This window comes from Gossypium hirsutum, chromosome A09, assembly GCF_007990345.1.
Source record: "Gossypium hirsutum isolate 1008001.06 chromosome A09, Gossypium_hirsutum_v2.1, whole genome shotgun sequence".
In the NCBI taxonomy this organism is placed as follows: Eukaryota; Viridiplantae; Streptophyta; class Magnoliopsida; order Malvales; family Malvaceae; genus Gossypium; species Gossypium hirsutum.
This window is the reverse complement of record NC_053432.1, coordinates 60,036,926-60,097,873: the sequence shown is the minus strand read 5'-3', so window position 1 is coordinate 60,097,873 and position 60,948 is coordinate 60,036,926. Positions and strand designations below refer to the sequence as shown.

At 34.0% G+C, this 60,948-nt stretch overlaps 2 protein-coding genes across 4 annotated transcripts; both read left to right on the top strand.

Moving 5' to 3' along the window:
* Nucleotides 1–229: 229 nt before the first annotated feature.
* LOC107888994 (vacuolar protein sorting-associated protein 28 homolog 1) lies at nt 230–1,852 on the top strand. 3 transcript variants are annotated; one of them, XM_016813274.2, is made up of 2 exons: nt 230–419; nt 907–1,852. In XM_016813274.2, the coding sequence occupies exon 2, from the start codon at nt 1,050–1,052 to the stop codon at nt 1,677–1,679; it is 630 nt and encodes a 209-aa protein (XP_016668763.1). In that variant the 5' UTR covers nt 230–419; nt 907–1,049; the 3' UTR covers nt 1,680–1,852. The 3 variants fall into 3 exon arrangements, with proteins under 3 accessions (XP_016668763.1, XP_016668764.1, XP_016668762.1); XM_016813275.2 differs by having other exon boundaries at nt 240–782; XM_016813273.2 differs by having other exon boundaries at nt 321–609.
* An 11,841-nt stretch (nt 1,853–13,693) lies between these two features.
* On the top strand, nt 13,694–15,054 carry LOC107944056 (F-box protein SKIP27). Its single transcript, XM_016877865.2, has 3 exons — nt 13,694–14,387; nt 14,475–14,549; nt 14,633–15,054. The coding sequence occupies exons 1-3, from the start codon at nt 14,100–14,102 to the stop codon at nt 14,843–14,845; spliced, it is 576 nt and encodes a 191-aa protein (XP_016733354.1). The 5' UTR covers nt 13,694–14,099; the 3' UTR covers nt 14,846–15,054.
* The last annotated feature ends 45,894 nt before the right edge of the window (nt 15,055–60,948 follow it).

The window sequence follows — 60,948 nt, the reverse complement described above, 5'->3', positions numbered from 1 at the left end:
TGATAATCATTCACACCCTTGACGGCTTCCCTCCACACCTGATGGTCTTTGAAAACACTTATCTTAATGGCATCCTCTCTCACATAATATTCTCAAACAACACTGGAATTAAAGAACTATCTAAATTCTTGAAGCCTACGTTCAAATTTGAGTCAACATCAATCAAATCAAATAAAAAAATGGCACAAAGTAAAAGACTTTACACAATAATAGCAGGGAAGAGGGAAGTGTTTTACTTTTCAGGTCATTTCCCAACTGCTACACGTAGATGCCGTAAGCACCTAATAATAATATAATTCCACCCTCTATACCTACACGCAATCCCTTCCTTCTCTCTCTCTCTCTCTCTGCTGCAAAACAGCGCCACACCTCTGCACGACATTCGAAGCCGCGTTTCATTTCCTTTGTATTGTTGTATCGTAAGTCATCCCACCTTCCCTCAGGACCCCCAACCCCATTATTATTATTATTATTTATTTGTTTCTTTTTATCAATTTAATGAAAAGAAAGCAACCCTTTTTTTTTTCTTTTCTTTTTTCCTATAATTATTTGATCTGTGAAAACACAGAATTTTGTTAGGGCTATTATCTCGTTTTGGGATGAATTAAGGTAAGGAAAGTTTCTGGGGTTGTTTCACTTTTTGGTTCTTGATCATCTTTTTTCTATGCCCTTTTAGTGTTTTTATTGTTGTTTGCTTAGGGAAATCATATAGAAGTAAAAGTCTGATCTTTTTTTAGTTTTTGATGATGAAGATGTCATGAAGTTCATGTTTTCATTTCTGGGTATTTTTCTTTTTCTTAATGATTTTGATTTTGGTTGGATTTATGTGTTATGTATAGAAAAAAATAGAATCTTTATTAATGAAGAATGGATAGCAATCTAATTTCAGCGTTTTTTTTTTTGCAGTGAATAAAGTTTAGTTCTCTTTGCGCGTGTCCCGTTCTCTTCTCCAATCCTCCAAAACTTGAACTTAAAACCCCATTTTAGTTGATCCCAAAGTTGACCCCTTTTTTTGTTTCAGTATAGTAATATACCAAGCCTTTGCTTAAATGGAGGTTAAGCTATGGAACGACAAGCGCGAGAGAGAAATGTATGAGAATTTTGCAGAGCTGTATGCCATTATCAAGGCAACAGAGAAGCTTGAAAAAGCTTATGTGAGGGATATTATTTCATCATCTGAATATGAGACTGAATGCCAAAAGCTTATTGCCCATTTCAAGACCTTGGCTTCAACACTCAAAGATACGGTCCCTAGTATTGAACGTTTTGCAGATACATATAAAATGGACTGTCCGGCCGCTATAAATCGTTTGGTGACCTCTGGGGTGCCAGCCACGGTGGAGCACCGGGCCGCGGCAGCTGCCTCAGCGACTACCTCGGCTGCCATTGTGGCTGAATGTGTGCAGAATTTTATTACTGCCATGGATTCATTGAAACTCAACATGGTGGCTGTTGATCAAGTATATCCATTGTTGTCTGACCTCTCAGCATCACTCAATAAGCTTGGTATTTTGCCACCTGATTTCGAGGGGAAGATCAAAATGAGGGAATGGATTTCAAGGTTGGCTAAGATGGGGGCAGCGGATGAGTTAACAGAACAGCAAGCTAGGCAGCTCCATTTTGACTTGGAATCTTCATACAATTCATTTATGGCAGCTTTGCCTAATGCTGGTACTTGAAAGTAAAATCCAATATTTCCATATTTTTGTTTAGTGCTTCAATCTGGTGAGAACGGATGTTTTAAGTTGGTAAAACAGTGTATTCATTTTGAGAGTTCTTGGATTGTTTAAAGCTCAAGATGCTATTTGTGTGCTGCTGATTGTCGTTCTATGAGAAAGAATATATGCTTTAATTTGGTTTTGTAATATTAATATATTCATTCCCCTTGATTGTTGTTTTGTATATAAATTGTTTATCCAATATATAGCAGACAGTTTTGAAATCCAGGGTAATTCCATTCAAAGGCTGGCATTCATTTTCATTTACGAATGTCAAACTGTGCCATTTTCAATGTGGTCGAGTTAGTGGTCCTTGAGCCTTAACCAGTGCTTCTATGTCCAAGCCAGTGGCCACTGAGGTTCTGGTTCAACCTGCAGATGATCCAGTACCATAACATAGAATGCTTCAACTAGCTGCATTGGATCTTTCTTAACCTTCATGATTTTGGCTCTTTGAGGAACATGCGTGGCATTGTTGTACATTCTGGGACATAGTTGTTTCACGGTGTTTGCATTGTGGACAGTTTTGCTTTCTTCATTCTCAACATTTTCAAAGAATTTATTGAGATGAACAGTCTTATTTCCATCTTGCATGTTGATCAGGTATGGCTGTTCCTTTGTGTTTTTCTTTTAACTTGTGATCAATTCAGTCATGAATTGCTACTTTACCAAATACATATGAAGTTGATGAAGCTGCATATGAACTACTTTGATATAAAGTGTCACTTTTTTTACCTATTTGGAGTTGCTGGGAGACTTATGGCTTTGTCTCTCTCTTCACAAGCTGCTATTGACAGACTAGGAGGAAGCTAGGGATTATAACAAAAAAAAGCCAGGTTAATGTATTATTTGAGGTTTGAACTTGACAATGGTGGGCTTGAATTATTCACATATTCGGTCTTGAATTTATTTTATCCAAGTATGACTTTTTTATCCGATGGGACTTGAATTTTATTTTTATTGGATATTGCCAATGAAACCCTTTCAGTTAATTTCAGAACAGTCAATGAAACCCTTTGGATACCAAGATAGCTTGATTGACCCTGGTCATCCTTTCTGTATCCATCAACATCCATCACAACACTCTGTTTCCATCTCCAAGCTGCCAGTTTGTAATCCAACTGAGATTTAGACCTTGAAAATGCTTAAAATGGTCCATGTAAGATGGTACATTGCCAGTAGCTGATGTTTTTAATGGAGAAAACTGTTGGATGGTCCCCTCTCAGCATGTTGATAACTAGCTCCAAGGTTGTTGACACTGGTGCTTTCTTTTTCTATAACCGTCTTCTCCGAAGCAAAGATGTCGAGGAGGTGGTTGACCAATTATCGCATATTATCTATCACCATTAATTTTTAAAACGTAATGTACTATATATGCCAATCTTTTCATGTACTGCTAGGATCTGGTCCAAGTGACAGTTCTCACTGGGGCTGGATATTCGAGTAGATTTGGCATTTGAAAGGTGAAAGCTGAGGATTTTTGTTATGTTATGATCATCATCTGACAAGGGATTGAATTGCAATCTGCATTACTGCAGAGAAGGTGATAATCAAACCAGTACTTTACCAGGCAAATCTATGCCACTTGAAAAGTTGAAACAATCTTCACATTGAGCCCACTGAATCTTTTCCCTGACACCAAAAAGAAACAGACATTGGTGTTTGGACTTTTGTTCTTCATTACGACTTTCATATCATTTCATAAAATGCCTGAATAAAAACCACATTTGTGCCAAACTATATAGTGTAAGATTATTTCAATATCATGGATTACTAAAGAGAGATAAGGCCCATCAAACTGTTTGGGTTCCAAGAAAAAACACCAATGGCCTATTGAATAAGTTACATGGATTAAAACCGTCAAAGCTACCTGTTTGCTGGCATAGCTTATAAATTCTCCTACTTTATTCTTTATACTTTAATTTAAGCAATTTTTATATGGTAGAGGTATTATTTAATTCGTTATTTTTACATATTACTTGTTAAAAATTCAGTTAATGAATTAACAAGTAACATCTATATTAAGATTAAATTTTTAAAATTTGAAAAGTACAAAGACTTAGAATGATACAATCGAAGAATACAGACTAAATTTACAATGCTACTATTTAGGTTAAGACTAAAACTTCAAAATTTGAAAAGTACAAAAAATAAAATTGACTAATTCATAAAATATATAACTAAAATTAATCAATTTAAAGTACAAAATTTTAAACCACACTTTTAACAAAGGATAAGGATAAGTTTTTTTTTTTTTTGCCTTTGAGCTTGTATAAAATTCTAGCAGAGAACTCTAGATGAGTTGGGCAAAGAGACTTTATGGGTCACGTCTTAAATGTTGTTAACTTTTTTTCCAAATTTTGATCGAGTTGGGTCTACATAGCTTCAAAGTTGGTAAACGTATTATAGAAGTTTTTATATTAAGAGTTAGATTGTATTTTATTCGTTTTATAAAAATAATGTGTAAATTAGTCCATGTACATTAGATCAAAGAGAAATTTAGTTTTTTCTGTAAAAAAATTCATTTATTTTTACTGTTAAAGACTGATATGCTTAACGGAACAATCACGCAGTGACACATGGTGTGTCACATGTACGTCATGTTGATGTACAGAGACTAGTTTTTAACTGTAGAATTGGATGAAATTTTTAACAGTAGAATCGATTTGTTCTAATGTACAAGAGCTAATTTGCCTATTTTTTAAGTAGAAGAGCAAAATTCAATTTGACTCCTATTATAGAGGCCTTCATGGTATTTTTTTACCCTTGAAAGTTCGATTTACAATTGAGAATTAAATATTTTCTTTAATAAAATAAAATTAATCTGGACGGATTTTAATTCATAATTTTTTTTATTTTAAGGTTCGATTTGTATAAATTAAACATGTAAAATAGTCTAATAAATTTTGTTAGTATTGTGAGAACCGGATTAAATCAATTAGTTTAATTGAAAATTAATAATTTAATCAGTTTAATGAATGAAATATAATACAAAATAAACATGTTATGAATAGGTAAAAAATCGAAAATCATGATTAAAAAAAATCAGCAATTCAATTGATTATCAATAATTTTATAATTTTTATGAATTTTTTATTTAATTATTATTAAATTAAATCGAATTGATAATTTGAATCCACTTTTTACCACATTGAAATTTACACGCTACCATCCCCAATGTAAATGAGTAGACATGTTTAACTAAGTCAAAAAAAAGTTAAAAGGAATTAACATAAATAATATAATTTGAAATAAAAATTGTGACTCACAAAAAATAATATTAAATTCAATGGTGCAAAATGTAAATTACCAAAGGTGACCTGTTAACATTATTCGACCATCGCAATTCGTAACGCACACGTTTACCATAATTCATAATATGAGAAAATCTAAACATTCCTACCATTTTTCCTTTCATATATTCTTTTATGCATTGCATTTATAAATTCTTAGATTATTTTTTAAATTTTATATATTTTCTATTGAAATTCAATACATTTAAAGTCTTGTTTAAGTATCGGTTTAAAAGTTTTAGCGAAATGTTTAATTAAGAATGTCGAAACTATTTTTTTAAAAAACGGGAATCGACTTGGATTTTGGAAACGAAAATTGAAAAATGGGAGTCGCCACAAATCTTTTTTGGTGAGGTGTGATTGGGTCACCTTAAATTAATTATTTTAATAAAAGTTAAGATTTACTAAAACGATAATTTTTGGTCTACGAAAACCAGGAAATGAGTTCGGGAGTCGATTACACACGAGGAAGGATTAACACCCTCGATACGCCCAAAAATTGGTACCTAGTTGATTAATTAGTGTCTTAGTGTCGAAGATTAAAAACTTGAAAGACTTTGAAATACAATCCCTCTTTGTGAAAAAAAGCTCAAATGTTAAAGACTTTCTCGTCTCGGATTAACAAAACACCAAGTCCAGTAAGTTTGGACACGACATCTCGAACTTTGAGAACGAGCTTGCCTTTGTATGTCGAAACCATTTTTTAAAAAGATGTTCGGTCGTTTAGGGTGGACGAGAAAAGTCGAAACCCAGTAAGTTAGGGCACGTTTTCTCGAATTTCTCAAATACCGAATATTGCCTTCACTTGGGAGAAATGTTATTTCGAGGTAACAAAATGTCATACCCGGTAAGTTAGGGCACCACATCTCGTATCTCCGAGAGTAAGCATTTTTTTAAAACTCGTATTGTGATTTAAAAGAATATTCCGTTATTTAGGTTAAATGAGAAAAATTGAAACCCAGTAAGTTAGGGCACGATTGTCTCAAATTACCAAATACGGAATATTACTTTTATGAAAGAATTATTTTAATGTATTGAGTAAAAAATATAACGTGATTTATAGTAAAACATAAAAGCGAATTATGGTATTAATACATATAATAACATAAAAGGTGCGACAGTATCAAAAACAATAATATGAGCAATTATAAAAGATGAAATAATAGCAAGGCTAGTAATATGTAAATATAAACAAATACATGAGGAAAATGAAATGATCGAATACATAAGTAAATAAATAAATAAAAATAAATAAAACATAGCAAAATAAAAATGACAATGATAACGAAAATGATAATAATAATAATATAAATAATAATAGTATAAAATGATAATAATACATATGATATTAAACATGATAATAATAGTAATAATGTAAATATGAAATAGTAGGGAACATATATATGTAAAATATATAATACTAGATTAAAAAATATATACGATATTTATTGAAAACAGTAATAATATATAAAAAATAACTAATAATAACTATACATAAATATATACATATATGTATTAAAATATATACGTAATAATAGAAATAAAAAATATATACGTAGTATTAAAAATATATACATAATATATACATACTAGAAATAATAATAGTATCGAGCATTAAAAGTATATATCTAATATAGACGAAAATATAGGCATAATATAGTATTGAAAGTATTTACATGGGATAATATAAAAAATGTATGAATAATATGATATTAAAGATATATACATAATATACATAAAAAATATAATATTAAAAATATATATACATGATATATATATGAAATATGTACATAATATAGTTATAAAAAAAATACATAATAAAATATATGAATAATATGATATTAACAATATATACATAATATATAAAAATATAATATTAAAAAAAATATATACATGATATAATATTAATATACATGTGCATAATATGGAGTATAATATATATATATTAAAAAGATGTATATATGACATACGAATATATTAGCAAAAACAATAATATCAAAAACTATTAATAATACTATATAATATATATAGGTATTAAGTAAAAATAATAATAATGAAATGCTAATAAATAAAAAAACATAAAAATAATAACAGTAATAAAATATAATAGTATGAATAATATTAAAATTAAAATAAAATAATGAGAAAAAGTAAAAAAGGGACGAAAATCGAAACAAAAACGAACTTTGGGGCGAATTTCAAAAGAAATAAAAAGAAAACGACCAAATTGCAACATGTGCGCAACCTAGAAGTACTGAAAATGCAATATTCCCCCATCCTAAAATGTAGCACGTGGCCGAGGACCAAATTGAAAAGCAGGACAAATTCTAGGGCCGAATTAAAAGTAAAAATAACTTGATTGTAGATACATGAAAGAGCGGAAGGGCTAAATGCGCAAATAGCCCTTTCCTTAAAAAACACGCGGATCTCTTCCCAGGTGGGTCGGGTCACGGGTTCCCTCCCCCAAACGACGTCGTTTTGCATCTGGGGAGGGTACCTCAAAACGCTGCTGTTTCGGTCAGCCTATAAAGGCCACAAATTTTTTTTTAACAGCTCATTTCATTGCTGTTTCAAAAAAAGAGAGGGAGAATTCTCCCTTTCTCTCTGGGAAACCCCAGATCCCGGCCAGGAGGGCCACCACACACCATCGCCGTCGCCATCGTGCCGGCCACCCTAAAGGTAAAATTTTTCTATTTTTTTAATATATTTATATCTAATATATATACATATATATTGTTTTCATTAGAGTAGAGATGATATATGCAAATAAATTCGAAAAAAGAAAAAAGATAAAAAGATAAATAGACCTTTGATTCGGTCTTTTGTATCCCTTGCTGCGATTTCGAGTATATATTGAAGCCTTTTTGATGTTATTTCCCTCTTATATTTTGAAAAAAAAGAAAGAAAATCCCGAACCCCTTACACCCAATTCTCTTGTGGCTTATATAGCCCATTTTTTACAAGGATTTCAACCTTTTCTGCACTGTCCTTTCTTCTTTAATATTGCAGGCAAACGACGGTGGAGGCAGGTGCCACTTGCACTGACGATGTGACTGAGGCGGTGGGATTAGGTGATTTTGGGTTTCAGCTTTTCTAAAACCCTAAACTGATTAGTTGGGTCTGTTTGGGGTTATTCGGGCTAGGGCTTTTTTAGGGATTGGGCTAATGTAATGGGGTTAGGTTGGGTCTTTTAGTTGGTCCATTGGGCTTAGTTAAATTTGGGCCTGTACAAAGGAGAACTCATATTTTAAAAATGTTTTTCGATTGAGTTTTAATTCGATTGACATGAGTATTGTTACTAATGCAGGAGAGCGTGAATTTGAATTCACTGAAACGCATTATCTTCCTATTTATGAGTAGTTCTAGGCATTATGTTATAAGGAACAAATATGATCAAATCCTATAATGAGATTATTCAAAAAAATGTCTAAATAGTTTAGGGAGAATTTTTTTCAATATATACTTTAAAATTTTGTTATATAAAAGAAAGAAATTAATTTTTAATTTTGATGTCTTAAGCTTTTAATATAATAACATTTATGATAAATTTTTTAATTAACCAAGCTATTTAAGCATCAAAGCATGTTTTAAATGTGTCAACTTATTCAAAAGTTTTTGACTCAATATCAAAATGTTCTAAGGTATTGATAACCACTTGGTAAGTATCTATATCTAAATTGCAAGGACACTTTTTCAGCCCAAAATTAATTCTTGTAATGGCTCTAATTCACTTCTAATGGCTCCAAACATCTATAAACTTATTCTTCTGTATAATACAAGTCAAAGACATTATAAGACACAAGAATTGAACATCAAAACATCTAAAGTAAGAGAAAAGCCTTTAATTATTCATTCTTTCATTTTTTTCCTTATAAATATTCTTTAGGATTATATTGTCAAATTATTTATAAGTGATAAAGAATTAGGCCATGAAGACATCTCAATCCAAAAATGTCAGGATCCCATTCAAAAGGTTGTTGCAAGTCTATTGATTTCCCAAACTTGAAAATTGGCAGCTTTGTTGAATGGAATTTAATAATTTTCACCCCATTGGTGGATCATGTATCATTCCCCTTTTCCTCGAATATTGTATTTGTTCGAACCCTAATTTAATTTGCTTAGCCTTTGACATTGTTGTTGGACTTTAAGGTAGTGTGAGTCCATCACATTCATGAGTCTAAAATTGGTCCTTGAGACTTCATCAATAAGTCTCATTTTATTTTATTTTTTTATGAGCCAAAAAGGTTGTAAACACCTATCTTGTAAATGTTCATTTGTTTACTTTATCAAATCACCAGTTTGTAAGTGGAAGGTTACTAGTTGAGCGACAAAAACTAGAGGATTTTAATTTAACCATAAAAACTAGAGGGAGAAAAAATTATCTAAACCTTTGAAAAGATAAAGTTGTAAAGTTCATATCTTGTCCAAAAAAGGGATCAATTTTAAGCAGTAAATTGAGAAATCCTTAGTTAAAGAATACCAAAGGAGTAGAGTTAGGCAATTGGAGTAAGCATCCAATCTTTTCTCCCTTTTCCTTCCATTTAAAAAAATATTGTAAAAAAAAATTTAAAATCACAATTCTTCCTTCTTAGTATTTTCGGGCGTAACATTATTTTTATATAAATTTGTATTTTATAAAATAATTAATTTTCAAAGTTACTTATCCTAGTTGATATCTTGAGTAGAGATGGGTTGCTTGCTCCTTAGAATTAATTTTGAACCTCTAAATGCTTTTGAAATTCACTTTTAATGATATCATGTAAAACACTTATGCTATGTTTCGTACGAGTATTATTTTTGTCACATATTTTAATTATGGATTAGCTATGAACTAATCTCATTTGGTAATTTTTAGCTATTCACATATAATTTGTTTGTGACAAAAAGATTTTTTTTTTTACTTATTTTGAAGAGATCTTATTTTTTTCAAATATATTATTAAGATTCTTAGCATGTGACTTTACTTATGAAATTTACGTATATAAATTTTGAGAGTTGTAATAAGTATTTGTATGAAACCAATATTGTAGATTTTTTCTCCAAAGTGAAATATATAAATAAATAAAAATTTGTATTATTAATATCAGATCACTTACACCAACTATGTTACATAATTGAATTATAATATTAGAGGAAAAGAAAAATGACAAAATATAGATCTATATATGAGCTAAAAACATTAATAATGGCTAACATGCAAATGTGACAAACAAAATCCCAAAAATCGACCACCGCAATTCGCAACGCACACGTTTACCATAATTCATAATATGAGAAAATCTAAACATTCCTACCATTTTTCCTTTCATATATTGATTTATGCATCACATTTATGAATTCTTAGATTTATTTGTTAAATTTTATATATTTTCTATTGAAATTCAATAAATTTAAAGTCTCGTTTAAGTATCGATTTAAAAGTTTTTAAAGAAATGTTTGATTAAGGGGAATTCATATTTTAAAAATGTTTGTTGATTGAGTATTAGTTCGATTGGAATGGATATTGTTGCCAATACAGGAAAACATAGGTTCAAGTGCGTTGAAGTGCATTATCTTCCTATTTATGAGTTGGGGAGGGGTTATGGATAGTTGTAGGCATAGTTCCACAAAGAATAGATATAATAAAATCCTATAATGAGATTATTTAAAAAAATGTCTAAATAACTTAGGGAGAATTTTTTTTTCAATATATATTTTTAAAATTTTTGTTATATAAATGAAAGAAATTAATTTTTAATTTTGATGTGTCAAGCTTTTAATATAATAATATTTATGATAATTTTTTATTAACCAAGTCATTTAAGCATAAAACATTTTCAAAATATTTCAAAAGCATGTTTTAAATGTGTTAACTTATCCAAAAAATTTTGAGTCAATATCAAAATGTCCTAAGGTATTTAAAATGTTTTCGAGGCATTTTGATAGATAAAGTATCAATACTAGAGGTCTAGATGTCGATATATTTCAAGCCAGTAGCCACATATCAATCAATCTAGCAGGGCAATGTATCGATAACTATGCAAGTATTGAGACTTGTAGTTATAATGGATATAAACATCTACTTTTAGCTAAGGTATTGATATTCCCTTGATAAGTATCTATATCTAAATTGCAAGGACACTTTTTCAGCCCAAAATTAATTATTGTAGTGGTTCTAATTCACTTCCAATGGCTCCAAACATCCATAAACTTATTCTTTGGTATAAATACAAGTTAAAAGACATTACAAGAGACAACAATTGAACATCCAAGCATCTAAAGTAAAAGAAAAGCCTTTAATTATTCATTCTTTCATTTTCTCTTATAAATATTCTCTAGGAGTATATTGTCGAATTATTTATAAGTCTCATTTTATTTTATTTTTTTATGAGCCAAAAAGCTTATAAACACTCATCTTGTAAAGGTTCGTTTGTTTACTTCATCAAATCATCAATTTGTAATTAGAGGGTTACTAGTTAAGCGACAAAAACTAGGGGAAAAATTTTATCTAAACTTTTGAAAAGATAGACTTGTAAAGTTTATATCTTGTCCATAAAAGGTATCATTGAGAAATCCTTAATTAAAATAGCAAGTAGTGGAGTTAGGCAATTGGAATAAGGATCCAATCTTTTCTCCCTTTTCCTTCCATTTTAAAAAATATATAAAAATAAATTAAAATAATAATTCACCCCTTTTGATATTTTCGTGCATAACATTATATAAATTTATATTTTACAAAATAATCAATTTTCAAAATTAGTTACCCTAGTTGATATCTTGAGTAGAGATGGGTAGCCTCCTCCTTAGATTTAATGCTTGAAGCTTTATGTGCTTTTGAAATTCAATTTTAATGATATCATATAAAACACTATGTTATGTTTCATAGGAGTATTATTTTTGCCACATGTTTTAGTTATGGATTAGCTATGAACTAATCATATTTGGTAATTTTTAGCTATTCACATACGACTTGTTTGTGACAAAAAGAAAGAATTTTTTTTACTTATTTTAAAGAGATCTTATTTTTTTTAAACGTATCATTAATAGTCTTGGTATGTGATGATTACTTATGTGATTTACGTATATAAATTTTGAGAATTGTAATAAATATTCGTATGAAACTAATATCATAAATTTTTTTTCAAAATGAAATATATAAATAAATAAAAGTTTGTATTATTAATAGATCAGATCACTTACACCAATTATGTTACATGATTGAATTATAATATTAGAGGAAAAGAAAAATGACAAAATATAGATCTATCTCATGTAAGTTTGAGCTAAAAACACTAATAATGGCTAACATGCAAATGTGACAAACAAAATCCCAAAAATCGATTTGGGGTGGAACATAAAATCACATGAAAAATAATATTAAAATGAAGATGCAAAATGCAAAATAATTAAGTTGAGCTGTCCATATTATCCAATCATTCATAATGGAACAAAAATCAAAACATTCCTCCCCTTTTCCCCTTTTTTCCTTTTTTTCTCTAATGAAGCATTCAATGAATGGGAACTTTCCACTTTCTACCTCATTGTTTTTTTTTATTGGAAAACAATTTCTTTTAGGAGAAAGATAAAAACAGAGTATTGACCATCCAAAACGGTTGACCCCATCCTGTAAAACCTGAAAACATATCAATAACTACGCATTGACCTGTCAAAAACATTATGCTTTTAATTCATTTTTAAATTTAGGGTCAAATTCAAAGGAGGTAAGCCTGGGTCTTAACCCTTCAATCAAACCTTTTTAGTGGCATACAATATTCATTTTATTTTAATCTTCTAACCATTTATATCTTTTATCTTTACCTTTACAAAAAAAAAAAGACTTTCTCGTAATTTTAATAGTTCAATTTTGTTATTTTACTTTTCAAATCTTAAAGTTTCAAACAATAATTGTTAAGTTCTATTATTTTCAAATTTTAATGCGACAAATATATTATTATATGTGTATTTCTATATGGTTTGTTATTTTCATATATTAATTATTAAAACTCTAATTAATAGATTAATGATTATCATTTGTATCAATACTAATTTTTCAAAATTTAAAAAGTATGGAGACCAAGGGCAAAATTAGAATTTTTTTGAGGGGTTTACGATAGTAAAATAACAATTTTACTATTTTAATAATCTATATCTTTATAATTTTTAAAAGATTAAATTAAAATTTTTATCCTTTTTAGATGTTAAATTATAATTTTATCAATTCTAATTTAAAACTTCATAGATCATAAAAGGGCTAAAAAAAAAGTTTTAGTAATTTTAGAAAGGGGCGAAGCACTTATCAACCCTTAGCCCTGCCCCTAATAGAGATTAAGAATAGTTGAATTAAAGAATATTGACCTAACCTACTACAATAGTGGACTAGTATTTTGATTAATTTTGTAAGTCTAAAATTTGTAACTATTTTCTTTCCGATTTGGACAGAATCTCTAATATTTTTAATTCAGCCGTCAAACTAAAACTTAGCCAATAAATATGCAATTATATGGTTTGAATCCCCATTAACTAATCCACCATGTTCTATAAAGTAGCACACCGACAAAGTCCAATATGGACCGACATATGTCCACGTCATCACCAGCACCATCCAACCTTCTTCCTACCTCACCTAATTTCTCTTCATATCGCCCTCAACGGCTAATTTCCAATTTAATCCCATGTAAAATTTATCCCTTCTTTTCTCAATTAAAAGGAAAAGAACAAAAGGCGAAAAACGCGTTCGTTTTTTTATTTCTTTTTTAGTGCAGAAGTTTCCATTTTTAAAGCCACTCTGTTTCTTTTTCTCACCGCTGCTACAAACTACACTTTCTCTTCCATCTAAATTTATTTCATTTCCATATTTAAAACAAAGAAAACCTGAAATTTAGTTTCAGTTTTAGTCTGGGTTTTTCTCCTTCTTTAAAAAACATTCCATTTTCTAAGTGAAAAATCTGAAATTTTGTAGGCACTTTTGGCTCTAATTGTTTCCATTTTTAATCAAAGAAAACCCGAAATTTAGTTTCAGTTTTGGTCTGGGTTTTCCTCCTTCTTTAAAAAAGATTCCTTTTTCAAAGTGAAAAATCTCAAACTTTGTGGGGGAGTTTTGGGTCAAATTATGGAAATGGCTTTGGGTAAAATATGCCGTAGCTCTTCATTGAAGTTCAGCCATGGCGTTGTGAACGATGGGGAAGAATCAGGGTTAAGAAGGTTTGTGAGATGCAATAGTGGATTAGGGAGGAAAAGGATTGAAATATCAAACGAGATTGAGGAATTTTCGCCTATTGATTCACCAACAAAAGTTCCGTTATTGAAAAGGCATTGCAGTGAGAGAATAAAGAAGATGATGATGATTGATGATTGTGATGAAAAATCTGTTCTTGAATCACTTCCTCAAGATGTTCTTGTAAGTACTACCCATAATCCCAAATTCGGGTGTTTCATTAATATGGGGTTTGTTTATTTATTTATTTATTTATTTTGATTGTTGCAGGTTAAGATAATTTGTGGTGTGGATCATGAAGATTTGAAGCAACTCTTTAAGGTTTCTAAATCAATTAGAGAAATTGTGAGTATTAACTTTTTTGAAGTTATAAATTGTTCATTAATGGTTGATTATTGAATCTGATTATGATTGTTTTTTTTTTCCAGACTGTAATTGCAAAGAAGATGCATTTTGCTTATAGTACACCAAGGAAGGTCAAGGCTTTTAGAACCTCCATTGATTTGGAGGAACGGAGTGAGTTAGAAGACGGTACTGAAGAAGCTCCAAATGCACCGAGGCAATGGCGGTCCTACAGGTCAATAAACAGGAAGAAGCTGGCTAGTATTTCAGTGGCATTGTTTGCTTCACACGAAAAATGATTCATTTATGTATAAAATACCTTAATTCTTGTTGTTGTTGTAGATTTAAAGGGGTATATTAGTGAGATTACAAGCCATTTCTTCAAAATGTTTAGATTGAAGATTGGGTTCTTTTTGCTTGTTTTAAGGGAGATTATGCATTCATTCCGAGGGTTTTCTTAACCCTTTCTGATGTAATAAAATCAGAATTGTTCATTTTTTATTCGAAATTATTCTCAATTTAACTGAATTATCTTGGTAAAGCATGTTATGTTCTTAAGAGAAAATTTGCACGAAATTATTGAGATAGAAAACTATGTTATTTACTCCACGTTAACCTAACATGAAAAATATAAAAAAAGGATAATTTTTTGTTTTTAAGTTTGGTGTGTATTGACATTGTTGAAGAATATATTTGGGATCCATAGTTTTATATAATGATTACATGCATGACTTAAATGACAAAACATACATGCATGGCTAGAAGGAAGAATCCAATGTGTGTATATATAAAAGCATCCAATGTCTACAGTTGAAAGACCATTAAACCGATCAAGAACCTAAGTCCAAACTCTCAAGGTCATGTGCAAATATACAAAAGAATTTTTGGATTAATTTCACTAGACGTTCCTACGTTTTAAATTCCTAGTACTTTTTTTAAGAAGATAACAGTATACTCTGATTACATCAAACAACATTTAAATCTTTAAAGGGTTGTTACAATCAATTAACAACAATTCTTAAATAGATAACAGCGATTCATCAAACACATATAAACTCATAAATTTAGAATTTGTACACTTAACCCTATGATCTATAACTTTATTATGCGCCTTTGGAACATGACGAACACGTATCTTTCAATTCTTGTCTAAATAGATAATGTAATAAACGTAGTTCAACCATCGAACTATTAATAACTTCACTTACCAACAAAGATTTCACTAAAAGAGCATTATCACATTCCAATTTAACCTGTCTTAATCCTTTTTCTCATGCTAAGCGGAATCCCTCTAAAACAACTCTAGCTTCAATTTTAAAAAACGTTTCCTTACCCACCGCCATAGTAAAACTATATAATCCAAATTCGTCGTACTTTAATTAATCCTCAACAACACATTAGTATTATATTATCTTTTTCATTAGTTTAATCCTCAAATTTAATGTAAAAATTTTAAAAACATGTCTACCTTATCTCGAGGTCAACTTCCTAAATATATTAAAATCTCTTATATGAAATATGCATTCATTTTCATTTTAAATCATGATTCATGACCCTAATTTTTCTAGAAAGTGGAACTTGAGAAGCATGAAAAACGATAGATATATGTTGTTTTTAGTAAACCTCCTTTTCGATTTTAGGCAGATACCACGTTATTTAATTGAAATTGTCGTCTTTCATGTTATCTTCATGTTCTTGTCATACAATCATATTTGCATTCGAAACTACGAAATCTAAACAGCGCAAGTAAATAGAAAAATGTTGTAATCGCCAGCCTCTTCATAATTTTTGAAAGGAATTTAATCTTTCATGTTTATATATATATTTTTTGTTAATTTGATTATTACTCTTTTTTTAAAGTTAAAGTTGGGGTCAAATTATTATAGAGGTCCTTGTAGTAAGAGTTATATTGCATTTTACTCCATTTACTAAAAAAATGAGCAAACTAGTCCCTGTATGTAAGATCAAAGAGCAAAAGGGTCTTTCTGTTAAAAATTTCATTAATTTCTATTGTTAAAATTCTATCTTTGTACGCCAATATGAAGTGTATGTAGTACACCATGTATAACAAGTGACAAATCCAAAAATACGACGGGTAGGGAAGAAGTCAAAATTTTTTTTGGGGATTGGAATTAAATTATATATTTTTATGATAGCAAAAATGTAATTTTTCATTTTAATAACCTATATCTTTATAATTTTTAGAGGATTAAATTAATTTTTATCATTTTTGGAGGGACCAAAGTGCAATTTTACCATTACTAATTTAAAATTTCATAAATTATAAAATGCCTAAAAGGAAAATTTTCTATTTTAGGGGGGATGAGGCCTCTACCAGCTCCCCTAGATCCGCCATTATGTATAACTATCTGGTTATTCCACCAGACACACCAATTTTTAATAGTAGAAATGGATTAAATTTTTAACAGAAATAATTAATTTACTCTTTGATCTAATGTACATGGCCTAATTTTCTCATTTTTTGAATAAAGGTTGGAAAAATCTAATTTAGTAAAACGGTTTTCAGTCATAACAGAAAATTAAAATTTTGAAAATCGAGTCGATTGTGATATTTATACTAATAAACTTTTCCCGAAAAGTATTTGTGCTTTTAGACTACGGATCCTAGATGTTTTTTACTTTCAACTGAACGACCTTCTTTGTTATTCTCGTACAACGAATTGCTTCAAGTGTGGGCTTGAACAATCATAAACCAAACATAGAATCAGAAACGATTTATTACCAAAAAAAATAAAATTTATTCTTAGAAAATAAATTTTCACTATTTTCTAATAAAATAAAAATCAAATTTATATAAAATTTGTGTGTCAATAACTCTACAAAGAGAATTCTGGTTGAATTAGTAAAACACAAATAATATTTATTTACTCTAAGTAGAATGGGGTGGGTGGCACACCTTAGTAAATAATACTAAGGATGCTGCCTCTCTCTCTCTTAATGAGGGGATTTGGATCTCTCTCACCTTGGGTTAAATTATATGTGTTTCTTGAACTTTTAATCCAATACTTTATAATTTAATTCAACCTAATACATGTTTTCTATTTTCCAAAATAAATATTAATTAATTAATTTAATTAGATAATTTAAATTTTCAATTAAATAATTTTCTCAACCCAATTCTAATTCCGTTAAATTTATGGTAACTTTACTGTAAAAGAATCTATGAGGAAATATATTTAATTTTCATATTCAATGGATTCACATTGACTACTTAATTTAATTCCATTTTCAAACTTCAATTAATTAATTAATTAATAATTCAAAAAATTTAAATTAATTCTTAAATAATTTCTATACTTAGTGAGAAAACCTATTCATTTGTGAATGTGACTCATTTCTTTAGCTTTATCATTTCCATCCATTTCTGTTCATTTGGTTTTACATACAATTCATTTATGGTTTCAACGAGCTAACGGATGGATCGATTGTACATATGTAAATAGGACGCAAATAATTTATAATTAAGTTACAACTTTTCGCTTTTTAATTGTAAACTTATTTAGTCACGAATTGTTCCACTATAGTATCGTGATTGAGCTCTCCCCAATTACATATCATTAGGAAAGCTACTTAATCAATGCTTGTCCAATGATCTTGTCATCAGTATGTTACCCTCATAAAATATCATTAATCTTATTTGGAAAAAGTTGTTCTCCCGATATGATCCTATTTTATCTCATAGTAACCATTACATCTTCCTTCATGAAAAGTCAACTACTATAAAATAGTAATTAGGTCATTTATCACAAAGACAAATGACTCGTGACTATGTTTACTTTTTATCTATCAAGTAATGTCAATGAGAGGATATCATTTACTCATTAGTTGGTTATGAATTCCACTATTGTGAATGTTGCTACATACTATAGAAGTCGTATACCTAGTGCACCAGCTTTCAGTTCCTTATTTATTTGAACTCATGCTTTTATTTACATCAAAGTATACAAGTCACGCAAGCATAGTCCATCATCCACTCAAGATTAATGTATGCTACACTGTGAATGTCACAAGTGAATAAATCCATAAACGGATTTAGAATCTATTCTACTTAGGTCCTGTCCGATGTACTGTTAGTCCAGTCAGTCACATCTATGTCTCTATCTTCTGGGAGTCACTTTGATGCCTAAGATAAAACATCTCCTAAATTGGACTTGATAAACGACATATTAGTCTTTCAATTGGTTTGCTCATTTTAGATTAGATTAAGGACATGTTTAGACTCATCTACTAATACAAGTTGTCTTTTCGTATTACAAGCTGACCACGTAATATCGTTTAATATTAGTTAAACATTAAATAACCACTGAGCTAATATTTTTTTCCATTTTGCATTGCATGCAAAAACATTGAGGACAATATACAAAGGACATTAATGTAACACCCTTAACTCAAATCCGTCGCCAAAACAAGGTTACGAAGCATTACCAGAATTTACAGATCAAAGAACAGATATTCTACATCATACAATATTCATATCAGAAATCAAACATAAAGTCCCTTATATAAACCCTTGAGGTCTAAAACATGCATGTGACAGCCCAAAGTTGACCCTAGTCGGGAAGTGGCTTCGGGACCGCTAAACCGAGTCACCGAAATGTTTGAATGTGATACTTATTGTCTAGAATATGTAATTATGAATGTGTGAAAATTTCAAGCTTCAATTTGGTTGATTTCATGTGAATTTAGTCAATAGGACTTATGTGAGAAAATTCTAAAATGTGATAGTTCAATGTGTGAGGACCTATTAGTGCATGTGGACAAAGGGGGGGACTTGCATGTCAAATTCCCCCCCTAATGAGTAGTGGCCGGCCATGACAAAGAATGATGGGCAAAACATGTCATGAAACATGTTTTGTTAGTGGAAGAATAAAATAAGAAGTATGGGTAATAAAGAAATGGAAACAAAAGAAAAAAAAATGTGTGTGTAGTGTTTGTTCCCCCCATTGCCGTGAGCTCAAGAGAAGAAAGGAGAAAAGTTTGTATTCATCCTTTCTCACCTCCATTCTAGCCTAAATTAGAAAGAAAAAAACAAAGAAAAAAATTTCTCATCCTTTGGTTCATCCTTGGCCAAAAATTTTAAGGAGGAAAGAAGAAGAAAGGTGAAGAGATTCGGCCATGCATGTAGCTAGGCTAAGGTATGTTTGATGATGTTTCATGAGATGCATGCATGATTTAGTGGTTAGCTTGAGTTCTACCTAGCCCATGGTCTAAATCTTGCTATGTGATGGAAATGGCACTCGACCATGGATGCATCATTCTTGGTTGATGTTTGATGTTGTGGTGATGAGGTATGAGGATGAGTTAAGATTCGGCCTAGGTGGAGGTTGTGTTAATGCCATTGCATGCAAAATATGAAGCTTGTTAATGATGCATGTGATGATGGCTTGATGATTCTTGAACCTCCTTTTTAGCATTTTTGTGTGAGCACATATGTGCATTGGTTGCTAAAGGGAGAAGAATCGGCTAGCAAGATGTGTGCTAAGGCCGAATGTAACTTTGCATGTTGATGAGCAATGCATGTGTTAAATCGATGAAAAGGGGGAGGATGCTTTACTAGTGGGTATATGTGTGTATTAAATGTTGAAATCGACCCCAAAAATGGACATGCATATTCGGCCAAGGGGAAAGAAATTAGCTAATATGTTGTGTTGATGCATGATTTTTGCATGTATGAGACTTTAATGTCTAATGTATGAATATGGGCTAAGTGCCTTGTGTTCATCTTTTGATGCCTAAATGATGAAATCAATTTATTTGTTTGATTAAGCTCAAGAGCAAAGGGGAAATAAATCCGATAAAGGGAAGGAAAAAGTGGTCGAATAGTTAGCGGGATCGTTCGACAACACCCGAGGTAAGTTCTTGAGTAAGAGAGCTTAAATTTCGACGTGATTAAATCATGCTCTATGTGTGGCTATTGAGCCGAATGTGCAAGGACAATATGTGCCTTGTGTTTGAGTTTCGTAAACGAAAATGAAATATGAATGTGCATGATTAATTGAATGCTGTCCGGGCTAAGTCCCGAAGGCTTTGTGCTAAGTGAATATATCCGGATTAAGTTCCGAAGGCATTCGTGCGAGTTGTTAAATCCGGGTTAAGTCCCGAAGGCATTCGTGCGAGTTGTTAAATCCGGGTTAAGTCCCGAAGGCATTTGTGCGAGTTGTTAAATCCGGGTTATGTCCCGAAGGCATTGTGTGAGTTACTAAATCCGGGCTATGTCCCGAAGGCATTTGAACGAGGAGCTATATCCGGTTAAATCCCGAAGGTACGTGATTTGGTAATGAATGAGCTTGCTGTAAAATTCCAGCGAATACTCGAAAAACATCCCAATATGGGGATATGTTACGTATGTGTTGAATATTAATCGAGCCCTTACAAATAAATGTTCGCTCAGTTGATAAACGAGCTACCGGCCTTCGGCCAAGTTAGTTTATTTTGTATGTACATAAGGGTTGTTAATGTTGTGAAGCAAGTTCGATATCGGTAAATTGCGTATTATGAAATATTCCGTTTAGCTAAATGTGTGCTATTATTTGTGCATGCTGGAATTCCTTGCTCAAACTTACTAAGCATAAATTGCTTACTCGTTACATTGCTCCTCTGTTTTATAGATTTTTGGTTCTCCAGCTATCGGACTCGGGATCTTGAAGTCGAAGTCGCCCACACTATCAAAGGCTCTTTTGGGTACTATTTTGGTTGAATCTTGATATGGCATGTATAGGACTACCCATTGTTGTTTTTCGAGTACTTTATGAAATGTATAAGTGTTCAGCCATGCGAAAATGGCTTGTAGAAGTGAAGTATGGCATTAGACCATTCGTGTTTATGAATGTATAGATGGTTTCATGATGTAACTATAGTTGGAATGGAAGTGTTGAGCAAATGATCAGCCACTGGAATGGCTAAGTATGATCATATGTGGGCTTATGTATGACAAGGCCCTAGTTGGTCCATGAAACCCCAAATTAGGTAAGGTTTACTTTGAAAACAGAAGCTGATAGCAGCAGTGGTGTGGATTGGAAAAATCACAAGAATTCGTAGGAGTGGAATTAAATAGTGAATAAATTATGTAATCGAACCTTGATGAATCTACTTTCATAGGGAAGTAACGAAACAATAATAGGAACAGTACAGTAAGAGATATTCGGGTTCTTGTGGAACAGGGCCAGAACAGTTTCTGGATTCCCTGTTCCGACTTTGGAAATTCACTATAAATTGACCAGAGATAATTAGGGGTCATACCATATATGTATGGATTCCTCTCTGAGTCTAGTTTCTATAGAAACAAACGGCATCAGTATTGAAGCTCTGTGCGGAGAGATATCCCAGTCGTAAGGGGTAAAGGTCAGTGTAGTCGACCCCTGTAACTTGGGAGACTTTGACTAATAAACTGTACTAATTGGCCTGTCAAAAAATTCTAGAAAAAAATACATAGGTGGGGACATGAGTCTAGTTTCAGGGAAAAATCACAAAACTGATTTTCGAGTTGTGAAACTCAAGATATGATTTTTGAAGCGACTAGTACTCAGACTGGGCAGTGTCTGGAAAAATTATTTTTTTTCAAAGTTTGTTAACATCTCGTGTCCGACTCCGGTGTCGGTCTCGGGTTCGGGGTGTTACATTTTATTGGTATCAGAGCTACGGTTTAGTCGATTCTAGGACTACCGTAATGTGTTGGGTCTAGCTATACATGCCATTTTATGTGATTACTTGATAATGCGGTGATTTCTGACAATTGTAAATGTGTTTATAGTAATGGATCCCGATCGTGACCGAGAGGTAGCTGATGATCTTGAGAGTGTAGGGCCTGCTCCCGCGCAAGGGGCAGTGCCGGTAGACTCTCAACCTAATGCTAGTAATCCGAATGATGAAGCTAGACAAGCATTCTATAGCGTGATGAATGATTGGTTTAACCAATACATTCGAACTAATATGGCTGTTCCACAACCTCCATTCCCGACAAATACTACCCCCGCACCTACAATACCACCGGTAACGGACCAAATAAGGTCAAATAAGCCCCCAGTTGACAGAATCCGAAAACATGGGGCTACTGAATTTAAGGCTATGGATAGCGATGATGCCGAGCAAGCTGAATTTTGGCTGGACAACACTATCCGGGTACTCGATGAGCTATCTTGTACACCCGATGAATGCCTAAAGTGTGCTATCTCCTTGCTACGTGATTCTGCCTACTATTAGTGGAGTACTCTGACTTCTGTTGTGCCCTTAGAGCAAGTAACTTGGGAGTTTTTCCAAACTGAGTTTCGGAAAAAGTATATCAGTCAGAGATTTGTTGATCAAAAACGGAAGGAATTTCTTGAGCTTAAGCAAGGCTCCATGTCGGTTACTGATTACGAGCAAAAATTTGTTAGACATAGCAAATACGCTCGGGAATGTGTTTCGTCCGAAGCTATTATGTGTAAACGCTTCGAGGATGGGCTGAATGAAGATATAAAAATGTTCGTTGGCGTTCTTGAAATACGAGAGTTCATGGTACTTGTTGAACGAGCTTGTAAAGCCGAAGAGCTTAGAAAAGAAAAGCAAAGAGTTGATGAGGGAACTGGAGAGTTTCGTAAAAGATCCTCGGGAAGGTCTCTTCAACAGACATCGAAGAGATTTCGAGATGATACGGGCCAGTTTAGAGGCACTTCGGGCCTTTTTAGACGAGATCGTGATCGACCCCCTGTGGGTACACGAGGCACTTCGGTCGCCAGTGTTGGGAATGAATGTCGAGATAGAACGAAGTGTCGATATTGCGGTAAATGGCATTCGGGGAGTTGTAGATTCCCTGACCGCTCCTGTTACAAGTGCGGATCAGTTGACCACTTCATTAAAGATTGCCCGAGGTTGTTTGAACAGAATGAAAATCAGAGTGGGAAACCGGGTGCTACCACTGCTCGAGGTAGACCATCTAGAAATACGGGCAATGCTAGTGGTGGTCAGAGAGGATTTAGAGATGATATAACCGGATCCGAAGCTCGTGCGCCTGCTAGAGCTTATGCTATACGTGCCCGCGAGGATGCTTCTTCGCCTGATGTTATTACCGGTACATTCACTCTCTTTGATACTAATGTAATTGCTTTGATTGACCCCGGTTCTACTCATTCTTACATATGTGAAACCTTAGCATCCAGTAAGACTTTACCTATTGAGTCTACTGAGTTTGTAATTCGGGTGTCAAATCCCTTGGGTCATTACGTGCTTGTCGACAAAGTGTGTGAGAAATGTCCCCTAGAAATTCGAGGTTCCTGTTTTCCGGCGGACTTGATGCTTTTGCCGTTTGATGAATTTGATGTTATCCTTGGTTTGGATTGGTTGACCGCGCATGATGCGATTGTGAATTGCAAGAGCAAGACTATTGATTTGAGGTGCGCAAATAACGAAGTAGTCCCAATTGAGTCTGCGGACTTGGAGGGGATGCCAGCTGTAATATCAGCAATGTTGGCACAGAAATATGTAAGAAAAGGGTGCGAAGCATACCTTGCGTATGTACTTGATGACAAAGAATTAGAAAAGAAACCCGAATCTGTGCCGGTGGTTTGTGAATACCCGGATGTTTTTCCGGAAGAATTACCGGGTTTACCACCTGTTCGGGAGGTAGAGTTTGGTATTGAGCTTGTACCTGGGACTACGCCGATTTCGATAGCTCCGTATCGTATGGCACCAACCGAGTTAAAGGAGTTGAAAGCTCAGTTGCAAGAACTGACGGATAGAGGTTTCGCTCGACCAAGTTTCTCACCTTGGGGTGCACCAGTATTGTTCGTGAAAAAGAAGGACGGAACCATGAGGTTGTGCATTGACTATCGCCAGCTGAATAAAGTGACGATAAAGAACAAATATCCGTTGCCGCGCATCGATGATTTGTTCGACCAACTGAAGGGAGCCTCAGTGTTCTCAAAAATAGATTTGAGATCGGGCTATTATCAGTTGCGAATCCGAGATTCAGATATTCCTAAAACTGCCTTCAGAATGAGATATGGTCACTACGAATTCTTAGTGATGCCGTTTGGGCTCACTAATGCCCCTGCAGTATTTATGGATTTGATGAATCGGATCTTCAGGCCGTATTTGGATCGGTTCATAGTGGTGTTCATTGATGACATTTTGGTCTATTCAAGAGACGAGACCGAACATGCTGAGCATCTGAGGCTAGTGCTGCAAATTTTGCGGGATAAGCGGTTATATGCTAAGTTTAGTAAGTGTGAGTTCTGGTTAAGAGAGGTTAACTTCTTGGGTCATGTGGTATCCGCGTCGGGTATTCGAGTTGACCCGAACAAAATTTCAGCCATACTGGACTGGAAACCTCCGAGAAATGTTACTGAAGTTCGGAGCTTTTTGGGGCTCGCCGGTTATTACCGACGATTTGTGAAAGGTTTCTCGATGATAGCCACACCAATGACGAAGCTACTTCAAAAGGATGTTAAGTTCGAGTGGACGGAGAAATGTTAGAAAAGTTTCGACCAACTGAAAACTCGTTTGACTGAAGCTCCAATTTTGGTGCAACCCGAATCAGGTAAAGAGTTTGTCATCTATAGTGACGCATCCCTACTTGGGTTGGGTTGCGTATTGATGCAAGAAGGTCGAGTCGTGGCCTATGCGTCGAGACAATTGAAGCCACACGAGAGGAATTATCCGACCCATGATCTCGAACTAGCTGCCATCGTGTTTGCTTTAAAAATATGGCGACATTATCTGTTTGGTGAGAAGTGCCATGTATGTTCGGATCACAAAAGTCTCAAATATTTGATGACTCAACGAGACTTGAATCTGCGACAAAGACGTTGGCTTGAGTTGTTGAAAGATTACGAGCTTGTCATTGATTACCACCCGGGAGAGGCTAACATGGTTGCGGACGCCTTAAGCCGGAAGTCATTGTTTGCTTTACGAGCGATGAACGTGCATTTGTCTGTTTTACCAGACAGTGTGTTAGTAGCTGAATTAAAAGCTAAACCATTATTGACTGACCAAATTCGTGAAGCTCAGAAAGTCGATGATGAATTGGTTGCAAAACGGGCTAAGTGTTTTCTGAACGAGGAATCGGAGTTTCAAATTGATGATGATGATTGTTTGAGGTTCAGAAATCGTTTGTGTGTTCCAAGGAATTCGGAACTCATTTCGATGATTCTGAACGAAGCCCATTGTAGCCGAATGTTAATTCACCCGGGGAGTACGAAAATGTACAACAATTTGAAACGTCAATTTTGGTGGCATGGTATGAAACGGGACATCTCTGACTTTGTTTCGAGATGTTTAATATGTCAACAAGTGAAAGCGGAACATCAAGTGCCTTCAGGATTACTCCAGCCGATCATGATACCCGAGTGGAAATGGGATCGAGTCACAATGGACTTTGTGTCCGGACTGCCTTTGTCAGCAAGTGAGAAGGATGCGATATGGGTTATTTTTGATGGACTGACTAAGTCGGCTCATTTCATCCCCGTACGTACGGATTTTTCATTGGATAAACTAGCTGAATTGTACGTTTACCAAATTGTGAGATTACACGGGGTACCTGTTTCTATCGTGTCGGATAGAGATCCGAGATTCACCTCACGATTTTGGAAGAAATTGCAAGAAGCTCTGGGTACCAAGTTGCATTTTAGCACTGCTTTTCACCCCCAAACCGATGGTCAATCCGAGCGGATAATTCAGATACTTGAGGATATGTTGAGATGTTGCATCCTCGAGTTCAGTAGTTCATGGGAACGGTATTTACCTTTGATTGAATTCGCTTACAACAATAGTTTTCAATCAAGTATTAAGATGGCACCTTACGAGGCTTTGTACGGTCGTAAATGCCGTACACCATTGTTTTGGACCGAGCTCGGTGAAAGTAAAATTTTCGGAGTTGATTTGATTAAAGATGCTGAGCAGAAAGTAAAGGTAATCCGTGAAAGTCTGAAGGTAGCCACGGATCGTCAGAAGTCGTACGCAGATTTGAAACGAAAAGACATCGAGTATCAGGTGGGAGACAAAGTGTTCCTTAAGGTTTCACCTTGGAAAAAGATACTCAGGTTCGGCCGTAAGGGCAAGTTGAGCCCAAGATTCATTGGGCCGTACGAAATCTCCGAACGAGTTGGTCCGGTTGCGTATAGATTGATTTTGCCCCCGGAGCTTGAAAAGATTCATGACGTCTTTCATGTTTCGATGCTTCGACGCTATCGATCTGATCCATCGCATATAATTAGCCCATCAGAGGTTGAAATTCAAGTCGACATGAGCTATGAAGAAGAACCGATGCGTATCCTAGCTCGTGAAGTGAAGGAGTTGCGAAACAAAAGAGTTCCGCTAGTAAAGGTGTTATGGCTCAAACACGGGATCGAGGAAGCTACTTGGGAGACCGAGAGCTCGATGAAAGAATGATACCCAAACCTATTTACCGGTAAGATTTTCGGGGACGAAAATTTCTTAAGTGGGGGAGAGTTGTGACAGCCCAAAGTTGACCCTAGTCGGGAAGTGGCTTCGGGACCGCTAAACCGAGTCACCGAAATGTTTGAATGTGATACTTATTGTCTAGAATATGTAATTATGAATGTGTGAAAATTTCAAGCTTCAATTTGGTTGATTTCATGTGAATTTAGTCAATAGGACTTATGTGAGAAAATTCTAAAATGTGATAGTTCAATGTGTGAGGACCTATTAGTGCATGTGGACAAAGGGGGGACTTGCATGTCAAATTCCCCCCTAATGAGTAGTGGCCGGCCATGACAAAGAATGATGGGCAAAACATGTCATGAAACATGTTTTGTTAGTGGAAGAATAAAATAAGAAGTATGGGTAATAAAGAAATGGAAACAAAAGAAAAAAAAAATGTGTGTGTAGTGTTTGTTCCCCCCATTGCCGTGAGCTCAAGAGAAGAAAGGAGAAAAGTTTGTATTCATCCTTTCTCACCTCCATTCTAGCCTAAATTAGAAAGAAAAAAACAAAGAAAAAAATTTCTCATCCTTTGGTTCATCCTTGGCCAAAAATTTTAAGGAGGAAAGAAGAAGAAAGGTGAAGAGATTCGGCCATGCATGTAGCTAGGCTAAGGTATGTTTGATGATGTTTCATGAGATGCATGCATGATTTAGTGGTTAGCTTGAGTTCTACCTAGCCCATGGTCTAAATCTTGCTATGTGATGGAAATGGCACTCGACCATGGATGCATCATTCTTGGTTGATGTTTGATGTTGTGGTGATGAGGTATGAGGATGAGTTAAGATTCGGCCTAGGTGGAGGTTGTGTTAATGCCATTGCATGCAAAATATGAAGCTTGTTAATGATGCATGTGATGATGGCTTGATGATTCTTGAACCTCCTTTTTAGCATTTTTGTGTGAGCACATATGTGCATTGGTTGCTAAAGGGAGAAGAATCGGCTAGCAAGATGTGTGCTAAGGCCGAATGTAACTTTGCATGTTGATGAGCAATGCATGTGTTAAATCGATGAAAAGGGGGAGGATGCTTTACTAGTGGGTATATGTGTGTATTAAATGTTGAAATCGACCCCAAAAATGGACATGCATATTCGGCCAAGGGGAAAGAAATTAGCTAATATGTTGTGTTGATGCATGATTTTTGCATGTATGAGACTTTAATGTCTAATGTATGAATATGGGCTAAGTGCCTTGTGTTCATCTTTTGATGCCTAAATGATGAAATCAATTTATTTGTTTGATTAAGCTCAAGAGCAAAGGGGAAATAAATCCGATAAAGGGAAGGAAAAAGTGGTCGAATAGTTAGCGGGATCGTTCGACAACACCCGAGGTAAGTTCTTGAGTAAGAGAGCTTAAATTTCGACGTGATTAAATCATGCTCTATGTGTGGCTATTGAGCCGAATGTGCAAGGACAATATGTGCCTTGTGTTTGAGTTTCGTAAACGAAAATGAAATATGAATGTGCATGATTAATTGAATGCTGTCCGGGCTAAGTCCCGAAGGCTTTGTGCTAAGTGAATATATCCGGATTAAGTTCCGAAGGCATTCGTGCGAGTTGTTAAATCCGGGTTAAGTCCCGAAGGCATTCGTGCGAGTTGTTAAATCCGGGTTAAGTCCCGAAGGCATTTGTGCGAGTTGTTAAATCCGGGTTATGTCCCGAAGGCATTGTGTGAGTTACTAAATCCGGGCTATGTCCCGAAGGCATTTGAACGAGGAGCTATATCCGGTTAAATCCCGAAGGTACGTGATTTGGTAATGAATGAGCTTGCTGTAAAATTCCAGCGAATACTCGAAAAACATCCCAATATGGGGATATGTTACGTATGTGTTGAATATTAATCGAGCCCTTACAAATAAATGTTCGCTCAGTTGATAAACGAGCTACCGGCCTTCGGCCAAGTTAGTTTATTTTGTATGTACATAAGGGTTGTTAATGTTGTGAAGCAAGTTCGATATCGGTAAATTGCGTATTATGAAATATTCCGTTTAGCTAAATGTGTGCTATTATTTGTGCATGCTGGAATTCCTTGCTCAAACTTACTAAGCATAAATTGCTTACTCGTTACATTGCTCCTCTGTTTTATAGATTTTTGGTTCTCCAGCTATCGGACTCGGGATCTTGAAGTCGAAGTCGCCCACACTATCAAAGGCTCTTTTGGGTACTATTTTGGTTGAATCTTGATATGGCATGTATAGGACTACCCATTGTTGTTTTTCGAGTACTTTATGAAATGTATAAGTGTTCAGCCATGCGAAAATGGCTTGTAGAAGTGAAGTATGGCATTAGACCATTCGTGTTTATGAATGTATAGATGGTTTCATGATGTAACTATAGTTGGAATGGAAGTGTTGAGCAAATGATCAGCCACTGGAATGGCTAAGTATGATCATATGTGGGCTTATGTATGACAAGGCCCTAGTTGGTCCATGAAACCCCAAATTAGGTAAGGTTTACTTTGAAAACAGAAGCTGATAGCAGCAGTGGTGTGGATTGGAAAAATCACAAGAATTCGTAGGAGTGGAATTAAATAGTGAATAAATTATGTAATCGAACCTTGATGAATCTACTTTCATAGGGAAGTAACGAAACAATAATAGGAACAGTACAGTAAGAGATATTCGGGTTCTTGTGGAACAGGGCCAGAACAGTTTCTGGATTCCCTGTTCCGACTTTGGAAATTCACTATAAATTGACCAGAGATAATTAGGGGTCATACCATATATGTATGGATTCCTCTCTGAGTCTAGTTTCCATAGAAACAAACGGCATCAGTATTGAAGCTCTGTGCGGAGAGATATCCCAGTTGTAAGGGGTAAAGGTCAGTGTAGTCGACCCCTGTAACTTGGGAGACTTTGACTAATAAACTGTACTAATTGGCCCGACCAAAAATTCTAGAAAACAATACATAGGTGGGGACATGAGTCTAGTTTCAGGGAAAAATCACAAAACTGATTTTCGAGTTGTGAAACTCAAGATATGATTTTTGAAGCGACTAGTACTCAGACTGGGCAGTGTCTGGAAAAAATTTTTTTTTTCAAAGTTTGTTAACATCTCGTGTCCGACTCCGGTGTCGGTCTCGGGTTCGGGGTGTTACAATGCATTAGAAACGAGTCAAGACTAAACCGGGTACTCAGAGAATTTTTTACAAAATCTCAAAAATTTTCCTAGGTGCAAGGGTTACACGACCGTGTGGTTCACACGGCCAAGGGACATGCCCATTTCTTGAGCCGTGTAACTCTCTGACTTGGGTCACACAGCCAAGTCACACGCCCGTGTGCTAGGCCGCGTGTAAATACCTGAGGATTCTATTTTGAAATTTTAAAGATGTAGGGGACACACGGCCAGATCACATGCCCATGTGCTAGGTCGTGTGTCATACACAGCTGAGACACACGTCTGTGTCTATGCCCGTGTGGACGAAAATAGGCTATTTTTCAAGCCATATCACCTCATTTTGTCATTCTCCTACACCAACACTTTAACACATTCACAAGCTATTATAGGTCATTTAACCCAACTCGAAATCAAGTCCTATTGTAACACCCCTAACCCGTATCCATTGCCGAAATAGGGTTTCAGAGCATTACCAGACTTATTTCTTTAACAATCGTACAATTCGAATACAGTTCTCATACCAATTAAAAACCATTCAAATACATTAATATAGTCTCCAAAACAAGCCATCGAAGCCCCAAATAGACATTAAAAGTGGTTCGGGACTAAATTGAATACTTAATAAATTTTTAAAAAAACATAGAAAATTTTCAAAATGCAGGGGACACGCGCCCATGTGGCCAGGCCGTGGCCGTATGGACATTCGAAATGAGATCACATGGCCGTGTCTCAGCCTGTGTCTGACCCCATGTAACTCTCTGACTTGGGTCACACAGCTAGACCACACGCCCGTGTATCAGGCCGTATACCCTTCGAAGTGGCCTCACACACCTGTGTCGTGTGCTAGGCCGTTTGAAAACTAGAGGGTATACTGACCTGTGGCACACGGCCAGACTACACACTCGTATGCTAGGCCGTGTGAAGCTACTGAATTGGTTTCTAAAGAAATAACAGGGGATACATGGTCGTATCACCTGGCCGTGTATCACACACGGCTGAGACAAACGCCCATGTCTCTGCCCGTGTGAAAAAAAAAGCTATTTTCCAAGCTATTTTTCTCACCCAAATTTGCATAAACTTAAACACATCAAATAGCATATGACTATATCATTAATAGGAATGCAAACCAATCTCAACCAAGTCCAAAATCATGCAATACCAATACCAATACCAGCAACCATAATGCTCATAAACATCACAATTTTCCATTTCAAAACATACCAATATCTCATCTAATTGGTCACTTTCATATATGCATTATCTTGCCTTATACTTAACATGCTAATACATTCTCAATAACAAATATTTGGTAACAAAACGTAATCTCACAAGAAAGGCATTCATATAACAACTGTACCCCACAATTCACAAGACCACATATACATATATACATTTCAAAATATGTCTACTTACAAGACAATTCAAATGGCCAAAATTCATCAAGACATAAGGCTACATTAGCCAAAAGACCTATACATGCCATATAACCAAAATACATTAAGTTCAAAAATACCAACGCCTAGATAGTGTGATGAGATCTCTGACAACTCCCAATCCAAGCAAGCTTTGAAATCAATATAAAACACGGAAAAGTAAACAGAGTAAGCTATTAAACTTAGTAAGTTCGTATGGCTAATAAGTACAACTTACTATTTAATCATAATTTAAGTAATTAAACATGGCATAATGCAACACAATTTAATCCACAAACCTAACACGTATTCATCCATAAGGTTAGACATAAAATTCACAAATTTCATAGATTCAATGCTTATATGATTCACATACATACCTGTACTAATACGTATCACTTTCTTATTCTTTCATATCATCAATATACTCGTTGAACCATTTGGAATACTATCTGATACTCGGAAATCTAGCAACTGAGTGCCAATACATGGTCGAAACCATCTCTATCTCATATCTCGTATAAATGCTCCCCCTCAAGCTATCACTGGGCCTGCTCACACAAGCTGACGGTTAAGATGTAACTACATGGTGCTGCTCACACAAGCTGATGAGTAACCGCAACACATGCCAAAAACTGAGCCACCGGTAGAACGTACAATACCAGCACCCAAAACACAGTAACCCTAATGACATGTCATTTATATCCTATCTATTCCTAAGGTTCAATCTGGATCTCATATATGGCCAAATCTTCATCGAGAATTTCTGTGAAGTCATATTCATCAAGAATGCAATAATAAAGCATTTAAAACACAATTAATTTGATGCTTATTAACATACAAACTTACCTCAATCACAAAAATGACGAAATTGGATCGACTAGTCCAATACTTTATCTTTCCCTCGATCTAGATCCGTACAGGCTTAACTTGATCTAAATAATCAAATTCAATCCATTTAGTATTCATGCTATTCAATTCAGCCCAAAATACATACTTTTTAAAATTTATGCTTTTACCCTTAATATTTTAACTTTTTTTACAATTTAGTCATTAAGCCCGTAAATCGAAATTCATGCAATTCCATCCACATACTAAACTAGCCGAATTGTATATAGACTCATAGCATCCCATAATTTTCATTATTTCACACCTTTACCACATAATTTTCATTTTTCTCAATTTAACCTCCTAATTTGAAATTTCATTCAAAATCACTTAACAAATGTTGTTTATGTAACAACAACCATTCATTTTCTATCATGAAACATCAAAACACATATACATTCATCAATAGAAAAATTCAAACAACTCAACAGTTTTGCAAATTAGTCCCCAGGCTAGCTAGATTAAGCTACAACGAACCCGAAAACATAGAAATCATTAAAAACGGGACAAAAATCACTTACATGCAAGCTAATGAGTTGTCTGAATGCTTTGAACCTAAAAATGGTGTTCTAACCTTCAATTTTCAGTGGAGGTTGAAGATGTATGAAAGAAATTTGATTTGATTTTATTAATCTTAACTTTAATTACTCATTTATCTTTATACCCTTTAAAAACATTAATAATTTCAAATAAACCAATCCCATGAATGTCCACTATCACCTAAATGGTCTATTTACCATCCAAGTACTCATACATTTAAATTCTATAGACATTTAGTGCCTTTAACTAATAGAACTCAAGTTTTGTACCTTATGTGATTTAGTCATTTTTATCGAATTAAGCATGCAAACGTTAAAATTTCTTAACGAAATTTTTATACAATCATACTATCATGCTGTAGACCTCAAAATAATAATAAAATAATTATTTCTGCTTCGGATTTGTGGTCCTAAAATCACTGTTCCGATTTGATTGAAAACGGGCTGTTACACCTATACATGATATAATACCTCATATAATGAAGTATACACACTTACTTAAATTACCAAGTTCACATATATGCATATCTTATCAAATATGCTAACTTAATTTAATCATCAATATGCCCAAATAATTTCTATAAATCAACCATTTTAAACACATACCAAACATATCCATCACAAGCCATTCTAATGGCTAGTTACAATTAAAGCATTTATATGCCGATATTGGCCAACTAACCTATACATGGTGTTATAACCATAATTTATTTACCATATATATACCGAAATGGCTGATGGATAGTGTGAGTGATCTCCGCCAAGCTTACAATCCAAAGAGCCTCCTAATTACTATAGAATAGGGGAAAATAAAATAGAGTAAACATGAAATGCTTAGTAAGTTCGTATAACATGGTAATTAACTTACCACTTATTTAAATTCAATATAAACATACAAGGCACATTCAATCAACTTGACCACGAGCCCTAACACATATCCTCATCACCCTTGTTAGTCATATATTTCATATAAATATCAAGAAACATGTATGGGCTCAATAATAATTAGATTTCCATGTACATATACTTTCCATATCATGTATTCATATAACATATACAAATCATATCCTTGTATTTCAAGTACATTTTCATAATAATTTGTCTTGAGTTCAGACTATTTCATGTCGAAACTTTGCCCATTAAATCAATCGAAATGTCGATGGTTACATGGGTAGTACGATTAAGGTAAACAAATATATGATCATAGATGAACATATTCATCAAACAAATTCCATGTTCATATAGCATTATCTCATATTTCCATATATCATGTATTATCATTTTCATGTATTTCAGGCAGATACGTGTAATAATTTATTTTGTGTTCATATTTTCTCATGTCAGGATTTTGCCCGTTGAATCATTGAAAACATTGATGAATACATAGGTAGTACACTAGAAGTGTACAAATTAGAAATCTGTCAATTCATATTCAGGAGTGCTCTTTAAAGCACATAATCAGGAAATCCTCTCTCGAACCATATAATAGTAAGCTCACAAAGAGCCATTAATTGGGAAGCTCACAAGGAGCCTATCGGAAGCTTATCCGGGCTGTATAATAGGAAGCTAATAAGAGCCATAATCAGGAAGTTCACAAAGAACTTTTAATCAGGAAGCTTAAGAAAGAGGCTTTAATCAAGAGCTTCGGATAGCCATATATCGGGAAGTTCAAGCGAGCCATTTCAGGACGCTCACAAAGAGCTGCGTTTGTGTTCGCAAGATATGCAGGATCATAACTGATCATATAATAGGACGTTCATAAAGAGCTGTAGTAGTCCACAACATATGCAGGATCACTACTGATCAGGATGCTCGCATGAACCATATAACAGGAAGCTCGAGAGGGCTTATAACGAGATGCTCTTTTGAGCTGTGGTGTGTCCGTAATACAAGCAGGACCACAACCAATCAGGAAATCCTGTATCTAACGAATTCCATTATTCAAACGAGATTTAATATTTATCGGGCGTTGCCGGATATGTAACCAATTTCATATAATTGGCATTTATACAATTCACATACACAACATTTAATTCAAGCATATAAATATACACAATTTAGTTACATGAACTTATCTCGACATATGTTCGTGTACGTAAAATCTACTAATCCGACATTTTCTTTTTTCCTCGTTCTAACTCCGAATATGGTCTATCTGAATCTATATGAATGAATTTAACATTAATTCATGCCATTTCAATTCAATTCACATCTTAGGAAAAATTATCATTTTGCCCCTAAACTTTTAATTAATGATGAGTTCGTCCTTAGGCTCAAAAAATGAAATTAGTACAATTTAATCCTTATTTCAAGCCTAGCCGATTTTTACATGTAAAATTTACAGCCCATGTATTTCAAAAAATTCATAATTTTTCCATGAATTTTACATCTTTTCAATTTAGTCCTTAAATCATAATTTCATCAAAATTCCCTTTACAAAAATTGTTTATCTATTAACAACCTTTCATTTTCTACCATAAAACTTCATAGTCCATGGAAAAACCCTAGTACCTTGATAACTTTGCCAATTAATCCCCGCGATAGCTAGATTAAGCTATTACGATCTCAAAAATATAAAAATCATTAAAAATTGTACAAGAAAACATACCTAATTGATCAAAGTAAGCTTGCTTGAGCTACTTTCTTTTAGCTAGGGTTTCCATGGAAATAATTTGGGAAAGATGATGAAAAAGATGATATGTTCATTATTTAATTAATTATCATCTTTTATTTTTTTCACTTTCCAATTTCATCCTTTTCTTTATCTTATTTTCCATGGATGAATCATCATCCTTAACCACTAAGCATTTTTAAATGGTCTATTTACCATATAAGGACCTCCACTTTAAATTTCTATAGCTATTTAATTCCTTTAGCTATTAGAACTCAACTTTCACACTTTGTGCAATTTGGTCCTTTATCAAATTAAACATGTAATCGGTAAAATTTCTTGACGAAATTTTTATACGACATTACTATCATACTATAGACCATAAAATAATATAAAAATAATTTTTCTTCCGAAATCGAATTTGTGATCCCGAAACCACTGTTCTGATTTTACCGAAAACGAATTGTTACAATTAATGTAATTAATGGATATTATTAAACCAATTTGTTTGAAAAATACTAGTATACAAACACCTAGGGCACTAGATCCAACAAAGGGGGCAAGTTACAATCTGACTCCTAATTAGAGGTCTCCATGGTACTTTTACCCTAAATTTGGCTATTAACCTTTTATTTAGTGGAAATGTTGACTAAAACATTAATTTTTAACTATGTCGTTGTGGCAATTTGCATGATTGTCCACTTGTACTTCATGTTGACATGGCACTATTGTATTATATGCCACATCAACAAATAATTTAAAATTATAAAAATATTTAAATAATAATATATATGTCATAAAATTCCAAAAAAAAAACATGTAGTACATGTGGATTGTCATGCAAGCTACTATGTTTAAAAATTTAGCATTTTAGTTAGTATTTCTGTTAAATAGCAACAATTCAACTTTTTTTAAAAAAGTTTATTGTTGATCACTAAACTAACTAAAATTACGACAAAAGCAAGTGCACCTATCGAATAATAGTATAGCTATGGTGAGTCGGGAATATCGTATCCACGAGGACTAAAAGTACTAGTATTTAATATTTTTCTATTATCTAGCTGATAAAATGAAGGAGTTGTTTTTAATCTAAACTTAACTAAACTAATTACTAAGAACGCAGCAGAGAATGAATTAGGAAAAATAATCGAATAAAACCAATGAGATAGACAATACCCAGGAAAGAATCCACCTAGACTTTACTTATTATTCTGAATTTGAATTAAATGATTTATTCACTTACGCCTTGATCCATAGAAATCCCTAAATTATGTTAATATCTCTTTCGAGAGTAAAAACAACTGACTCTAGGTTGATTAATTGAAATATTTTTCTAATTAAAACCCCTATTGTCGTATTAACTTGATTTATGGATTCCCCTATTAGATTTGACTCTAATCCGGTAGATTTATGTCGTCTTATTTCTAGGATTGCATGCAACTCCACTCAATTATGCTAGATCTACTCTTAAACAGGGACTTTTGCTCCACTGAAATAAGCATATTAAGCATGAATTAATATCATGAAAATATTAAAACACGAAATAAGCATACATAATTAAGAACAAGAATAAAGTATTTATCATGTAATTTAGAAATCAAATAATAAGATTCATATATGTAACACCGCTAACTCGTAGCCATCGCCGGAATAGGGTTTCGGAGCATTACCAGAACATTCAGTACATTTTTCAGTTAATTCATGCAAGTCACTATTCATTAACTGAGATTATTCATAATGTCCCTTAATTGGACCCTCAAGGTCCAATACGAGCATTAGAATCGAATCGACACTTAATCGGGACCTCTAAGAATTTTTTGAGAAATTACAAAATTTTTCCAAAGTACAGGGCTCTCACGCCCGTGTGGTCCAAGGGACACACTCGTGTTAGAGGCCGTGTTCGACCCCGTGTAACTCTCTGACTGGCACACTCAGCCATGCCACACGCCCGTGTGCTAGGCGGTGTGGTTAATTTAATTCGATTTAGGTGCAGGTTTCACATGGCCAAGACACAAGTCCGTGTCTAGGCCGTGTGGCACACACGGTTGAGACACATGCCCGTGTCTCTGTCTTTGTGCTCAATTATGAGCATTTTGTTTTTCAAAATTTAGGTGCAGGGGACACACGGCCTAACCATATGCTCGTGTTACCAGGCCGTGTGTCACATACGGTCTAGACATACGTCTGCTTGTCTGCCCTTGTAGACAAAATGAAGTCATATCCTAGCTTCAATTCTCACCCAAAGTCACCCAAAAAATTGAACATAAAACACTCAACTATTTCCAACCAATAAGTATTTAAAGTAGGCAATTTCATCATTCATCAAGGCATACCATTTCATGCATACATGGTTTCAAACTCACCTTAGCTTAACTTAGGCATTAACAACATTTAATCACATAAACTTAGCATAACACACGTGGATATATATATTGTAATACCCTTACCAGTATTCATTGCCGGAATAGGGTACGAGGCATTACCGGAGTTTACAAATTAATTTTTTTTTCAATTCAACATATTTTCATGATAGATTCATGCATTTATATAAGATAACGTCATCACATATCTATAACCAGGTTTGTTAATCATACTAATGGCTAACTTTACATTCATTTCACGTTAACATTTACTTTGTTAGCTTATACATGCCATTGATTTCCAAAATAAAGTTTTTTTATATACTGAAATCCTGAGGTTGACAGTGTGATGTGTCTCCGACCAAATCCGACCTTCGAGCTCTTAACACTACAAAACAGGGAAAAAGGAAATGGGGTAAGCACTTTGTGCTTAGTAAGCTCATGTAACAAGAATTATACTTTCCTAATATTTTCAATACAATATAATAAACATTCATATATCCATTCAATGCATTATTACCCTAACATGCACAAACTCAACATTCAAGTTAGTACAATAATTTCCATTTATCAATAATATATATATACCATGATTGATGAGCTCGTCAATACCATGATTTTCATTTCCTTGTTATTTTTCCATATTTATCCCGTTGAATTTATCGGAATTTCCATGGATTTTCAGAGGTCCACTTTTAGTGTACAATTCCGGGTCCGTCAATTCATATTCATGTGCGCACATTTCCATTTCAGAGAGCACACTCCCGCGAACCTCAACCTTGTAGCGGGATTACCAGTCCAGGCTAAATCCCCTACAATATAAACTCATAGAGTATTGTCGGGATTACCAGTCCAGGCTAAATCCCCTGCAACGACAATTACTCTAATGAGCTTAAATCTGAATTACCAGTCCAGGCTAAATTCAGACCCTAATTCGGATTACCCGTCCGGGCTAAATCCATTTTACACATATTCTTCGGGAGGGCTATATCAGGATAGGATCACCCGTCCGGGCTAGATCCTTTTTACCGCCAATTCCTTTTCAGAGATCCATCGAATTTTCCTTTCATTCGAACGGGATTTCTTCCCATTTTATCAAATATATCAATGTTTCATAAATTTTCATACAATGAACATTCAAATCATATTCATATCAAAAACATGCATTTCAAGCATTTAAGAATATAATTCAAGTTACACGAACTTACCTTGATACTTGTTTGTAAACAGTAAAAATCTATTAATCCCGAACTTTTTCCTTTCCTCGATCTAGCTTCGTATTTGAATCTTCTGGATCTAAATAAATAAATTTAATAATCAATTTAATACATTTCATGTTCATATGCAACATTCTCTATAATTCAACTATTATTTATAGTTCATTCAAAGCTGTCTACTACTAAATTATTTATAACTTGAGCTACGGAACTCCAAATTAAGATCCGTTAATTTTCTCTCAAACTAGACTCATATATATTTTTACCATAAAATTTTCAGAATTTTTGGTTTAGCCAATCAGTACAGTTTATTCTTCAAAGTCACCCATGTTCTGTTGTCTAACAGTTCTGACCCTTCTTCACTAAAAATAAATTATCTCTTTATACAGAATTCAAATGATGTTCTTGTTTGTTTCTATTAAAAATAGACTCATTCAGAATTCTAGACATATAAATTTAAGTCCCCAATTATTTTTATTCAATTTTTTATAATTTTTCAAAGTCAGAACAGGGGAACCCTAATTCATTCTGACCTTGTCTCACAAAATTCATTATATCTCAAAATTTACAAATCCATTGCTTACACTATTTCTTCTATGAGAAACTAGACTCAATAATATTTAATTCCATATTTTGTTCATCTTCCAATTCGATTCCTACAATTTTTGGTGATTTGTCAAAGTTAGTCTGCTGCTGCTGTCCAAACTGTTTTGGTGCAAGCTGTTTATTACCATTTTTCCCCTAAGCTTTTAATAAATGATAATTTCGTCCCTACTCAATTAGCCTCTCAATTGAGCTGATTTTTCTCAATTAACATTTTATTCTATCACCTTAAACTAGTTTACAACCTTTAGGAATCAGAATTTCAGCAATAGACTTTAATTCCAAACATTTTCACAATTAAGTCCTAAAAATCAATTTCCATTGAAATTGCCTAATAAAATCATCTCATAAACAAATTAAAGTTTTAATTTCATTCTATTTCATCATAAACTTACAGTACTCAACCATGGTGACTTTAAATTTCATCCATGAAATCAAAAACTAATGAATTTAATAGTAGGACCTAGTTGTAAAAGTCTTAGAAACACAAAAACTACAAGAAAAAGGCAAGGATTAACTCACTTGGTGCAAAAATTATGAAATACCAGCTTAGAGAACCCTCCTATGGCATTTTTAGCTGCTGGAATTGAAGAGAAATGAAGAGAAATCTAGATATTTCCTATTTAGTCCTAGTTTTATTTAGTTAATTTTGCAATATTCCAATTTTACCCTTAATTTATCATTTTTTCTGCTGATTTAATACCCTTGCCGTCCAGCCCAAATAAATTTTGGGTCTAATTTCCTTTTAAATCCTTTCTCATTAGACTCTTAAGCTATTTAATCACTCTAGCAACTTTTACACCTATTACAATTTAGTCCTTTTCATTTAATTGATTACCCAAACATTAAAATTTCCTAACGAAATTTTAATACCACATTAATAACATTTCATAAATATTTATAAAATTATTTTTGACTCAGTTTTACGAGATAGAGGTCTCGATACCTTATTTTACCCAATTTCTTCAATAATTTCTTTTTCTAACTAATCACTAAATTGATAAAATTTTCCTATCAATATTTTCATATGATTTTCCTATCATATAAATTTTCAAGCAAAAATATTGAAATAAATTTCTCTTTAAATCGGATTTGTGGTTACGAAACCACTGTTCCGATAACATTGAATTTACGCCATTACAACTCTCCCCCCTTTTAAGGATTTTCGTCCTTGAAAATCTTACCAGTAAAGAGGTTTGGGTATTGTTTCCTCATTACCTCCTCCGGTTCCCATGTTGCTTCCTCAATCCCGTGCTTTTGCCACAATACTTTCATCAAATTTATCTTTTTATTTCTAAGCTCTTTTGTCTCCCGTGCCAATATCTTGACCGGTTCTTCACTGTAAGTCATATCCGGTTGAATCTCTACTTCTGTCGGAGAAATAACATGTGAAGGATCTGATCGATATCGTCGTAACATAGATACATGAAAAACATTATGGATTCTATCAAGTTCCGGTGGTAATGCCAATCGATAAGCGACCGGTCCAATTCTTTCTATGCTTTCATAGCGCCCGATAAATCTTGGACTCAATTTACCCTTTCGACCGAGTCGAAGAACTTTCTTCCAAGGAGACACTTTCAGAAATACCTTGTCACCGGCTTGAAATTTAATCTCTTTTCGCTTAAGGTCGGCATATGATTTTTGACGATCGGAAGCTGCTTTTAGACTATCTCGAATAACCTTTACTTTTTCTTCTGTTTCCCGGATCAAATCAACCCCATGTATCTTCCTTTCACTGAGCTCTGTCCAATATAACGGTGTTCTACATTTTCTACCATACAAAGCTTCATACGGAGCGATTTTAATACTAGACTGATAACTGTTATTGTAAGCAAATTCAATCAAAGGTAGATACCTCTCCCAATTACCTTCAAACTCTAGTATACAACATCGAAGCATATCTTCCAATACTTGAATTACACGCTCAGATTGACCATTTGTCTGAGGATGAAATGCAGTGCTGAAATACAACTGAGTACCCAAGGCTTCTTGCAATTTGTCCCAGAAACGAGACGTAAATTGTGGATCTCTATCTGATATAATGGAGACAGGCACTCCATGTAACCTGACAATCTCAGATATGTACAGTTCAGCTAGTTTATCTAAAGAATAATCCATACGTACTGGAATAAAGTGAGCTGACTTTGTCAATCGGTCTACAATCACCCAAATAGCATCTTTTTTCCTCGGAGACAAAGGTAGCCCCGATACAAAATCCATAGTGATTCTTTCCCATTTCCATTCCGGTATAGTAATTGGCTGAAGTAATCCCGAAGGTACCTGATATTCAGCTTTAACTTGTTGACATATTAAACACCTTGATACAAACTCAGAGATATCACGTTTCATTCCCGACCACCAGTACATCTTTTTCAGATCATTATACATTTTATTACTCCCCGGATGTACAGACATAGTACTACTGTGGGCCTCGCGTAGAATCTTCTGTATGAGCTCTGAATTCTGAGGTACACATACCCTACCTCTGAATAATAAACAATCATCAGAACCAATCTGAAATTCAGAATCATTACCTGACTCACACTGTGCCCGTTTAACCTGTAACTTCTCATCATTCTTCTGAGCTTCACATATTTGCTGTAAAAATGTCGGTTTAGTTCTCAATTCAGCTAGGATTGAACCATCATCAGTCAATGATAACCGGGTATTCATAGCTCGTAAAGCAAACAGAGATTTCTGGCTCAAAGCATCAGCTACAACATTAGCCTTACCCGGATGGTAATCAATAATCAAATCATAGTCCTTTATCAGTTCAAGCCACCTGCGCTGTCTCAAATTCAAATATTTCTGTGTCATCAAATATTTCAAGCTTTTATGATCAGTATAAATATGACATTTCTCACCGTACAAGTAATGCCGCCATATCTTCAGCGCAAATACAATAGCAACTAATTCAAGATCATGTACTGGGTAATTTCTTTCATGTGGTTTAAGTTGTCTTGAAGCATAGGCTATTACTTTACCTTCTTGCATCAAAACATAACCTAAACCATTTAATGAGGCATCACTGTAAATAACAAATTCCTTACCCGGTTCAGGCTGCACTAATACAGGTGCTTTTGTTAATAGGTTTTTCAATCGGTTGAAACTTTGTTGACATTCATCAGTCCACTCGAACTTTACATCTTTCTGCAATAATCGAGTCATTGGAGAAGCTATCATAGAGAATCCCTGTACAAATCTCCGATAATAACCAGCTAAACCCAAGAAACTTCTAACTTCAGATACATTCTTCGGTGGACTCCAATTGACAATAGCTGAGATTTTACTTGGATCTACCCTGATGCCTTCGGCAGATACAATGTGTCCAAGAAAACTCACTTCTCGAAGCCAAAATTCACATTTACTGAATTTAGCATACAACTGCTTCTCTCGTAGAATTTGCAACACAATTCTCAAATGTTCTGCATGTTCTTCTTCATCCCGAGAATAAACCAAAATATCATCAATGAATACTACTACAAATCTGTCTAAGTACGGTTTAAATATCCGGTTCATCAAATCCATGAATACTGTAGGTGCATTAGTTAGCCCAAACGGCATAACTAGAAACTCATAATGCCCGTACCTGGTTCTAAAGGCTGTTTTTGGCACATCTTGTAACACCCCTAACCCGTATCCGCTGCCAGAACAGGGTTTCAGAGCATTACTACCATTTACAGATCATTAAAAAAAATTTAAATACTTACCGATTCAATGCATCATATAAATAAATATATTACCATTCAATCAACAGTTTTGACACTTGTATAAGCATCAAACAGCAGCATTGTTTGTATACTTGCACATATCTGATATAAATTCAACATTGATATATCTATTTTCTCGACATATCGCACTTGAGTTTAATAATAGTCTCAACTTACATAATTTCCTTGTATCAACATATCAAAGATAATCATATATGTACATGTCATGAAACATATCATGCTCTTACCGTTTCTTCATAAGCATATATCATTCATTTCATTATATCAATATTTCATGCTCTATCATTTCCATATATTTTATGTATATTTATTCCGGTAATAGTTTATATCAAACTTAACATAAATTATATTCCATGTACTTATACTCATTTCGTTTATCTATCTTTATAATTATTTCATATAACCATTCGTCATCTGATACATATTACCTGAATATCAATTGTTCAACAGATGTCATAGCGTCTCCCATCCACGGTCTTATTTATCTTTGACATGATGCCATAGTGTCTTTCAACTATGGTCTTACTCATTTTTTTTGTCATGTTGCCATGGTATCTTTCAACCATGGTCTTATTCATTTCATGTCACGCTGCCATGGTATCTTTCAACCATGGTCTTATTTATTTCCCGTCATGTTGCCATGGTATCTTTCAACCATGGTCTTACACATTTCATATCAGGCTGCCATGGTATCTTTCAACCATGGTCTTACACGTTTCATATCAGGCTGCCATGGTATCTTTCAACCATGGTCTTACACATTTCATATCAGGTTGCCATGGTATCTTTCAACCATGGTCTTACACATTTCATATCAGAGAGCACACTCCCTCGAACCTCATCCTTACAGTGGGATTACCAGTCCAGGCTAAATCCCCTGTAATATAAACTCATAGAGTATTGTCGGGATTACCAGTCCAGGCTAAATCCCCTGCAGCGACAATTACTCTAATGAGCTTGGATCTGAATTACCAGTCTAGGCTAAATTCAGACCCTAATTCGGATTACCCGTCCGGGCTAAATCCATTTACACGTATTCTTCGGGAGGGCTATATCAGGATAGGATCACCCGTCCGGGCTAGATCCTTTTTACCGTCAATTCCTTTTCAGAGATCCATCGAATTTTCCTTTCATTCAACCGGGATTTCTTCCTCTTTTATCAAATATGTCAATGTTTCATAAAATTTTATATAATGAACATTCAAATCATATTCATATCAAAAACATGCATTTCAAGCATTTAAGAATATAATTCAAGTTACATGAACTTACCTCATTGCTTGTTTGTGTTTATAATTTCAGTAATTCGATATCTTTTCTTTTCCACGATCAAGTCTCATATTTGAGTCGTCCGGATCTTTATAAATAAATTTGATCATCATTTTCATTCATTTCATATTCTAATGCATTTAATTAATGCTCTAGGTAAAATTATCATTTTGCCCTTAACTTTTAATTAATGATGATTTCGCCCTTAGGGTCAGGAAAATAAAATTCTTGCAATTTAATCCTTATTTCCAGCAATTATTCTCATATATATATTGATAACAGTCCATGAATTCTATAAAATATCAGAATTTTCCATAATTTCAACACTTTTCAATTTAATCCCTAAACATGTTTTCCCCCGATCTTGAACTAAATTAATAATTTCATTCAATTTTGTAATTTAAATAATAAAATAATCCATTTCATGCAATTTGGTCATTTCTGACATTTTTACAAAATTGCCCATAAAGTTTTATTTTTATTCAATTTAGTCCCTGAGCCTAAAATATGCAAATTAGCCATGCTAGATGAATATTCATACATATTTTTCCTCCTCCTCCTCTCCATTCCACATCCTTAATGTAGATAACACACTTGTAAGTAACATTATCCATAATTTTTATTATTTACTTTTATGAATATTCAAGCTGTCCATCTATGTCATAGTCACTAAATTATTTATATCTGGAGCTCTAGAACTCTAAATTAAGATCTAATAATTTTTCCTGAAACTAGACTCATATATCTTCTTACCATAAAATTTTCAGAATTTTTGGTTCATTCAATAAGTACAGTTTATTCTTTAAAGTTACCCCTATTCTGCTGTCTGACAGTTGTGACCCTTCTTCACTAAAAATAAATTATCTCTTTATACAGAATTCAAATGATGTTCTTGTTTGTTTCTATTAAAAATAGACTCATTCTAAATTCTATAAATATAAATTTAAGTCCCTAATTATTTTTATTCAATTTTTTATAATTTTTCAAAGTCAGAATAGGGGAACCCCGAATTCATTCTGACCTTGTCTCACAAAATTCATTATATCTCAAAATTTACAAATCTATTGCTTACACTGTTTCTTCTATGAGAAACTAGACTCAATGATATTTAATTTAATATTTTTTTCATCTTCTAATTCGATTTATACAATTTATGGTGATTTTTCAAAGTTAGTCTACTGCTGCTGTCCAATACTGTTTTAGTACAAGATATTAATTACCATGTTATAACATCCTTATTTTCTTTTTCTACACCATTTCTCATCACTTTCTCTTATTTTCTCTTCACTAACATATTAAGAACATAAGACCTTATGTAAGAAAACTCTACTATAACATCATTTCCATGTTTTATCAATAATAACAAACTTAAAAACATATTGAAATCTTGATATACTTACCTTGTTCTATTGATACTAATCTTTAACTTGATTTTGTCTCTCCTCCAGCTTCTATTTCTTGAATCCAACTTGATATTCTAACTCCCCATGGCCTCCTTAACATTTCTCTCTTTTAGTAGCAATGGAAATTCTTTTGATTTCTAGGTGGAAATGGTGAATTTTTGGTGGAAGGACCAAATTGTAAAGAAAAGAAAATTTCTTTCTTTTCCTTCTCTTCTAACGTTGGCTGCATGCATGGAAAGATGATGAAAATTCTTCATCTTTCCTTCCTTTATACTAAATAATTAATAATAAAATAATAATAGAATATCTCATTAAAATAATATATATCTAATTAAATAATCATAAAATATCATCAACATCATCATTACTTTCTAGATTTCTCTCTCTTCCAATTGACCATTTTGCCCTTTATTATCTTTTAAAATTCCATCCTTGAGTCATCATTTAATTTTGGTAAAATTACAATTTAGTCCCTCATAGTTCTTCACCTATTCAATTTGGTCCTAATTCATCCATTTTCCTTAGTTTCTAGAGCATTCCACTCTTAAAATATTTACACTATTGGTCCTTTAACTTTTTCATATTTACACTTTAACCCCTTAAATTTTGAGTATTTACTCTTGTGCAACAAAACTTTTCTCACTTTTACAATTTAGTCCTTTCTTGAATTAATATATCATAATATACTTCTTAATATTGACATAACTCAAAATTTCCCTTTATGTCACTTTATTTCCTTATTTTACTATATCAAGGATAATATCTTACTGTAAAAATTTTTAGGGTATTACACATCTGACTCCTTTACCCGTAACTGATAATAACCTGATCGAAGATCAATCTTTGAAAACATAGTAGCACCTTTCAGCTGATCAAATAAATCATCAATCCGGGGTAACGGGTACTTATTCTTTATGGTTACTTTATTAAGCTGCCGGTAGTCGATACACAATCTCAAAGACCCATCTTTCTTTTTCACAAACAGAACCGGAGCACCCCAAGGTGAATGACTCGGTCGAACAAAACCCCTGTCAACAAGCTCTTGCAATTGTGTCTTTAACTCTTTTAATTCTATAGGAGCCATCTGGTACGGAGCTATGGAGATCGGAGTAGTTCCCGGAATCAAATCTATAGAAAATTCTACTTCTCTTTCTGGTGGCAATCCTGGTAATTCTTTTGGAAACACATCAGAAAATTCACATACCACTAGAACTGCCTGTATCTTTGACTCAGATACCTTGGTGTCGAGTACATAAGCCAAGTAAGCATCATACCCCTTTTTGACATACCTCTGTGCTGCCATTACTGAAATCATATCAGATAACCCCTCTGTCTGATCAGATTTAACCCGGAGCAACTCATCATTCTGACATTTTAACACAATATATTTTTGTTTACAATTTACTATCGCATCATGCTGGGTTAACCAATCCATACCCAATATCACGTCAAATTCATCAAATGGCAGCAACATCAAATCAGCCGGGAAACAATAACCTCTTACCATCAGTGGACAATTTTTACAAATTTTATCCACTAACACAGACTGGCCCAGGGGGTTCGAGACTTTAACCACAAATTCAGTAGGTTCAACAGATAAATTTTTAACAATTGCAAGTTTAACACATATATATGAATGCGTAGAACCAGGATCAATCAATGCAGTAATATCAGTATCAAGTAAAGAAAATGTACCAGTAATAACATCGGGTGCTGAAGCATCTTCTCTGGCACGAATGGCATATGTCCTAGCAGGTGCTCGTACCTCAGGCCTACCTATAGTATCTTTTGTAGCTCCTCGACTACCACTGACATTACCGGATGGTCGAGGTGGTCTACCCCTCGAAACTAGATTACTCGGCTTCGATATATGTTCAACTTCTTTTTCAACCCTTTCTGGACAATCTCTGAGGAAATGGTCAAAAGAACCACATCGGTAACAAGCCCTACTCTTAAATCGGCATTCACCAAAATGAGCTTTATTACAGTACTGGCATCTCGGTTTAGGAGTGCCAACACTGCCAACACTAGTCACTGATGGAGTAGAAGGCCTTGGATTAGTGCGTTGAGAACCTCGTTCTTTGCCCGAATACCCAATGGCTGAAGTAGAACGATCCTGATATTTCTTCAATTTCTTTGAAGCAGAAAACTGGGATTTTCCCATCGGTCTTTTACTAAAAATTCGAGCTTCCCTCTCAGCCTGTTTCTTTTCTTTGCTCAATTCTTCTGCTTTATAAGCTCTCTCTGCCAATGTAGCAAACTCTCGAATTTCAAGAATTCCGATCAGTAACTTAATGTCTTCATTCAACCCTTCTTCGAATCGTTTACACATTTCAACTTCTGACTGTACCCATTCTCGAGCATATTTACTCAATCGAACAAATTCTCTTTCATATTCAGATACTGATCTATTGCCCTGTTTTAGCTCAAGAAATTCTTTTCTTTTCTGGTCAAGGAACCTCTGGCTGATATATTTTTTTCTGAACTCGGTCTGAAAGAATTCCCATGTAATTTCTTCTTTCGGAACAACTGAAGCTTTAGTATTCCACCAATGGTAAGCTGTATCTTTTAGCAGTGAGACGGCACATTTCAGACATTCTTCTGGTGTACAAGATAATTCTTCCAGAACCCGAGTAGTATTTTCTAACCAGAATTCAGCCCGTTCGGAATCATCATCAACTGCTGCTCGAAATTCTTCGGCCCCATATTTTCGAATTTTATCTACTGGAGCTTTCCCTTTTCTGACAGATTCAGTACCTGTACCTTATGGGATCTCGGGAACCGGTGAAGGAGCAGGAAGGGGAGCTTGAACTTGCTGCACTATAGGGTTAGTTCTTAAGTATTGATTAAACCATTCATTCATCATTTGAAATAAGGCTGTTTTTGCCTCCTCCCCTCGACCCTCTGTCTCGGGCCTTCTACTGCTAGTTTCTTCTCTTTGTACTGAAGCCGGAGCATGACTCCCAGCTTCCTCAGATTGAGCTCGGTCGGATGACATTACTATAAGAAAAACACATTTTAAATGGTCAGAAGATATCACACTATCAATAATAATTTAAATGGCATGTATAGCTAATCCCGTATTTGCTACATCGGTCCTAGAACTGGCTAAACCGTAGCTCTGATACCAATAAATGTAATACCCCTACCCGTATTCATTGCCGAAATAGGGTACGAGGCATTACCGGAGTTTATGAATTAATTTCTTTTTTCAATTCAACATATTTTCATGATATATTCATGCATTTATATAAGATAACGTCATCACATATCTATAACCAGGTTTGTTAACCATACTAATGGCTAACTTTACATTCATTTCACGTTAACATTTATTTTGTTAGCTTATACATGCCATTGATTTCCAAAATAAAGTTTTTTTATATACCAAAATCCTGAGGTTGACAGTGTGATGTGTCTCCGACTAAATCCGACCTCCGAGCTCTTAACACTACAAAGCAGAGAAAAAGGAAACGGGGTAAGCACTTTGTGCTTAGTAAGCTCATGTAACAAGAATTATACTTTCCTAATATTTTCAATACAATATAATAAACATTCATATATCCATTCAATGCATTATTACCCTAACATGCACAAACTCAACATTCAAGTTAGTACAATAATTTCCATTTATCAATAATATATATATACCATGATTGATGAGCTCGTCAATACCATGATTTCCATTTCCTTGTTATTTTTCCATATTTATCCCGTTGAATTTATCGGAATTTCGATGGATTTTCAGAGGTACACTTTTAGTGTACAATTCCGGGTCCGTCAATTCATATTCATGTGCGTACATTTCCATTTCAGAGAGCACACTCCTGCGAACCTCAACCTTGCAGCGGGATTACCAGTCCAGGCTAAATCCCCTACAATATAAACTCATAGAGTATTGTCGGGATTACCAGTCCAGGCTAAATCCCCTGCAACGACAATTACTCTAATGAGCTTGGATCTGAATTACCAGTCCAGGCTAAATTCAGACCCTAATTCGGATTACCTGTCCGGGCTAAATCCATTTTACACATATTCTTCGGGAGGGCTATATCAGGATAGGATCACCCGTCCGGGCTAGATCATTTTTACCGTCAATTCCTTTTCAGAGATCCATCGAATTTTCCTTTCATTCAAACGAGATTTCTTCCCATTTTATCAAATATATCAATGTTTCATAAATTTTCATACAATGAACATTCAAATCATATTCATATCAAAAACATGCATTTCAAGCATTTAAGAATATAATTCAAGTTACACGAACTTACCTTGATACTTGTTTGTAAACAGTAAAAATCTATTAATCCCGAACTTTTTCCTTTCCTCGATCTAGCTTCGTATTTGAATCTTCTGGATCTAAATAAATAAATTTAATTATCAATTTAATACATTTCAGGTTCATATGCAACATTCTCTATAATTCAACTATTATTTATAGTTCATTCAAAGCTGTCTACTATTAAATTATTTATAACTTGAGCTACGGAACTCCAAATTAAGATCCGTTAATTTTCTCTCAAACTAGACTCATATATATTTTTACCATAAAATTTTCAGAATTTTTGGTTTAGCCAATCAGTACAGTTTATTCTTCAAAGTCACCCCTGTTCTGTTGTCTAACAGTTCTAACCCTTCTTCACTAAAAATAAATTATATCTTTATACAGAATTCAAATGATGTTCTTGTTTGTTTCTATTAAAAATAGACTCATTCAGAATTCTAGACATATAAATTTAAATCCATAATTATTTTTATTCAATTTTTTTTATAATTTTTCAAAGTCAGAACAGGGGAACCCTAATTCATTCTGACCTTGTCTTACAAAATTCACTATATCTCAAAATTTACAAATCCATTGCTTACAATATTTCTTCTATGAGAACTAGACTCAATAAGCTTTAATTCCATATTTTGTTCATCTTCTAATTAGATTCATACAATTTTTGGTGATTTTTCAAAGTTAGTCTACTGCTGCTGTCCAAACTGTTTTAGTGCAAGCTGTTTATTACCATTTTTCCCCTAAGCTTTTAAAAAATGATAATTTCGTCCCTACTCAATTAGCCTCTCAATTGAGCTGATTTTTCTCAATTAACATTTTATTCTATCACCTTAAACTAGTTTACAACCTTTAGGAATCAGAATTTCAACAATAGACTTTAATTCCAAACATTTTCACAATTAGGTCCCAAAAATCAATTTCCATTGAAATTGCCTAATAAAATCATCTCATAAACAAATTAAAGCTTTAATTTCATTCTATTTCATCATAAACTTACAGCACTCAACCATGGTGACTTTAAATTTCATCCATGAAATCAAAAACTAATGAATTTAATAGTAGGATCTAGTTGTAAAAGTCTTAGAAACACAAAAATTATAAGAAAAAGGTAAGGATTAACTCACTTGGTGCAAAAATTATGAGATACCAGCTTAGAGAACCCTCCTATGGCGTTTTTAGCTGCTGGAATTGAAGAGAAATGAAGAGAAATCTAGATATTTCCTATTTAGTCCTAGTTTTATTTAGTTAATTTTGCAATATTCCAATTTTACCCTTAATTTATCAATTTTTCTGCTGATTTCATACCCTTGCCGTCCAGCCCAAATAACTTTTGCGTCTAATTTCCTTTTATATCCTTTCTCATTAGACTAATAAGCTATTTAATCACTCTAGCAACTTTTACACCTATTACAATTCAGTCCTTTTCATTTAATTGACTACCCAAACATTAAAATTTCCTAACGAAATTTTAATACCACATTAATAACATTTCATAAATATTTATAAAATTATTTTTGACTCGGTTTTACGAGATAGAGGTCCCGATACCTTATTTTACCCAATTTCTTCAATAATTTCTTTTTCTAACTAATCACTAAATTGATAAAATTTTCCTATCAATATTTTCATACGATTTTCCTATCATATAAATTTTCAAGCAAAAATATTGAAATAAATTTCTCTTTAAATCGGATTTGTGGTTACGAAACCACTGTTCCGATAACATTGAATTTACGCCATTACATATATATCATAATAGCTTGCTAAATCATATCCAAAATGAACAATCACTAGATATTCCAATGGCTAGGTTACAAAATGACATTTTCAAACCACTATTGGCCTAGTTTCCCTATACATGCCATTACACCAAAATGATTTCACTAAGTATACCCAAAATGTTAGTTGATAGTGTGATGATGCTCCAACGATCTTCCAACCTTCACGAGCTTCCGAGCACTATAAAACAAGGGAAAAATAAAAAAAATAAGTATTACATGCTTAGTAAGTTCGTGTAACAGAAACTAAACTTACCAATCTTGTTTATTAAAAATCTAGGCATACAATGTTATGTTTCCATCCATTTGGCTTACATGCTTAGTAAGTTCGTATAACAGAAACTAAACTTACCAATCTTGTTTATTAAAAATCTAGGCATACAATGTTATGTTTCCATCCATTTGGCTAAATGGCCTAATCACATACATTTCATTAAATATGTTAGTCACCAGCTATTCATGTATATCAAGTAACATAGATGGGCTCATCAAGCAATGTTCTTTAAAGTCATTATCATTTTATCTCAAGATTTTCATGCCAAGTCAAGAGTTATATGTCCATTGAATTATTGAAATTCTGATGAAGGCTCAAGTAGTACACTGGAGGTGTACGTTTCAACAATTCGTCAATTTTCTTATTCAAGGGTACGTATTAAGGCACTTAACCAAGAAAACACTCTCTCGAGCCACATATCGTTTAACAGGATTACCAGTCCAGGCTAAAGCCTTTATATAGCGTATGCTTACAAGAGCTTAATTAGAGTTACTAGTCCCCTAATCATAACATGTGTTCGAGAGGTATTATATCGAGAATTACCCGTCCGGGCTAAATCCTTTTTATAACAAGGTCTTTGGGATTACTTGTCTGAGCTAAATCTCGTCTGCAACAAATGCATGACCTTATTAGTTTCGGGAAAGCATATACATTCATCGGAATTCAATATTCAATCGGGACTTAACCCTATCACCATTTCAAGCATGTATAAATTTTCCATCATAACATGCAAATAAGGCACATTAACATAAATCACATTACATACAATACAATAAATCACATTACATACAATACAACATTCAATTAACATAATTGCACATCTGATTAAGTTACACGAACTGACTTCGACACTTGTTCACATAATAATCTACTAATCCGAAATCTTTTCCTTTCATCGATCTAACCTCTAGTTTGTATTTTTTAGATCTATATAAATGAATTTAATCATCAATTTCATACATCTCATACTTAAACAGACTCAATTTATGTCCTAGATAAAATTGCCATTTTGCCTCTAACTTTTTCAAAAATTTTGATTTTTCCCTAGGCTCGAAAAATGAAACTTGTACAAATTATTCCCTATTCCAAGCTTAACCAAAGCCCCATTACAAATTTTCCAGTACATGTTTACATAAAATTTTATAATTTTTCCTTCAATTTCACAAGTTTACATTTTAGTCCTTAAATCAAGTTTTCATCAAAAATCACATTGCACAAGTTGTTTATCTATCAATAATCTTTCGTTTTCTACCATAAAATTCTAATTTCCAGCATAATACATCCATGACCCATTTTCATACCTCGATAACTTTTGATATTAATCCCTCAAATAGAGAGATTAAGCTATTCCGATTTCAAAAATACCAAAATTACCAAAATCGAGACAAGAGAACTTACCCAATTAGGCCTTGAAAGCTTCTTTTATCTCTCCTAGAGTTTTCATGTATTTTTAAGGTTGAATATGACAATATAAGATGATATAATTCTTTTCATCTTTTTAATTAATTAATATTTTGGTAGTTCCAATTTAGTCCATTGTCTTTGTCTATAATTCTATGGATGAGTCACCATAAAAATCTATATACTTTTATTAATAGTCTAATAATCATATAAGGACCTTAAGTTTTGAATTCCGTAGCTATTTGATCCTCATAGCTACTAGAATTCAACTTTCACATTTTATTCGATTTAGTCCTTCTCGTAATTAGGCACTAAATTGATAAAATTTTATTATCAAAATTTTCACACGTCATTTCTATCATATTACGGGCCATATGGTAAAATAAAAATAAAATATATTTTGGATCGAATTTGTGGTCTCGAAACCACTGTTCAGATTTCACTGAAAAATGGGCTGTTATAATATAGGTTTCATCTTCCCTAGGTATCTAGGGAATTTAGTTCATAATTTGGAATAACATCATCTCAAATTTAGGAAACCACTAAGATATAAAGAAACCTAATAAAACTTCTAAAGAAATTGAATGAAGATCTTCAATCTTGAAGAAGATTCGCTTCTAAAATGAATCTAGTGGTGTTCTTTGAGTCTTTTCTTCGTTCTTCTTTGCGTGCTCTCTCAGGTGCTCTTCTAGTGTGTATTTATAGACTTTAGAATGCTTAGAAAGCCTGAAAATTGGGTTTTTCCGCATTTTGGGAAACAGGGAGCGATATCGACACGGGCTGGTACATGGGCATGTGGCCTATCCGTGTGGCTCATACGGACGTGTGCCCAGCCTGTGTGGAAAATGCTCTGCTGAATTGATCTTGAAAACAACTCTTTTTATCCAATTTTGGCCCATTTTTCACTCATTTCACTTCCCTATGCTCACCTAGGTATAGAAACATGAATTTAAAGGATTAGGAGCATTAAATTCACTAATTTACATAATAAATCATCCAAAAACGAGTTAAGAATGGGATTAAAAACATGTTACTTTTATGGTTTATCAAATATTCCCACGCTTAAGCATTTGCTTGTCCTCAAGCAAAATCCTCAACTTTCAATTAAAACTAAATCTTTCTCAACTTATAATTCTCATAAATAATGTTTTGTCATAATTCACAAATAATCATACATTGATAATTCAACTAAAAGAGCACTAAAGATTCAAACAATTCAAGTTGAACATTTTCAAAGCATGAACACATAGGGATTTCCCCTTATCTAAGTAATTACCTTTAATTCAAAATCGACAAGAATTGACTTCCTCACTAAAGATTCACTTAAATCACTCAAAGTGTTTAAGGTTAAAAAATAAGCACTCAATAGTCAAACATGAAAAGTCATTACTATAGGCTTGCATGAAAATCAAATCTCCACCACTATAAAATGAGATGATACACAAATCAAAAAGTCTTTAAAAGGTTGTAATGGGGCTTAGGTTAAGGGTGTGGAGAAAGACTGAAAAAGATGGTTAGAATTGAGATCGAATCGATAAATTACCAAACTAGAAAAATAAATAAATGTTGAATTAAAAACAATTATATCAATCGAAACTATTCAAGAATAACACGACTTTCTTCTTAAAATATGAATTTAACTGTTCATGCTCAATTAACATAGAACTAGTAATAAACAATATATATATATATGTATATATATTTTTTTTGATGATTTCTTTTCATGCAAATAATAAGAAATAATTCAGCAACTTAAACAAAAGGCTTAATTAGACTATTAACCAAATCAAATTTGAATAAAAATGGAGTCAATAAAATGGGAAAAGTTCTCAATGAACAAAAAATGAGTTATGGGTTAACATTAATAGGTAAATCAAGAAATGGTGCATTAAGCTCAAATGGGTTCACTAAGGGTTAATTATGTAGGTAGGATTTTTGTGTGATAAGTGGGTTAAAACCTAAGTGCTTCTATCATTTCAGTATATCAAATCAAAGGTGTGGTCTCAACATGCATAATCGAAGCAAGTTCTAGAATAACAAATCGATATTGACACACTCATAACCAATAAGAAAAAATGAGCAAGAAAAATATATGCTCTAAAGGCTCAAAATCTCATAAAAAAATATGGTTTTTGATGTCAATGTTGCAAAGCTTAAACTTCAAAGTAATACCTCAATTCAGGGAAACAACCTAAAAAAAATAATTCTGAAAAATAGACTTATCATGCTTGATTCTCTCATGTCTTAAAGTTTAAAATAACCAATGCATAAATATCTATGAATTTAATCTAAAACCTATCAATGAAAATCATAAATCGATAAAAATTCATTCTAATAGTAGTATAAGAAAATTTCTTAAACACAAGACATAATTCAAGGATTTTCTAATAATCACATAAATAAACTCCTCACACTTAGATGTACATTGCCCTTAATGTACAAACACAAATAATCATAGTATAAACAAAATATCATAAGAGAGGGAGAAAATTGAAATTGCCCTGAATATTGGATGAAATCCCCAGAATAGTGAAAAACGGAATTGTAGACAAAGCTAGATGTAGTGCATGATTATGAACAAACTACTAAGAAAATAAACACAAGTAGTGAAAAAGATTAATGGATTATACTCGATTAGAAACAACCATAAAATTAAATATAGTTCAAAATATAAAAACGAAATAAGTCTAAGAAAATAAAAATAAACATAAAATAAAAATAAAAATAAAAATAAAAATAAAAAATAAAAAATAAAAAATAAAACAATTAGACTCAATGGTCCTCATCATCAGACACGTCGGTGTCATAAGTCGTCGGCTCTGAAGAGGAGATATAGAGATGCTGGCATATCTGCTGCAATGTCGCGTCAAGACTATCGAACCTCGGAATGCAGTACTGCTTAAAAAGAGCGAATAGGTTGGGGAGTTCCGCTAAAGTAGCAGGAGAAGGAATAGGGCAGTTCCTCGAAGGTGGAGGCTGTGGTGCGTCCTGGTGATGGAGAGGAACATCATCAGTAAAGGCCTCGGGTTCATTAAGAGCATAAGAATGAAACAATCGATACTGAGGGGGATTCACTCCATGACTCTGCTAGATCATCCTCATATGAATCATGCTCGAGATTCCCTGTGGGGACATCTGGCAGACGAGAGTAAATGTAGAGGACTGCTCCGGTGTGTCGAGGAGATCGAAGTGTCGAGCAAGGCAAGTCACGTATGGGCCTAAACAGATGGGGCCTTTCCTGTGGTGGTCAGTCTAATGGTGGAAGGCTAAGGCGATGAAGTACGCAAAATCAAAGATATGCCCATTGGCCATGCTCCATAGAAAATAAGCATCATGAGTGCTAACGACTCCGGTACTCTCTCTCCTACCAGTCAATGTGTGAGAGAAAAGTGCATGAAGATACCGTAAAGCTGAAGAGAGAGAAGTCGCGTTCGAATGACTCGCATCATAAAGTATTTGACTCACTGTAAGCTCTGCCCATCAACGAGATAGAGTATAATGGATATGCCGATGTAGACAGAAGAAGTTCTTGGCACTCATGAACTCCTTAGTGTAGAGTCTCATAGCAGCATCGAACTCTGGGACACTCATCTAGTGCACCAAACCATCAAATCGAAAAGTGATGGTGCCTGGCTCGTCATGGGTCGTCACGACCTACTGTAGAATAAATGTCGTGCAGAACTCCAAAGTAAGCACCATGTATGTGGGCTCGATGATGGATAAGAATATGTCCCACGAAGCTGTGGAATAAAGCGCGAACATCATCAGTTAGTCGGACTTACTCCAAAGCTACCCAATTAATATATCGGCCTAGGCTGAGTGGGCACTGTCGAAGGAACTAAAATAGATACTCCTAGGGGTCCATAGAAAATCGAAGACAAGGGTTGCGGGCCTCAGCCTCAGTGGAAGCGCTCGAGGAAGAGGTTGCACCATGGGTTTTCTGCTTTTTCAAAGCGGAGACAGTAGCCTTAGACTTGCCGTGTGTGTTCATCATGGTGTACCTGAAAAGGGAAAATACTTTCATTAATAAATAAATCAATACCAAATATGCAAACAAAGAACAAGAAAACAAATCCAAGTAGTCCTAAATAGTAAATTATTCCTAAACAGTGCATACGAATACCTAAGCATGAAAAAACCATATCGTAAAACTACCATGAAGCAACGTGATGAAACAATAAACAAATCATGGCATGCTTTAAATAAGAATAATAGCAATAGTATTTAAGAAGAATAAAATAGTAAAATAAAAAGTAACCTAAAGAGACTACGCATATTAGAAAGAAAGTCAATAACCAATACTATAACACAAATAGAAGGAGCAGTAAAGAAAATAGAAGAGAATTCTAGAAATAAACATTCGAATTAGATTAAATATGTAACATAAAAAGAGTAGAATAGTAAAATAAAATAAACTAAGAAAGAAATTAAAGAAAATAGTATTTAGAAAAGGAATAAATAAAAAATAACAAGAAAAAAAGAAATAAAATAAGAGTAATAAGGTGAAACAAAACAAAATAAAAATAATAAACTGAAAATGGGAAAAAGGGGGGACCGATAGTGTGAAGGGTGGTGGCCGGAGGGAAAGTTGTGCACAGTGGCTAGGAAGGTGGTCGTGGAAGAGCTCGTGGGTGTTTGAACGGTGGATGTGTGCTGTGTGACGGGTAAGAGGTAGTGAAGGAAGGGGGAAAAAATGGGGAAATGAGAAAGGAGAGGGGAAGGGAGATAGAGGGAAGAGGGGTGAGAGAAACATGGCTAATGGGTCGGTTGTGGGACTCATGTGTGACGAGGGTGAGAGAGAGGGAGGCAGTTTTGGTGATGTGGTTGGGGGTGGCTTGAAGGGGTGAGGAAAGAGGGAGAGGGCGTAGGCAATGGGGTAGCGATGATGGGTGATCGGCGGTGATGTTGAAAATTTTGAGAAGATGAAAGTGAAAAGGGATTAAGGTTTGGGGTTTTGGGGTTAAGAAGGGGGACACGGTTGTGTAAGGCCTGTGTTGGACCACACGACCGTGGCACACGCCTGTGTGGCTCTTCCCAACCCTTGTGCGTTTAAAATTTTTAGCCCATTCTTCATACGGCCTCAGGCACGCCCATGTGTCCAGGTCGTGGGTATACACGATCGTATCGCCTGGCTGTGTGCAACCTCCTTTGCTTCTCCCACACCTTTGTGACCTCCCACACGCCCGTGTGGCTCGGTCATGTGCCTTGCCTGTGTAACTCTCTGACTTGTTTAAACATTGAAAAAAAATTAGCTCCAGGTTTCACATGGCCAATGACACGCCCGTATGGTACATACGGTCGTGTCTCACACCAGGTGGACTATTTTAGGCCATGTCTTTGTCAATTTTTTGAAAAATTAAGTCTCAGTATCCACGCGGCCAAGGACATGCACGTGTGTCCAGACCGTGTGGGTCACACTGTTGTGTCGCCAGGCCGTGTAACTTACTATTGATTTTCTTAAAGTTTTAAAACTAAGTCTTAGGATCCACATGGCCAAGGACACGTCCGTGTGTCCAGGCCGTGTCCAGGCCGTGTGGGTTAAAAAACATATTTTTTTAATATATTTTGAAAATTAATTAATTTTAAAAAAATCATGAAAAAAGTTAATAAAATTAGCAGAGTTAACACTTGGGTTGCCTCCCGAGAAGTGTTTATTTAAAGTCTAAGCTCGACTTACCTTATATTCGACGGTCATGATGGTTCACGAAGTCGAAACTCCTTTTTCTTGATGTCAATTCTATTATTAAAATAAGGTTTGAGTCGAGTAATATTTACCTTAAAAGTGCCAAATTCAGAATGAGTTACCTCGACTGTACCGTATGGGAAGACATTTAATATCGTAAAAGAAGTTGCTCCGTTCGCATTAAGCTCTGAAGTGGCAATTCAAGGGTTCATTTTATCTAATAGTACCTGGTTCCCAACCTTAAATTGATTCGTCCCATCCTTATGCTCGTCATGGTGTTGCTTTGGTTCTGCATCGTGTATTCTCGGTTTCTCCTCAACATGTATCCGCCATTCGTCTAGTTCATCGATTTGTAACATTTATTTTTTATGAGTCGTCATATTTCTGTCACATAGACTGGAACGTGGCTCCATCACATTTTTTCGAGGGGTTTCTTGCAAAGAAGTTTGAGCCTCAATGTTATTTATATTAACAGAACTCGTATAATTATCTCGATCACTAGATGTCTTAACAGAATCACGAGCTTGGAGTTTAATCGTATCATCACCTACACGAAGTATCAATTCAACTTTACCAACATCAATAATAGTTCTGGTAGTTGTTAAAAAGGGCCGACCTAGAATCAAAGGTACGTCACTGTCCTCATTTATGTCTAAAACAACAAAATCAACTAGGAATATGAATTTATCAATTTTAATGAGAACATCTTCAATAATTGTAACACCCCTTACCCGTATCCAAGGCCGGAACAGAGTACGAGGCATTACCAGACTTAACCATACACATAGACGAAAACCGGGCCATAAAATTTCATTTAATTTAAAACTTTTCGAACACATGCATAACAAACAAAGCTAACTATATCATCACATCAAAACATAGGACATGGCACGATTAATTAAACTTATAAACCATAATGGATAAGGACCACATCTCATGATTTTATACGATAACTCAATGCAGACTGATACATATGGTTAAAATCATAATAAAAATACATATCACAAACCAACTTCCTATACATGCCACTCACTTGATATTTCTAATATTTGAATTAATTTTCCCAAAAATGATAGTTTGATAGTGTGATTTTGCCTCCGACGATCTCTAATCCCGAGCCAACCTGCCAATACTAAAGAAATGGAGAGGATGGGTAAGCTTTACGCTTAGTAAGTTTATATGAAAATAATAAGCAATTACTACCATGCTTTTCAAGATAAAACACTATAATTGTACAATTACACATATTCAGGACAGACTGTTTTCTGGAGTTATAGTTATTAAATCATTCTTATCTAAAGCTAAAAAACTCCAAATTTAGTTTCATTAATTTTCCTTGAAACTAGATTCATATATATTTCTGCCATAAAATTTCAAGAATTTTTGGTTTAGCCAA

Coding starts and splice junctions, on each gene's coding strand:
- LOC107888994 (XM_016813274.2), top strand. CDS start 1,050: ATGGAGGTTAAGCTATGGAACGACAAGCGCGAGAGAGAAATGTATGAG.
- LOC107944056 (XM_016877865.2), top strand. CDS start 14,100: ATGGAAATGGCTTTGGGTAAAATATGCCGTAGCTCTTCATTGAAGTTC. Junction 14,388..14,474: donor CACTTCCTCAAGATGTTCTT/GTAAGTACTACC, acceptor TGATTGTTGCAG/GTTAAGATAATTTGTGGTGT. Junction 14,550..14,632: donor CTAAATCAATTAGAGAAATT/GTGAGTATTAAC, acceptor TTTTTTTTCCAG/ACTGTAATTGCAAAGAAGAT.